The 72,089-nt window shown below is 33.6% G+C and overlaps 5 protein-coding genes, 1 non-coding gene and 1 pseudogene across 7 annotated transcripts; 4 read left to right on the top strand and 3 right to left on the bottom strand.

Annotated features, from left to right (window-relative positions):
* The first annotated feature begins 3,184 nt into the window (after positions 1 to 3,184).
* LOC143554317 (putative alkaline/neutral invertase D) lies at positions 3,185 to 8,278 on the top strand. Its single transcript, XM_077044102.1, has 4 exons — positions 3,185 to 3,562; positions 4,844 to 5,275; positions 6,223 to 6,781; positions 7,498 to 8,278. The coding sequence occupies exons 1-4, from the start codon at positions 3,185 to 3,187 to the stop codon at positions 7,785 to 7,787; spliced, it is 1,659 nt and encodes a 552-aa protein (XP_076900217.1). The 3' UTR covers positions 7,788 to 8,278.
* Positions 8,279 to 11,938: 3,660 nt separating this feature from the next.
* TRNAK-CUU (transfer RNA lysine (anticodon CUU)) lies at positions 11,939 to 12,011 on the top strand. The gene has a single exon. It is a non-coding gene; the product is annotated as a tRNA-Lys (tRNA).
* A 2,640-nt stretch (positions 12,012 to 14,651) lies between these two features.
* LOC143555892 (protein disulfide-isomerase 5-2-like) lies at positions 14,652 to 20,045 on the bottom strand. The gene is made up of 5 exons (XM_077045364.1): positions 19,824 to 20,045; positions 19,329 to 19,432; positions 17,284 to 17,654; positions 16,190 to 16,497; positions 14,652 to 15,145 (listed from the first exon to the last, which is right to left on the bottom strand). The coding sequence occupies exons 1-5, from the start codon at positions 20,043 to 20,045 to the stop codon at positions 14,837 to 14,839; spliced, it is 1,314 nt and encodes a 437-aa protein (XP_076901479.1). The 3' UTR covers positions 14,652 to 14,836.
* A 3,056-nt stretch (positions 20,046 to 23,101) lies between these two features.
* LOC143554306 (ran-binding protein M homolog) lies at positions 23,102 to 27,756 on the top strand. The gene is made up of 10 exons (XM_077044095.1): positions 23,102 to 23,635; positions 24,433 to 24,579; positions 24,670 to 24,756; positions 24,952 to 24,997; positions 25,593 to 25,669; positions 25,754 to 25,913; positions 26,012 to 26,080; positions 26,204 to 26,263; positions 26,465 to 26,551; positions 27,313 to 27,756. Exons 1-10 carry the CDS (start codon positions 23,208 to 23,210, stop codon positions 27,583 to 27,585), a joined length of 1,434 nt encoding a protein of 477 aa, XP_076900210.1. The 5' UTR covers positions 23,102 to 23,207; the 3' UTR covers positions 27,586 to 27,756.
* Positions 27,757 to 32,012: 4,256 nt separating this feature from the next.
* Positions 32,013 to 47,092, bottom strand: LOC143554297 (putative phosphoinositide phosphatase SAC9; annotated as a pseudogene). The gene is made up of 13 exons (XR_013138988.1): positions 46,926 to 47,092; positions 45,922 to 45,971; positions 45,180 to 45,778; positions 44,880 to 45,012; positions 42,087 to 43,303; positions 40,280 to 40,387; positions 40,004 to 40,174; positions 38,019 to 38,261; positions 36,955 to 37,362; positions 35,529 to 36,263; positions 34,439 to 34,636; positions 32,613 to 33,250; positions 32,013 to 32,455 (listed from the first exon to the last, which is right to left on the bottom strand). The product of XR_013138988.1 is annotated as a putative phosphoinositide phosphatase SAC9 (transcript).
* Positions 47,093 to 49,248: 2,156 nt separating this feature from the next.
* On the bottom strand, positions 49,249 to 51,143 carry LOC143552928 (uncharacterized). The gene is made up of 2 exons (XM_077043037.1): positions 51,025 to 51,143; positions 49,249 to 49,635 (listed from the first exon to the last, which is right to left on the bottom strand). Exons 1-2 carry the CDS (start codon positions 51,098 to 51,100, stop codon positions 49,418 to 49,420), a joined length of 294 nt encoding a protein of 97 aa, XP_076899152.1. The 5' UTR covers positions 51,101 to 51,143; the 3' UTR covers positions 49,249 to 49,417.
* A 16,184-nt stretch (positions 51,144 to 67,327) lies between these two features.
* Positions 67,328 to 68,718, top strand: LOC143552918 (protein EMBRYO DEFECTIVE 514-like). Its single transcript, XM_077043027.1, has 2 exons — positions 67,328 to 67,693; positions 68,377 to 68,718. Exons 1-2 carry the CDS (start codon positions 67,358 to 67,360, stop codon positions 68,692 to 68,694), a joined length of 654 nt encoding a protein of 217 aa, XP_076899142.1. The 5' UTR covers positions 67,328 to 67,357; the 3' UTR covers positions 68,695 to 68,718.
* Positions 68,719 to 72,089: the final 3,371 nt, after the last annotated feature.

The following is a 72,089-nucleotide window of genomic DNA, read 5'->3' as shown; positions in this document are numbered from 1 at the left end:
CAGATATCGGTCATTGACCAATATCTGCTATTTTTTGGCATTAACTGCATAAGAGTGAGCGTGTTTAGGTCTTTTGAGTGTGTTAGGCTTGGATGATTTGTGTGAGTAATGGTTGAGCTATTAGGTGAGGTTTTTGCTTATTTGAGCTCGGGCTAGGTTGATAAGTTGGATAATTTGATCTTGACTGGTTTGGGTTGAGATTCGGTTTATACATGCATTTGGTAAAGGGTGGTTTGGGTTACTATTTTGATATCAACTCCATGGTTGGATGGGAACGATGTGGCGATATGGTTTGTGATTTGACTTAGCATGGATCGAAGGATTTGAGTCATAGTTGGGTAAGCTTTGGTTTGTTTATGTCCAAGGCATTTGGTGAATGTGTTTGTCGGTATTTAAGACTTTTGGTTGGGTTAATGTTGTACATCTTGGTTTTTGCATGGGGCTTGAGTATGTGAGGATATAACTTGATCTTTTAGGTTTCGTTCATATTGAGAGAAGATTTGAGTGCTCGGGAAACTTTTGAAATAGAAGGGTGGTTTGATTTAAACTTTTGAAATGGAAGGGTGGTTTGATTTAAAATGATACTAAGAAGATGTTAGGCATGTCGTGTTATTTTGTTATAAGAATCAAACAATTATGCGTAAAGATGTTCATTATTCTGGTTGACCAAATAGCATGTCCGACCCATGTGTTATTCGGTTTGGACTGGATTTTAAAATTGAATGTGGAATTAATGTAATAGTTTGACTTTAGATTTTGAAGTTTTTCCCTAAAACCCACCCATAAAGCGAATATGCATCTACCATCAAGACTTTTACAACCTAATCCATATAACTTAAATACGATTCAAGAACAATCTAATTTGAATAACCCATATAAACGTTAATATGAATAATTCAATATAATAAACTAAAACAACTTAAACTGGTATTTTGATAGTTTAATTTTAAGAATAAACTGAATCCAAAACTAAAATTATCTTGGTTAGAAATCTAATACCCGCACGAATAAGCTAAAAGCCAAATAACTTAAACAATATATCCTAGTTAACCTGAAACCCCTGACCATGACTATGTTGGCCGAATACCGACGTAAAAACTCAAGTAATAAAAAATTTAAAAAAAGAATGAATTTTAATAAAAATAAAGTTGCCTGACGAGAACTCGAGTGGTGCAATTGTATCTCGAAGGGACCGTTGCAGATTGTTCATTCACTGTTCGGGTTCAATTGATCCATTTTATAAGTTCTGGACCATCAATGTATAAAATTAAAAAAACATTTTATATGAGAAGAAACTAAATTAAAAAAGAGAGTAAAATTTTAGTTTCATAATACATAGTATGTTTGGTAGCAAGCTGTTAAGAGCTTTTACGAGCTTATAGCTTTAAGTTTTTAAGAAAAGTTTATACTAAAAAAACCTTGTTTGGTTGGAAATTTTGAAGCCTTTAGGTTAGGAGAAAAAACTTCATATTGGAATGCTCATACTAGTAGCGTTTTAAAAAAAACTAAAAGATTTTAGTATTTAAAATTATTTAAATAACATTCCAAAATATATACATTTAATATTTTTTAAGTTAGGCTAAGGGCTATACACTAGTGAACAACCCCCACGGGTCCTAGGTGGCTGGCAGCCACTTGGCCACTCACCCCTCACCGGTCTCACGCAAACACCGCCTCGTCCCCTTTTTGGTCACACGTGACCTGACCTCAATTAGGATGGCCGCTCGCGTCAGTGAAGCTTTTATATGGGGCCCACTGGTGGAGAGTGGTGAATTTTGAATATTATATAAATAAAAAAATGGAGAATGATGAAAAATGGTGTATTTCTTTGGTTGAATTGTGATGTTGAACAATGGGGAAGTTGATGTGACGAATGAGTGAATGGTGTTGAGGGGTGTATACCCCTTCGTCTTATGACTTTTTTGATCATTTTATACATTTTATTTAAAGCTCCACGTACTTCGTCAAACACCTAAATATATATAAAAAACTACGGTTACCAACTATCAGCTAGTTTTGCCAAACATACCCGTAATCTTATTATTTTAGTGGACTTTCTAAAAATAAAATATAAAAAGCAATAATAATAATAATAATAATAATAATAATAATAATAAAAAATAAATAATAAAACATGCGTAGCGTAGGTAAAGGAGGAGGTGCCTAGCATTGACCTTTAGATTAAAACCAAGCATTCATTCCTTGTTCTATAAATAAACACTTCCCTCAAAATGCTCTCTTTTTTTTTTCTTTTTCTTTTTCTTTCTTTTTCCTCTTTTCTCATTCTCACACGACGTCGTTTTACCCTCCACCTACCTCCGGCCACCGGAAACTCTCATTTTCCGGCATTTCATTTCCTCCAAAGGTATTCTCTCTCTCTCTCTCTCTCTCTCTCTCTTTCACCTTCCGTACAGATTCCCTCACTTTTATATATAAACAACCACCTCCAGATCTCAAATGCTATTATTATTATTATTATTATTATTATTCCTTCATGCTTGTTGTTGCGTAATTGTTGTGGATCTAGAATATATCGTTGATATTATTATGTAATTAGGCGTTTTTCTGTTGATATTTGGATAAGTTAGGTTATGATTTGGATTATTTAACAATGAATGATTAAATGTAACTTTTGTATTTTTGTGATTTTTTATTTTAGAATTTATGATGAAATTTCAACTGCATTTATAAGATATAATTAATTTTATTTCATTCATTTTATCTCACAATGATATAATCATCTGCCGGAGCTAACCAAAGGATTTAGGTTCGGTTATTATGTATTTTCCCTGCCAAATTTTACCTTCATAATGTGATCTTCTTAGATCATTAGATGTTTAGTGACAATAGGATATTAATATAAACTATGTGACAATGGGATATTGAGATACCGAATATAATGGTTATATAATGGCTTACGTTCAGTAAGATTCACCCTAGGTAACTATTATGCATTTATTTATGCTTGCTGATATTTTCAAATTACATATGGATTAAGCAGATAAGTTGTCTTTGTCAGTTTTGTTAATTTATTCATTACTTTTAGTAGAGGGAAACAAAATGAGAGAGAGAGCTATCTTAATGTAATCTGTATTTAATATTATATATAGATATGTTCACACTCCAGTCTTTTTATTTATACATATCATGATGCAGAGTGTGATACTGTGAAAGATTGAATATTATGGATTCTCATAAAGAAACTGGACTTCGAAACGTTAGCTCAGTTTGCTCCATTCCTGAAATGGATGATTTTGATCTAACGAAACTTCTGGATAAACCAAAGCTTACCATCAAGAGAGAAAGATCATTTGATGAAAGGTCACTTAGTGAGATGTCTTTATCAAGGGGTCTTGATAATCTGGAACACTCATATTCGCCAGGTGGACGATCTGGAGTTGATACCCCGGGTTCGTCCACACGTAACTCGTTTGAGCCTCATCCAATGGTTGCTGAAGCATGGGAGTCTCTTCGTAGGTCGTTGGTGCATTTCAGGGGTCAACCAGTTGGCACAATTGCTGCATATGATCATGCATCTGAAGAAGTTTTAAACTATGATCAGGTAAAATGTTCTTGCTCATAACTTATTTATAAAACTGGAATTGACTGTTTTCCTAATTATGTTGTTAGGTCTGCCTGTAAACTAACCGACCGAACACAAACGAAGAATGTTCATGTTTGTTTGTGTAACTTAAAACTAACAAGCTATCGAACTTGTACAATTAATTGAGCATGTTTTCTTCTTTGTGTTCATTTGTTAAGAAAATGAGTGTGTTCGTTTTCGTTTATGTTCGTTCATTAATAGTATAAATGAATTGTTCACGAACTTAAATGAAAGAACATAACCGAACTAACAACAATTAAAAGTAAACAAGAAATAAATCTGTTGTGCCTAAGAATTTGTTAAAACTAGACTGAGTTATAACGACAATCAATAAACTAGTCTAAATTATAATGGTCCTAAACATTTAAGTGAATATGTTAACGAACAACAAACGTTTACGAAAATAAATGAATGAATGGGACATGTTTTCATGACTTCATGTTCATTAGCTTAACTAAATGAACAATTTTTTTTCATTGTTCGTTTGATAAATAAACAACTTCGCATCGAACGGTTCATGAACACTTCATTAAATGTTTGGCTCATTTTTAGGCCTAAATATTGTAAAAAAGAATGGAATTAATATATCTGAATGTTGTGGTTACAATGGAGAGGGAACCTCAATATATAGGAAACCATAAGTACGGGTGTCCATGGGTCGGTTTGGGTTGGTTTTGGGCCAAAGCTGAAATGCCAGGTTTTTGAGTTTTTGAAATTCGTTCGGTTTCAGTTTTTTCAATTCGGCTTCGTGTCAGTATTGGCTTTTCTGGTTGATATTTAAGCTTGGAATTTTGAATAAAAAAAACTGGCTCAAAATAGTGAATTTGGGCCTAGCTCTTTTGTTAATTTATAGTTAATTGATTGTTATACGTTCGGGCTAATATATTTTGGTTACACTATTTATTAAGTTCTTATTAATTACTTAAAATTCAAAAAAAAAAAACGAAAATCCATAAATTCGGTTTGGTTCGATTTTTTTGGTATTAATTACCTTCAAAACTGAAACCGAACCGAAAGTTTGTCTTTTACGAAAACATAAGACCAAAGCCATCGGATTTTGTTTGGTTTTGATTTTTTCGGTTCGTTTTTTTCCCCAGTTTTATGCACATTACTAACAAAACTATGAAGTATAATGGACCTGTGGGCTAAGACAACTAAACCTTGATGAATAATAATGACTAGTATTAGTCTATATTTAACAAATGTAAAACCATAACTTATGGTATTCATGATATGTAGGTATTTGTGCGTGATTTTGTACCTAGTGCACTGGCTTTTCTAATGAACGGGGAACCTGATATAGTGAAGAACTTTTTGTTGAAGACACTTCAACTTCAAGGGTGGGAAAAAAGAATTGATAAGTTTAGGCTTGGGGAAGGGGCAATGCCTGCTAGTTTTAAGGTACTTCATGACCCGGAACGTAAAACAGATACGATTGTGGCGGATTTTGGTGAGAGTGCCATTGGTAGAGTTGCACCGGTTGATTCTGGGTTTTGGTGGATTATATTGCTTCGTGCATATACAAAGTCTACTGGTGATTTGACTCTAGCTGAAACACCAGATTGCCAAAAGGGGATGAGACTTATATTGACTTTGTGTTTATCGGAAGGGTTTGATACGTTTCCCACTCTGTTGTGTGCAGATGGATGCTCAATGATTGACCGAAGGATGGTAAGAATTTGTTCTGTGTTATAGTATTTTATTGTTTTTTGCAGTCCACATCATATAGTTTTATAAAATTTAACATATCGAAATGATATTATAATGGGGATTTTTTTTTTAATTTGAAAGTTGATTTTTAGTGACTTTTCTATATAGTTGGTTGACCACTAGAATTTTCTTAGTGAAATGATGATCTGGCTGGGCTCACATGCTACTTTAAAGATTTAAACAAAATTAAAATTGACAAATGTTGTGACTAGTTGATAGATATATTAACAGCTTGATATTTTTCAATATTGGAGGATGGAGCAGATTGCTAAAATGGACAATAACTCTCTTGTCTGTCTTATACCAGAAATCACAACAGTTGTTTTAATAATTTTTTTTTTCTCCATTATGTGTCATGAAAATTGCAATAATTGACTTGACATGGTTTAAGGAATGTGTTTGGTGGATAATCAAATGTCCAAAATGTTCTCCCAGTAATGAATTAAATTGGTTTGGGTTTCAATCTAGATGTAAACCCTGTGTTTAATGTTATACATGAGCCTATTTTGCAAATATGATGCAACGTTTGAGATAACATACGACTTACATTCTATCATCCAAAGAAATCATACATGTATGAAATATTTGTCAGTTTTTACCAATGTACGATATTTTATATATCAACAAAGATCCTTAATTTCTGTAATGTGATTATATCATGAACTAAGTTGAGACATAGTAATGCATTAGAAAATTTATTTTGCCAACCTAAAATAAATATACCAAAATTTGTCATTTTTTTCCAAGGCGTAGTCTAAAACTTCATAATAATATTATAATGATGGTAAATAAAGGATATGCTGTGATATAAACTATGTTGCTAACTTGAATAATGGATGATTGCTTATGGTATTTCTGACCCATGTGTATATTCAGATTACTAACAGTATTTTGTGTTTATATTTCAGGGAATATATGGTTACCCTATAGAAATCCAAGCACTGTTCTTCATGGCATTGAGATGTTCTTTATCAATGATGAAACTTGACACAGAAGGAAAAGAATTTGTGGAAAGAATAATGAAGCGGTTACACGCGTTAAGCTTCCACATGAGAAGTTATTTCTGGATCGACTTCCAACAACTGAATGATATCTACCGTTACAAAACAGAGGAGTATTCTCACACTGCTGTAAATAAGTTTAATGTTATTCCTGATTCAATCCCAGATTGGGTTTTTGATTTTATGCCGACACGTGGCGGCTACTTTATTGGAAACGTGAGTCCAGCTAGGATGGATTTTCGATGGTTTGCTTTGGGTAACTGTGTTGCTATTCTGTCTTCTCTTGCAACTCCTGAACAAGCTTCAGCAATTATGGATCTTTTTGAAGCACGTTGGGAGGAGCTTGTTGGTGAAATGCCTATTAAGATTTGTTATCCTGCAATTGAAAGTCATGAGTGGAGGATTGTAACTGGATGTGATCCTAAGAACACGAGGTGGAGTTACCATAACGGTGGATCTTGGCCAGGTTTGTTTTTTTTCTTTGGATGTGTTGTTTTTTCTGTGACCTGGTTTTAGACTGCATTGCACACATAGCGCATTATGCGATTTAGAGCGCACCATACTTGCATCGTGGAATCACAGCAAATCAGGAGCGCATAATGTGCAATGCGCTGATGAGATCGCATCATGTGGAGCGATGCGCTACGATTCCATGATGCGAGGATGATGCGCCATGCGGTCTGATGCACGCAATGCTGTACATAAACTCTAAAATCGAACTGAAACAAAACCAACGGTTTGAAAAGGTTTGGTTTTGGTTTTGCGTGTACCTAAAACTAAAAAAACTGAATTGAACTTATAGAATTTTTTTAAAATATTTTTTAAGTAATTTATAATAATTTAATATATAGTGTAAGTGTGTAACCCAAGTATTTTAGCCCAAATGTTTAATAATCAATTAATTATTAATTAGCAAAAAATGTTAGGCCCAAATTCATTATTTTTAGCCAAAAATTTTTAAATCTAAAATGGCGTAACTGAAAAACTGAAACCGAAACCAAACCGTTTTCAGAAACTAGAAAACCAAAATTTTGATTTCTGGTTTGGTTTGAGATCCAAACCGAGTAACCGACCCATGCATACCTCAAGCGATCTTTTCTGAGTTAAAGTGTGTTTTTGCATACATTACTTGTACATTCTATCGTCTGCTGCAACTATGTTCGGTCTGTGTGATAATTGCAGTTCTTCTATGGCTACTAACGGCCACCTGCATCAAAACGGGAAGGCCACAAATAGCAAGGCGTGCAATTGAGCTAACTGAAAGCAGGTTGCTGAAAGACGGGTGGCCCGAATACTATGACGGGAAACTTGGTAGATATATTGGTAAGCAAGCTAGAAAGTATCAAACATGGTCAATTGCAGGTTATTTGGTGGCAAAAATGATGCTTGAAGATCCTTCACACTCGGGAATGATATCACTTGAAGATGATAGACAATTGAAACCGATTATTAAACGATCTTACTCGTTTTGAACACGAGGGGGTCAATCTATTTTTTTCATGAGAAACGGGACTCTCAGCTCATTGAATATCGTCTTGTGTAGATTAGCATTCAAGACGCGTCTGTTATTGCTTCTTTTAATAAAAAACACGACTATGTGATTCTCGTATTTGTTTGCTATTTTTGGTGAGATATTTGGATCAAACGATATGGTATCGTGTAAAAGTGGCGAAACGGGTTGGTTTTTGCATACATAGACAAGTGTCGCCACTAAGAGTTGGGTTTGGTCATCAGTTGATCAAAAAACGTCAAAAATTGGAGCGCAAATGCCCCCAAAGATTGCATCTATCTTTTATTTTGTTATGTTAACATGATGAATATGTTTAATCAAACACAAAGTGAACAAAATAAGTAAAACATCTTAAGTGCATTTTTATTGCATATAACCTTCCAAGTCTTTTTATTAAAAAAAATATATATGCTCTCATTGAAATGATATGATGTTTCTAACCATACATAACAAATTAATTATTGATAATATATTTTTAAAACCTAGAAAAAAGATTTTTGTTCAACCCAATCCTTCCAAACCCTAGACAAAAGATTTTGGGTGTGGCATCACCCAAAATGCCACACCCGTCCATTTTGCCACCTCTCTTCGTAACGCCATTGTTTGATCCAAAAATCCGGCTTTCACAGACGTAAACACATCTTTCGTTCAAATTTGAATACAATAACATCGTGTATCGAATGTTAATTTACGCAAAATGAAACATTCATTCAAACCAAACAAGACTATTTTCATTTTCAATGTGCTTGTATTCTCGTTTTCCATGAAAAGATTAGATTACTCACCTCGTGTTATCATAGTCTTAGGAGTTGATCTTTTAGTGACGGGTTTCAGTTGTCTTTATTTATTCAAGCCACAACATTCCAGAGTGCGAACATCTTCTAAGTTCTAACATCATATTTGCTACCAAATAACCTGTTTCGACCATGTTTGATGCTTTCACGCTTGTTTACCAACATATGTTCCATGTTTTCCAGCATAGTATTGATCAAGCCACCCGTCTTTTAGCCAACTGTATTCAGCCAGTTCAATAGCACGGCTCGCTATTCGCAGCCGTCCCATTTTGATAGTGATTATGGTTCACAAAACATGTTTCCTAATCCATTACTATGTTGTCTCAGTCTATCAAATGATATGAACACATTGCAGAGGTCATCAAGATGATAAATGCATCAATCAAAGCTGACCAGTTTAAAATACAAGTCAATGTTTCTAAATATGATGTTTTTTCAACATTATATATTATAAAACTTTAAAGTACTAAGTCTAAAATATTGGCTCTAGTTTCAACCGACATTGTTGAACAATTTTGGTTTTGAATTATATATAATTTTAATAATATGAGATTTTAAATTGAATACTTTTAGATAGCTTGAATCGAATTAACCCTAATTCAAAGTTAAATTGATTCAAAATTCGAATTCGATCCATATTCGAACTTAAATTTGAATAACTTGAATCGGTTAACTTGAATAACTCAAAATTTAATTCGTTAAACACCATTATCTGAAAACGAGTCGAGGAAAGTTTGGCTATAGTAATAAACGTCACTTGAACTTAATTCATTAGTTTTAACAAAATAATTAAAATATATATTTATTACGGGTAAAAATTCTCGACATAAACACAAAATTTGAGTTATTTTTATCTAATTTGTTTGATTCATGTAGTCGCATTCAAGTTGATCTGTTTAAGCTTTTTAATCAAACATGAGTACATGATGTACTAACCTATTTAATTAAATAGGTCCACCCACTTACATATGTATGATCCAATTAACCCATTTTTACAATCCGCCAAACAATTTAACATGTTACATGTAAACTTTTATTACCCATCAACCTGCATGACACATTTAGATAAATGGGTTAAACAAGTTATATTCAAGTTACATGATTTTAAGTGTGTGTGTATATGTGCTATGGTTGATATTTTGACACAAGTAAAAAATATGGGTGATGTTTGGGTTGAACACGAAAAAATATTGACAGTATTTTTTTAACGGTCCAACCACATTCCCCATAGAAGAACCAAATAAATTAGTAATGAATAGTCTAACTTTAAAACATCGGTTTACCTTAGAGTTTAGTCTATTGTGATAGAAGATTATTAGATGACAAATAATCAATTCCGGATTCGATATTTAAGAAGTTTGTTTGGCGTGATAGATATACTAATTTAAATAACAAATTTAAGTTAAATGAATTATGAATCTAAATATTTTTAATTTTTAAATGAATACGAAATTTGGTACTTGGATTTATAATTTGAAGATTATTTAATTTAATTTAATTTAATTAATATATAGAGAGAGTTTTATTGGATTTAATCGTAATTTGTTCATTAAGGGAAAAGAGTGTTTTAGTTTGTTTTATTTATGTAAGTTTAAGTTTATCTTGTGGGTCAAGGAATAATTTTGTTTATCTTCTGTTATTTTAATAATCCTAATTAGTAGGAGCCTAAACATGTGCCGGGCCAAAACCTATTCCGACCTGAAACCCGTGCCGAGCCAAAACCCGACTAGAGCCAAAACCAGTTATGATTTGAAACCTGATTCACCTAGAACATGTTCGACCCAAAACCCATTTTGAGCCTAACCAAATTAAAATTCCAACACATTTTTTGAATTTTCCTTTTGTATGTGGAAGAATTATTAAATTTTAATGAATATGAGATTAACTGAAATTAGTTTCAAAATTCAATTCCTTACATATCTAAACAAATGCGGCCTAAGTATTAATAGACAATGATAAAGAAAAAGATTATGACTTGTGTCAATAGATAGATGAAGAAACACTAAGCGACCCGGTACAGATTATAGATAATCTGAGGGTTAAGTAATGTTTCCCACGAATGAGGTCTAGCTGAGAAGGCTGTCCTTCAGGAGACCTGCAAAACAAACACCGTAAGCTCGTCACTGAGAAGGGGGGGGGTTCCTCCTTGTGACCACCCTCCGGCGTGAGAATCAGACTAGGTTGCTCTGAATATAAGTGTATATTAAGAGATTGCTAGATAACTGGATAGCAGATGATCTTACCATTCCAAGATGTTGGGGTATTTATAGCCGAAGGTAGGTTTTCTAGAAGGTATAGCCGGGTGAATAGTATTCCTGTTCAACCAACAGTGGATTATGCATAGGCCATACTGGTTGGTGGGTAGGTTACGGCCAACAGTAACAAAGTCGGCTGCACTATTCCACCAACTGTAGACTATGCACGTTCCACTTACTGTGGATTGAACGCAGGCCATGCTGGTTGGTGAATAGGTTACGGCCAACAGTAGCACTATTCCACCAACTGTAGGCTGCGCATGCTCCACAGTAAGGGTTGGTGAGTAGGCAGCGGCTAATAGTGACAGTACTAGAGGGTGCTCCTCCTCGCACTGTTGTCGGTGAGCTGTCACCCTGTGATTGGCTCATGGGCTGTTCTGGTCAGATCATCTGTTCTATCCATACCTTGGTAGGTATGGTACAAAAGATCTTTCAGAATCAGACTGGCTCATTTGGGCGGGATTGTTCCCGCCTTGCTCATTCCTTCACGTGACTGCTGAAGTAGCTAGTGTCTTGTGCGTGTAGCCCTGCTGTCTGCGGGTAGCCTTCCCTGATGGCTTGTATCCGCAACTGCGGGAACAGGCGGGGTACTTCACCATTGAGAGGCTTTCCCTGCGTGTACAGCTTACGTACTGCGCGTAAGATTCTATGAGCATGGTGGGTCCTGCGGGAGCAGATGGCCTTTGCGCAGACGTCCCTGTTCAAGGTGAGTCTTGCGGGACCAACTGGTCTCTGCTGGGACCTACCTCTTCAATAGATCATGTTGATCATTTTAAGTTGTTCATCATATATTTTTGTAAGTTAGAATTTGCAAATTATAATTTTGTTTCATTCGTCAAACCTTTTATCATTTCGTTTGGTTAGATTCGACAGCATTCATTACATATATGATGGTGTTCTGTTTTGGTTTAATTGTTCTTTTAATTGATGCATTATGCATATGTTATACTCATGAAATAAGAATTTGCATTTATACGACAGCATACGTCGTACTATTTTTCCTTTACAAAAGAAAGAGTGACAATGGTCATTCTTATTCTTAGATATAACCAAGCATATAACAAGCCCGTCTAGCTCAGTTGGTAGAGCGCAAGGCTCTTAACCTTGTGGTCGTGGGTTCGAGCCCCACGGTGGGCGTTCTATGTTTTATTTGTTTTCTAATCTTCCCCCCATACTTTTCAAAAATTGACATACTACAAACACCCACAATGTAATATTGATGCATTTATCAACAAAGATTCTTAAAATGTGGTCATAACAGGTGCTTTATATACAACTAGTTATATACAACTAGCAGTAAACCCGCGCGATGCTGCGGCGATGATAATATGTTTAAACGATTTTTAGTAGTTACAAGACGTGTAATGATCTAATCATAAAGATAACAAATAGCAAACCAATATTAACAAATGATTAAAAAACATGTTCTTTTTTGAACATATAATCAAATGTACCTTTTTTTGGTATACCAACTGAGTGAGGCTTTAGTTATTGTGTTGACATCTATAAATAAATATAAGAATAAGTTGAACTCTCAAAAACCTTTAAAATGAGATAGCATATAGTACAATAATACTATATGGATACTGTAGAAACATGAGATGAATCTGACCTGATCCATGACGATGTTCCCGGGTCTTCGGGATGAACGAGCTGCGCCTTGATCTTCTTCTCCGGCTAGCTTGAGATCTGCAATGGCTTTTTGGGGGTGTGGAGGTGACTGCTAAGAAATCTCGAGGATCTCTTGTTTACAGACACAAAAATGATATGATGGCAGCTCTTACTGAGCATGACCCCTTAATAAGGAAGTGGAGACCTCCTTATATAGAGAGCCTCATGGCCACAATCATGGTACCCTAATGGGCCTAGCCCGGTTAGGGTTACCTCCACAAAACCCCCTCAGCCCAATAATATTGTATTAGTCCATATAATAAAATAAGCCAAACATAATAAATTAAGGTCGTAAGCCGGGTTTAGTACCATACCCCTACAGATACCTCGAGTAAGAACATAGTAGACAATAAAACTCGGGAAAATGGTTTCATAACCTTCATTGTGTGTATAAATTTAACATCAACCAGTGACGGATCTATCATTTTTCTTCCATAGGATGCACTGTTCGCGCGCGACCTCACTACTTACACCGTAGATCCAGATCAGCCTCTGAAATCAACTTTCCCAAGACTCGCGTTTGCAATCGTTGTAAACGACCAAAGATTAATGTTCACCCAGAGCCAAAATTGATATTTTTTTAAATGACTTAATTAATTTTGCATATAACCAAGTGTTAGTTTTTTAAATGGCTCGAACTCATTTTACTTAGCACCCGTTTTGACCTGAACAAAGTTTTAAACTTATTTTTATAATAACCTAAACCCATTTGGCTTACAACTCGTGATTGTAAGGATGAAATTTGTTAAAATTTATATATTCAAATATACAAAAGAAAAACAAAGGAAAAAAGAAAATATAGATTAATATACGGGTAACTTAATGTCCACCCAAAGCCAAATTTGATATTTTCTAAATGTCCCAAATTCATTTTGCATATAACTATTTTGACGCAAACCAGAACCAAATTTTTTTAAAAAACGACATGAATTCGATAGGCTCATAATATGGTTTAATCATAACCAAAATTGTTAGCTTTTTAAATGGCCGAACTCATTTTACTTGGCACATTTTTTACCTGAACAAAATGTTAAAACTTTTTTTTATAATGACCTAAACCCATTTGGCTTACAACCTGTGATAACTCGAACGCGTTTTGACCTATCAAAGTCCTTGATCGTTGACCCAAACAACAAAAAATATTTTAAAAAAATAATCAAATCTCACCAAAATTTATACTTCTTTTAAAGTGACACGAAATGCACATCTATATTTAGTAAATCTTATATCGAAACGTCCACAAAAATAAACACGGCGTGATTGTAATTAATTTATATATTCTAATATATAAAAGAAAAACAAAGAAAAAAGAAAATATTGATGAGTATATAGATAAATATAAGGGAGTGAAAGGGTAATTATAAATTAAACTTGCAAAAGTTGAATATAATTGAAGGGTTAAATTTGTAACTATATTTTAGGCTTATAAGTGTATATATGAGTTGTACTCTTATGCTTAATTGACTTGTACATTATCATGAACATCTCAAAATAAAATAAAATTTACATTGAAACATCGACAAAATTACGCACGTTGCAATGGTAAAGTCGGGTGTTTTTAAAACATAATATATTAAAAGTTATAGGAGAAATAAAAAATTTAAATGGATATGTCAAATAAATGGGTTAAGTTAAGGGATTTATTTGTAACTACTTCATAAATTAACAAAGTTTTGTTGAAGATAAAGGATCATAATTGTAATTATTTTCTAAACTAAGTATACTTAACCGTTCAAGTTGTCTAAAATACTATAGTACCCCTACATTTTCAAATTTGTATGCATTAAGGATAGTAATTTATGCAATAGAGTTTGTACCTTTTAAAATTTAAGAGGTCCTTCACTCATGCATTATATATAATATAGATGATGTCTTTGAAGCTTGGAACCGACCATTTAACCAAATCGGCCGCTTTAACATTTAACGGGTGCTATATGACATCTTAGTACTTGACAAAATTGAACCACGAAAATTGGCCGGTTCGGTTTGTCTTTTTCCAAAACAGCGGTTCGGCCTATCATTTTGGTCAAAACCGGCCGATATTAGTCCATACTCCCCCATATTTCTTCGATATGGAAAAATGATGATGTGTATAGAAATATAGAATTTTGATATGAACTGCTTCTATATTTCATAATTTAAAAGGTTATAGCAACATAAATCTAGGAGCAATGGTTCAAAACAAACTGGGAAGGATACTGAACAAAAACAAGAATCATGAAACAAACAAAGGCAGTCCCTTAATCAATCGAAACCTATGCAACAACGTGTGCTCCCACAAAACCCACTTTCTAATCTTCCTTTTCACCAGACATTCGGCTATCTGGTTCAGCAACAGAAGTTGAACCAGTATAATGAAACGGGTCCCGAGTATTATCACCCGCCAACGGTTCTTCTTTTCCAATGGTTGCAATGAGAAACACAACAGCAAACAAAAAGATGAGGATGTAAACGGTTCGCATGCCAAGAAGTGACATAAGATACCCGGTAAACGAAGGCCCGAGTGTTTTTTCTATCACTTTTCCCTCTCTAAATCTTTCAAGAAATAGTGTGATTTGGGATCCTTGATCTTCACCTTGAATGCTTTCGGAACCGATAACCTGATTGACATTTAAACATGAGTACCTAATGGTCGTCTTTTTGTAACCATGAGAACTTGTTACCAAAAAACTCACATGTCCGCAAACAAGCATGGCCGGGTTGACCCGCAAACACATTTTCGCTTGTTAGAAAAACAATATTGTTACAATAATCTAGATCTTTGAATTGAATGATTTCAAAGTTTGCATGAACAGAAAGAGTATGCAGGTCAACCCAACCCGTCCCAACTCTATTTGACCCAGGGGTGTCAATTGCGTCAAGTTGGTGCGTTGAATTATTCAACCTAAAAATGACCCATAGTTTTATTCGTGTAAAAATGACCCATCAACCCTGACCCACATACACTTAAAATTGGGTAACATGTTTAACCCATATATCTAAACAGGTCAACAAGGTTGGTGGCTAATAGTCAAGTAGTAAATGTGTTAGGTTGGCGGGTTGTAAAAAAATGTGCTAAATGGGGGGTTAGTGGGTGGGCCTGTTTAACTAAACATGTTGGCAAATCGACATGTTTAACAGTTTGACTACACAGGTTAAACAGGTCAATCTGAAGACGACTCGCTTAACCCATTTATCTAAACATGTCAAACGGGCGGGCAGGTTGTGAGTAATAACCAAGTTGTAAATGTGTTAATCGGGTTTGGGTAATAGACTAATGGGTTAGACAGGCCATAAACAGGTTAGCGGTGTGACCTGTTAAAATAAACAGATAGGCGGCTCGACGCGTTTAGCTAAACGGGTTAAACAGTTCAACCTGAACACGACTTGTTTAACCCATTTATCTAAATGTGTCAACCGGGTCCACGGGTAATAACTAATAATAAAGTTGTAAACGTATTAATTGGGTTGGTGGGCAGTAAAGAAAAGATCACACGGGTCATAAACAGGTCAGCGGGTTGACCCGTTTAACTAAACAGGCCAGCGGGTCAACACATTTAACTAAACGGGTAAAACAGGTAAACCCGAACACAGCACGTTTTTAACCGGTTTGCATAAGACAACCCAACCCATTTTAACCCGTTAAACAAGCGAAAACAACTCACCGAGGAAAAAATTTCATTTCCATCCCAAACGACCATCTTTGGTAATGAGGTTTTCCTACCAACTTCAAAAGCCTCAGCAAAATCTTGCCATTGGTTAAAACCAACATAAGCGAATACAAATTCACGGTTAGCAGATGCAGCAGCCCTCAATAACTTAATAAATTTCTTTGATTCATAATGTGTCTCGTCCTCAAATATAGTCAATACAATGTTGCGTTTATCATCTTTTAATAGCTTTAGACTCTCACTGGTTATTGGTAGGGTCAATGGTAAAAGATTTTGCTTAATAAACTCTTCCACAAGCTTATCTGTGTATTCATAAGAGAAAGAAGACATATATTAGAGCAATAAAACTGAATATAAAATTAAAGAGCTACTTTTTCTGGGAACCAGCGTGTTGCGGGTCAACCCCGCCCGATTTGACACATCAGTATAGGTGTGCATGAAACTGAGATAACCGATCCATAACCGAACCAAAACAACTGAACCCAACTCAAAACCAATGGTTTGGTTTTCTGATTTTTCAAAAATTGAGTTACCAATTTGGTTTCAGTTTTGCGTGTACCAAAACCGAAAAAACCGAACAGCACCCGTAAAAACCGAGAAAATCGACTTTTTTTATTGAATTTATGGATTATAATTTTTATTTTTGAATATTAAGTAATTTATGAAAAGTTTAATAACTGGTGTGGTCTATAAATTTTAGCCTAAATGTGTAATAATCAATCAACCATTGATTAATAAAAAAGTTTAGAACAAAAATTTTCAAGCCCATATGGCAAAAGTGAACTGAAACAAGCCCATTGTGAAAACCGAATGGTGTTAAAATAACTTAAAATGTATAATCATAAAATGTATATATTAGTTCTTTTAAGTTATCTGTTAACTACAAATACAAGGGCATTAATGTCATTTATTAAAATTAGCCAGGTTAACCTTCACCCATTTTAGTCATTAAGGGATCGTCCTTGTTACAAATCTGCAAATTATTGAACTAAAGGTGTAATTTTTCAAACTTGGGGACCAAAACTAAAATCAGTCCATACCACAGAGACTAACTGTAATTATTTAATAAAATCAAATAAATAACTAACCTTCAAAAAGGCCATAAAAGATAGTCTGTTCATTAAAATTTGGATGAAGAGCCAGCAAAGCAGGCGCCTTATCAAAATCATATAAATTCATGGTTTTCTCAGAGAAATCTTTTGCAACAGAAAACCATGCGTTTTTCTTGAATCTAACCGCCAAATTTGATATTGCTGACTCCTCCAAACCAAAACCTATAAATATAGGAAAAGATGTCCCAGCCGACTCAACAAACTCAGTAATACCAGAATCAGATTCAAGAACAGTAACATCAGGAGCAACAAACTTCTTCAGGTACCGAACTAGCATGTCAGATTTTCTGGGCCCACGGTAATCAGTTGGAACTCCATTCATAAAGATCTTTAAGGTCGGGAACCCACTGTTACGTAACAGATGCGTGTTTTAGAGAAAATAAAATCTACTGATGTTAAAAATCATAATGCAGAAATTAATAGAAAACAAATAACACTGATTAAAGGTGGCAAATGTGCAGGCCATGAGGTTTGGTTAACGGGTCAAATGGGTCATCTTTGAATTTGGGTCGATACGTAGGTTGGCTGAAACTCTTTTTGTCCAAAAGTTTAATTTTTTATATGAACATTTAGTGTCATATATGAGCCTTTTATATATAACACAAACCGAACTACATCTGGATAATGGGTAAGCGAGCAACAAGCTGCGCCGCTATCCCCTTTTGAATCGCAAAGCCTATTCTACTAAATATAAATCCTTGGTTCCTCGGGCTCTGCGAGTCACTGTGGACCACCTTCTGCACCCGCTCCAAGAAGCGAACCGCCTCGGGAGCTAGGGATCCAAAAGTGTCGAAGGCAAATGGAATGAACACGTGCTGATTCTCCATACACGATGTCTCATGCTTAGCAACCTTCCTAGACTCCGCTCTCAAAACCGCCTGTCCCGGTACGAAGCCACTGTCTCTCAGCCCCACCAACGGGGACACCCCAGTGAGGTCAACACACGCATGCTTACCCCCTGCCCAGCCAAACACAAGAACATCCACAGGACGCAGGGTAGATCTTCCCTCACGCTGATCAGTCAAAAAGTTAACAGGTGCCTCTTTCTTGGCTGAGATCCCGGCACGTCTAAGCACATCCCATAACACATCTCTAACTCAGTCATGACGATACTTGAATCCCGGCAATTCCTTACAGTGGAGGGCATGCTCACCGAATCTATCCAAACAAGCTTTTTTACAAATGGGGCATAATTCATCTGGAGGGAAAAGGGGAATCATAAGCCGGTATTTAAGGATGGCTCTGTATTCAACTGCCGACATCCGTTGCCCAAGACCTTCAATGGGCAAAACAGTCAAAAAATCCTGGGCATGAGCCCCCTTGAGACAAGCTAAAACTGCCTTTTGTCTCGGGGTCATATCGAATCGCTCCTCCAAATCATGTACGTGTTTACCATAAAGAGCACTCGCCAAGGTTTGTTGAGGTTTCTTGGGGGCGGTCTCCTTATCAGTAAAACCGGATGATGTAGTTCCTTCAGTTAAATGATTTAGCAATGTTTTGGGTCCCAAAATATAAAGCCCATACTGTAAACCGAAAAACGAATGGAACCCAAATTTAAAAAAAAAAACTAAAACCGAACAGTTTTCAAAAACTCAAAAACCGAATTTTTGGTTTTTTGTTAGATTTGGCCCAAAATGATAATCTTGGGCCTAAATCTTTTCTTTAATTAGTAATTAGTTGAGTATCATTTGGGCCTAAAATTTTGGGTTGCACTATTTATTAAATTCTTGCACATTGCCTAACATTGAAAACAAAAATCCATAAATATGGTTTGGCTCGTTTTTTTCAGCTTTAATTACATTCAAAAGCTGAAACCGAACTGAAAAACACAATGTGGACTATGGACCCGTTTGACTCGTTCTTGTTAGCCTTTTAGATATATTGCATGTTATAAGATGACCTGAAGTGATTCATTTATAGGAAAATGCGGTTGAAAGTGCCACATCCGATATTGATTTTAGACTGAGTCAAAGGCTTAAAGTGAATATTAGTTGGAACTGAAATGAAGGCATGCAACGTACTCAATTTCATATTTTGAAGCAATGCGGGAATACTTGTCCGCATCAATTTTTGCAATCACAACAGGCTTCTTCAATCCAGAAAGCAAAGGAGCTGCTTTATCTAACTGAACGAAACATCAACGGTTTGTTAGATTTTATACAGACCACACGAATTACAAGTGAGCAAAATTAGAAATTAGAAAATGATGCATTTATAAGAATCTAATAGGCGCATATGTTTCCTAAAAGTTGGAGTGTTTATCTAAAAGTTGCCATGATTATTGAAAGAAAGAATGTTGTTATTATTATTATATCCTAAAGCATTTAGTGTTGTGTTTCCTGTTGATGAAATTTCAATTGACTAGGTTATATGAGCAAGAATGAATATGTTTCAACAGCAAAGCATATAAAGTAATCTGAATTGATAGCATCACTAATTAATTAATGAATGAATTGGCATTTCTATTAGAACAAAACAATCATGACTATTAATTAGTGATTTATAGTAAGTATTACCTCTGGAGAAAGACGCTTGCAGTGGCCACACCACGGAGCATAGAAATCAACGAAGATGAAATCAAAGGCGGAAATAGCCGCTTCGAAATTGGATTCATCAAGCTCCAACACCTTCCCATTTATATCAAATTCATGGCAGTAGATCGGTGGGATTATAATAATATTAATACAATTGAGTGCTGCGATTATTATTATTAAGCGGAGGACATAATACGACGACATCTTTCAAGGAGTCTAGTGATATTTCTAGTTATTAGGGCTTTGTAAACCAAATGAAGATCAATTAGGCAGTCAGTTTTTTTCCTTTGGCAACCAACGAAATAATAACCAGTTTTATACAGCAACCATCTTTGAATATATCTTTTTAGATGAAACTAGTAAATGATCCTGTGCTCTTTGACGGGAGCGTTGATACACATTAGTTTGTGCATTTTAACGACGACGTTGATAAAGCATAAAGTTAACAAAGTTTGTCTACACGTTACAGTGACTCGATTTTAATAAAAGAATTTGCATTGAAACGTATGTAGAAATATGATTGCCTTTGTAAAAAAAACTAAAATGTCTTTAAAATATATTATATTTGACACGCATGTTATGGTCATGCATTGTGTGAGCTCGGTATTGAATCAAATTTATATCGAAGCATACATAAAAACATTGTTGTTTGTATTAAAATTTAGAGTAACATCAAGTTGCAAAAAAATAAGTTAAAAATATATAATATTTGACCTACATCGATTTTGAATAAAACTTATGTTGAAACGTAATTTAAAATGTATAAGCGTCTATGATCGTATATTTGAATTTTAAGAAAATATAGTATATTAAAATATAAAGGAGTAAAACATGTTAAATTTAAAAGTTAGTTATATAGATAAAAAAAAGTACGCGAGGTGTCAATAAGTAGGTGTCAATAAGTAAGTGGCTAATATATTTACCATTTCATGAATAGTGACTTTATAAATTATAGTTTTTATATTTTTGATACTTTCGAATGTGAACGATGTGTGGAGATTCTCAAACTTTGCCAAAACTCTCTCTCGAGTTCATCTTCTTGTGACCAGGATTCCTTAACACATATGAAAAATAATTTTTATTTATTGACAAAAAGCTAGATCCGGATACGAAAGTGGACGTGTCGGATCCGTGGGTTCGTGGGTCACAACCCACCCCCACCTTAAAGGCAACCCCGGTTTTTATACATACTATAATAACTACCCATGTGTTTTATTTATTTAAGCACTAGGTTAGTTACCCGTGTAGCACACGGGTTAAAATAATTATTATTTTTAAATAATAACATAATGTGAAATACAAAAAAAAATGTATCGCATATAGAAAGATATATTATACGGTATAAAAATTACACATTACGCAATTTAGAAATAAAAAGTTGTTAGAAAATTCATAAATCATACATTATTTCTTTTTTATTTTCTATATCAAAACTTAGTTGTAAATGGCTACATTTTTAAACCAACTCGTGGACCAAAACTCATTCTAATCTTAAACTATTTTGACATGAACAATGTTTGATATTTAACCGGTTAAATAAACTCACCCGTTTCGTATTGGTTACTTATAAAAATATAATATTAATAACTAATGCAATATATTTTATATTAAACAAATTAACATATTTATGATGGTATTAATTCTTTTAAATTAGGATGGTATTATTAAAAATTGAAAATGAAATATTAAAAAGAGAAATGTAATTAATATGAAAGAGAGGAGGAAAAATTTTGTAAGGATTAATATAGTGATGACATGTGTCATTTATAAAGTTTTATTTATTAAATAGTATAGATTTGTTTCTTTAATTTATTTCTTTTGAAGTTATTTAGTTTTCCTTAAAATGTAGAAATGGGTTCTACTTCTATACCCATGTTTATTTTATTTTATTTTCTTTATGTATTTGTATGCATGATGAAAATCTTAAACTCACTCATTCTAGTCTCTAGACGTATATGGTTGATCAGGACTACCCGAACATCTCCATAATATCCAACTAGACCTTCTATCATAATCATATCATACAACATAAAACTATAGGAAAATATTAGAGTAAACTGTGTTTTATATTCATATGGTTTGTCTAAATCTACGGTTTTAGTCAAATAGTTTCAAATTTGTAATTTTCGTCCATGTGGTTTCATTTCACTTGCAAATAAACCCGGCCACACTAACCCCGTTAAATCTTGTCGTTAAACTCATCAGAGTGCCCCTTACGTAAGGGACAATTTTGTCATTTTTCTCCCCAACTAATCCTCAGTCCTAATTCGCAAGCCCTCTCATGTAAGGTGTGGGTGTATTTGAAAAAAAAAGGACAAAACTGCCCATCACGTGAGGGACACGCCGAGGTTTAATTACCAGACTTAACGAGGTTAGTGGGGTTGGGTTTAATTGCAAGTGAAAAGAAACCACAGAGACGAAAATTGCAAATTTGAAATTATTGGATTAAAACCGCAAATTTTAACAAACCACATAGACGAAAAGCACGGTTTACTCAAAATATATATAGTACAAAACAAATAACACATTTTGATGTAAAAAAATAAAATAGAAAAGAGAATGATTCAAGTGATACACGGACCGACTCGGACCAGACGAGAGCATGTCCGTGTCCGTCCGTTAAGCTTTTGACGGACAAACAGACGGTTCAAGAACACTGTACCGAACGAAAATTCATGTCCGTGTCCGTCCATTAAGAAATTGAGTTTGTCCGTGTCCGTCCATGTACGTCCGTTAATATTGTAAACGGACGTTAACGGACACTAATAGATATTAACGGACAAACCAACATGTGAACGTTAATGGACAACGAAAACTAATGGGCAAATATAAACGGTTACATATTAATACCAAACATAAATCTAAACAACTTCACCTACAAATTTAGAATTACACCGTATAACATCCAAATATATTTAACACTAAACATATTAACATAAATTGGATCACATATGAGAAACATCATACATGTCTAGTAATACAAAAGCGTGAATAATAACACTAGAAATTCCACAATTAAATTACAATACTAGATAGATCTAAACACTAACGATACTGGACAGACATTATCGAACGTAATCAACGGACTTGGCCCTTGTTCGTGTTCGTCCGTTGATCTTACCGAACAAATATTTTTGTCCATGTCCGGTTCGTTTATTAAACAGACAAACATAAACGAACTGATTGCCGAACGGACGATTAGAAATCCGACGGTAACTTTATTTTAAGATGTTGATAGACAATCCAATTCCAGTATTCCACTGCAACTTGTACTTTTTAGGGTTCCAAACTTATTATTAAGATGCTATTTCTATTTCTCTGGAATTAGGGTTTTATCCAATTACTACAAATATTAATAATAATAATATGTCTTCCAATTCCAATCACCAACACGACGACCTAGTAGGCTCCTACTTCCTCCAACTATGGCGATCCAAGTCCAAATCCGCAGCAACAGCTTCATATTCAAAAGACGACGTTGAAATGATTAATTCTGATACCGAAACCGAATACCAAGAAGATGATGATGATGATGATGATGAGCCTGTGCCAACGGAACTGGATACTGTCAACAGTTCGGGCGGGTTCTCCATCGTGTTGCCCGATAAGTTATCGGTGCAGTATCCGAGTGTGAACTTACACGGACACGATGTGGGTGTTGTCCAGGCGAATTGCCCCGCGCCTGTGAAGCGTCTGTTTTATTATTTTGAGATATATGTTAAAAACGCGGGTGCGAAAGGGAATGCTGCCATTGGGTTTACGACCGAGGGGTTTAATATGCGAAGGCAGCCTGGGTATGTTTTTAAAATGATCGACACTGTGTTGCTTGATTTGGACTGGATATTGTTTTGAATTTGTGCTTGATGCGTTCGAATATGTGATTGTTGTAGTTCTTTAAATATGAATTGTAGTTATTAGTTTGATTAGTATTATTATGTTGTGTAGAAGCCAAGTAGGTTATAATTGCAACATGAAGCCCTTGATTTTGAGACATATAGCTTTAGGATGTTGTACGTATAGATTATTTATATGTTAATTCACAAACAGAGCTTATTTATCTATAATTTGGGTATGTGATGGTAGAAACCTATGAGAAAATAAAATATTTATTTAAATACCTCATGCCTCACGTTCGAGATGCCGTGTGACATGATAATTTTCTTGATTGTTTCTGTATATATCCATATAGATCCATATCTACACTGAAATAGAAATAAAAACAGAAACCATAATTACTTATTCCCAAAATCACTGTCTTGCTTTAGATCCTTTCTGGAACCTACGTAAGACAAAACATGTTTTCTGACATCCAACATGAACGGTTATGTTAGAATTCAAATTTTCTTTTCACTAATCTTGAAAAAAGGATGTATCTTTTAGTAATGAAATTGATTAGATATTTCAATGTAGTGATGTACATATCACTAAATACAAACGTGATGATTATTTGCAAGTGTAAACTGGTTGTAAGAATGGTCCTTTGAGTTGTCTTTATTTGTATAACTAGCTGTTGTTTATAGTTTATGCTGTATGCTTTGAAATGGTTTCTTTCTTTAACTAAAAAGGTTAGCATTATATTTTTATGTGACAGGTGGGAAGCAAACAGTTTTGGATATCATGGGGATGATGGGCTGCTTTATCGTGGACAAGGAAAAGGAGAGACTTTTGGCCCAGCTTTTACCACTGGTGATACAGTCGGTGGTGGCATCAACTATGCTTCACAGAAGTTATTTTTCACGTAATTTGTTTTTCTAGTTTTTTTCCCTCACATAAGATGGTTGTTATTTCATGCTTTAAAGGAATATGTTCATGCTGTTTGTGATGCCAGGAAGAATGGTCAAGTGGTTGGAACAGTTGAGAAAGATGTAAAAGGTCGTTTATACCCTACAGTTGCTGTTCACAGTCAAAATGAGGAGTAAGTTTGTGCTTTCTTTTTAATACCCAAGTTTTTGAAAATTTCTTTGCATTGGCTACAATTTAGTGTTAAAATATAAACACCTGCCACTCAAATTGATAGTTACTATATGTGTTGAGATTGCATTGATCTTTTTACTTTGAACATATAAAGATATGCGATTTTGCCATCTTGTTAAAAGGTTTGTTTTTGCAGGATTACTGTTAACTTTGGTAAAGATCCATTTCTCTTTGATATCAAGGTAACATAGGATATTCAAAATCCTTTCAACTATTTTTATTTTTTGTTTTTATTTAGTTTGAAGCCTTTCAAGTATTACATTGGTTAAAGTGACAAGTTCATCTAGCACTTTCTATTTATAAATAGACTTGTGTGCAGCCATCTATCCTATAAGTTGAAGTTATTTGATGGTGAACCCGTTATGTTGAGCTGCCAGTTTTTTTCCAGATTATGCGTCTGCCAAAGTTTTACTTTTTAATGCCATCATATCAGAATACAATGTTTTGGTTAACTTTAATACTAGATCAGGTTGGAATAAGATTGCTCAACATTTATCATTTAAATAAACACCTTGTTTTGGGTTGGTGGTCCATTGGCCAAGGCAAAGCCTTTAAACACCTTGGGTTGGGAGGGTTTGGGAGGTCTTAGGTTCAAGTCCCATAGACAACAAAAGTTAAAAGAAATTCTCCGTTCAAAAAAATAACACCTATAAATAGTTATGAAGGTTAAAAATGTAAATATTTGTCTGATGCACCTGCCAACTATTTATGTTGTATCTTTTGTGCTGCTATATAATATTGTTGCCACATGTTTTTTGTGTATGTTTTTATGAGCAGGCATATGAAGCAACTCAAAGGGCAAAACAAGATACATCTATTGAAAAAATAAGTATACCACAAATAGCAAGTTACGGGTGTGTATCTTACTATATTGTATTTCCACTGTAATTAAGTTTGATCCATCAGACTAAAATGTCAAACTATCTTATTTGTATCAGAATTGTTCGGTCCTACTTACAACATTATGGTTATGAGGAAACCTTGAATGTGTTTGATGAGGCTAACCAAACTTCAGTTCCCCCCATTACCGGTTTTCATGATAACGGGTTCAACGAGCATGCCATGTATGCGTTAAATCATAGAAAAATTATTCGAAAGGTATGCTTATGATAGTTTTAGATTATTAGAAATGTATATTATTAATTTCCACATTTTCAATTTGATATGAATTTATTTATTCCTTTGTTACTTTGAAGCTGATTATGGATGGTCAAATTGATGATGCAATTGGTAATCTAAACAAGTGGTATCCCGACACCGTTCAGGTAACGAGTCAAGTTCATTAGATATTGCCGTTTTTTATTTGGCTTAAGTGCTTAACCAATCATTTGGCTTAATTGTTTATACATGTAAAAGTGATATACTCATGAAAATTTTGGTCTCTGCAGGACGAGACATCAGCTATTTGTCTTATGCTATACTGTCAAAAGTTCATTGAACTAATTCGGGTAAACGATTTTTCTATTTAAGATTCGGTCGATGTTTGGGTCAAATTTAGTCAAGTGTTAGGTTTCGAGGAGGCTGAAATGTGAATATGACTGAAAGGATGAAGAAATTATGGCTGTTTTAACTTGATTCAAAAGGCTGTTATGTACAAGAGATGTAGCTTTTGGTTGTACATAAATGGTTGTATATTTATTGTTTTTCAGGTTGGGCGTCTGGAGGAAGCTGTGGATTATGGGAGGAATCGGTTTGAAAAGTTTTATAACATGAAACACTATGAAGATCTTGTTAAGGTAATCATAAGTGATTTTTAAAGGTCATAGTTTGAATCCATTTATGTAAAAACGGATTGATTTGGTTGGATTTTATTGGCACCTGGTCAAATGGGTAGAGTAACAAAATTAACTGAAAAGAAAAATGATCAAATATCTAAAATGCTTTATTCTAAGACACCAGATTTTAGTTTTAGTTAGAAATGCACAAATCGAGCTCTGGGCCCAAATTTATTCAGGTTGGATCAGTTTTTGTATAAACCGATTTGGATTGAAATCGATTTTTCTGGGGATAGGATCGGGTTTGACTGGTTTCAGAGTATAAGGTTACAAACCGATTTCAACCCTACGGTTCAGTTCAGGTCCAAACCGGTTCCAAATTGGGTTCAAAACCGGTTCAGTTCTCAATATGGTTTTTATTTATAATTATAGTATTATCTATATACCATAATATATATTATTAGTTAATTTTGTTTCATACTTATATATATAGTTATCTTGATTATGTAATATTTATTTATTATACTAGCTATCAGTTATTATGTTTGTATAAATAATGGGCTCGTTTACGGTCGCTAGTTTAGGTGAGCTCAATATATGAAGCATGGGCTAGGGCTCGTTTATGAAACAAGCTTTTTTCTATGTCCGTGCTCATTTAAGCTCGCTTTTAGCAAGGCGATCTTGAGCAGCTCATAATTGGCTCGACTCATTAAATACTGCTACATCCATGTTGTCCCTCAACATTATTCCTACTTTTTGAGATTGTAATTATTTGCGTGTAGGATTGTGCTGCTTTGTTGGCGTATGGAGAACCAAACAGCTCACCGGTGGGGTATCTGCTTGAGGAATCACAGAGAGAAAAAGTGGCGGATGCAGTAAACGCCTTGATATTATCCACAAATCCAAACCTCAAAGACCAAAAAAGCTGTTTGCATTCATGCCTCGAGACGCTTCTGAGGCAACTAACTGCTTGTTTCTTACAGAAACGATTACTGAACGAAAATCAAGGAGAAGCTTTCAGTCTGCAAAGAGTACTGCTTACAAAAAACAGTTAGTTGCTTTTTAAACATTTGATTGTCACCATACTGTTGATATCGTGCCTCGACATTTTTTTATTCAAATGTTTCGGTTGTAACTAAATCAAAGTGGTAGCTTGTACATTTTCTCATGGTTTTTGGTAACACTTGAAGAATGTGTTTGATAAGTTATGTAGGGTGTAATCTAACAGTGACATGAAGATAGCATGAAACAAATTGAGTTTAGGTAATTGGTTTTAGTCTAAATGGGTTTGGGTTAGCATAAAATTTCAATATAAAGAAATTAGCATAAAATTTTATTCTTTAATGTAATTTTTTTGTATGCATTTTGATTTATGGCTATAAATTTGTGATTTTAGTGTACTAATATATCAAAGAAAAATGAATTTATGCTAAATTGTGTTTGTTCGTAAACATGATTGTCGTGCTTGAGTTAATATGTCTGTCTGACTGTATTGTCATGTTCATGTGGGGTTTCATCCGTCAGCAATTGAACACGGCCCATTTAACATATGAACATTTTTTTTTGTGACTAATATCCTTTGAAAATCCTAAATTTATGTGTTGCTTGATGTTTTTTTTACTCTTTTCAAGTGTTGGAAACATTACATAACTTATTTAGTATATATAAACATGATCCATGTACTACATGAATTGAAATTTTTTTAATTTCATAAGAAAAGTATTATGTAAAATAAAATAAAAAAATTATAATTACCTAAATATCTTGTGTATTGCATCTGTAGTTGCATTATCTATACTCTCTAAGAGCATTCATATCCCATCCCCTATAATTATGTGAGGGGATTGGTAAATTATAGGGTGAGATTTTGAATTATTGTGAGTGTAAATTATAGGTTGGAGAGAGAAATGTAGTGATTTTTTGTAAATTTGGGGAAACATTTGGGGAACTTTGTTTGCCCCTATTTATTTTTTAATATTTGTTGGATTGGTTGTGAGTAGAGGAGAGAGAAAATTGTATGATAAAAATATTATTTAATTAAACAGAAAAGAAAAATGTAGTGTTTTGTAGTGTAATTATAGAGATATGGATGGGGAATGGGATGTGAATGTTCTAATAGAAGACTACAAGCTTTGACACTTGTCATTCATACACTAAATATTAAACCTTACCCTTTTTAACAAATTTATAATAGTAAAATAATAATTACCATTATTAAAATTTATGCTTCAAAATTTATTAATTTAATATTTACTTCATAATTTTTTTCAAACATTTGTTATTTATAAATATCATTTACTTTAAAATTGTTTTAAATACTATTATATAACAACTCTACTAATAGTGTTAACGGGTTATTGTTTCTTGTATATTGATTACTAGGTTAGTTACCCGTGTGGTACACGGGTTAGAATAAGTAATTTTTTTTAAATAATAACATAATATGAAATAAAAAAAATGTATCACATATATAAAGATATATTATACAGTAAAAAATTACATATTACGCAATTTGAAAATAAAAAGTTGTTAGAAAATTCATAAATCATAAATTATAAATTATTTCTTGGTTATTTTCTATATCAAAACTTAGTTGTAAATGACAACTTTTTTAAACCAACTCATGGACCAAAACTCATTCTAATCTTAAACTATTTTGACATGAACAATGTTTGATACTTTAATCGGTTAAAGAAACTCACCCGTTTCGTATTTGTTACTTATAAAAATCTAATATTAATAACTAATGCAATGCATTTTATATTAAACAAATTAGCATATTTATGATGGTATTAATTCTTTTAAATTAGGATTGAATTATTAAAAATTGAAAATGAAATACTAAAAAGAGAAATGTAGTTAATGTGAGAGAGATGAGGGAAAATTTTGTAAGGATCAACATGGTTAAAATGAGTGAGATGAGCGAAAACTATTGGACTAAAACCGCATATTTCGGCAAACCATAGGTACGAAAACCGCAGTTCACTCAATAATTATAGATTGAAAAGAAAAAAAAGAATGAAATATAAAACTATTAATAAGAAAAAGAAATATATATTTAATATGAGAGAAATGGAAAAATTTTGTAAGGATCACTCATGTGTAATGACATATGACATTAAGACCCGTGTAGAACACGAGCTAGAATAAATAAATTTGTTTAGATAATAACACAATGTAATATGTTCAAATGATATAAAGATATAATATATGGTAGAATAAATTACATATTACACAATACAAAAATAAAAAGTTTTTGAAAATTCATAAATCTCTAAATATTTTTTTGTATACAATATTTGTAATTTTAATCTACATATCAAAATTAGTAGTTTAGTTTTTTATTTTAAATTTAGATAATGAAACACATCATTTACCATGCGTTAAAACATGTTGTCTCAAAAACAAATAAAACCATCTATAGTGATTGACTTTAGCTTTTATTAATCTTCATTGCAAAACAAACATAAATTTAATTTTTTTTTATTTGAAATTAATTATTTTTTCTAAATCAACTTGAAAATTTGTTACTTATAAAAGTTTAATATTAATAACTAATACAACATATTTATATATAACTAAATAATATATCTATGTTTGTATTAAAATTTTAAATTAAAAAATAATTGTTAAAAAGAAAAAATAATTGATTAAGAAGGAAAAAAAGAGTTAAATATAAAACTATTAATAAAAAGGAAATGCATTTAATAAGAGAGAGAGGTGAGAAAATTTTGTAAGAAACAATCTTATGTGATGCCATGTGATATAAAAAACCTTTATTTATTATATAGTATAGATTTATTAAATATTGTATTTTCAAGAACCACCCATGTAATACACGGGCCTCAAACTAGTTACTTAATAAATCCCTTTTGGTGACGTCTAGGTCTTTTAAAAAGGTAACTTTCTTTGATTTTATTGTCCTGTAATTAAAAATAAACTTATTACATTTCAAAAACCTATATGCAATACATAAATAGTTAAAACACTTGTATTTACTAGAATGCCATAGATTAGGCCAGTTGTATGATTGATGACGAGAACCAGGACTGTTGTCAATTAACAAAACTGTTGTCAATTAACAAAACAATTGTGTTCTGTTGAAAACGAACAGCTTAATATGAAGTATGGTTCTTTTTTCGAAACGTAATATGAAGTATGGTTACGTATATATAGTTACTTTAACATCTATTAATTTACAAATAAAACAATTTATATACAATCATCCATTGGTAGATGGCACTGAAATCATTTTTTTATTCTTTTTTTAACAACTAACCTTTTTTTCCTAACTCTATTTACATTTTTACTCGCAATTGTTACCTCTACCAACCAGGCTCGAACCTAAGAGCATTCAAATCAAATAGATATTTTTAAGTTAAGAGACAAAAAAGTTTGAAGAAAAAGGTATTAATGAGATTCATTTTCTTTTGAGTGATATATGCATATATGATGAACTATTTTCAATTGTGAATTTCTAAAACGTTTCTTTTAATCAAAATTTTCAATCACGTAGTGTAAAATATATAAAAATCATAGAATAAGTAAAATTTTATTTTAAACTATGAATATCTGCTATTAATTTTCTTTAAGACAAGTTCTATTTAATAGAAAAGAAACACTACTTTAATTTATTGCTTTCTTGGGTGAAGTAGAACTTTAGAAGAGTATTTAAAATATATAACTTATATATATAACTTTTTTCTTTGAACGACAAACTTACTTTCAAATACTACTATAAATCACATTCACCTGCAGTTTACAGGATTTAAACCTTAAACCTCTAAAGAGAGAAGACACATTACCATCACACAATGTCCCTTGAAACATTTAATATACTTTAGAGCATTTACATTAGAGTCTCTCTATCTCTCTCTCTCTCTATTCTATAATATAAGTAAAAAAAACCACATTTTTGCTCAATTTTCGAAACTTCCAACATCCAACCCTTTTACTCATAAAAACTTATTATATTATTATTTTTCCTCCTTTTTATACACTTACAACAATATAGAAGCTTAAGTATGAGCCTCTAAACATAGATAAACATAGAGGCGTACTTTAGTTTTCTATATGTTCTTAATAGATATACACTGTAGAGGTGAGTCATCCTACAAAAGGCCATAAACATGAGGTGATAATGATTTCAGGTTTTTGAATTTTGCTTTTTTTATATTTTTTTTCTAGGGATTTTTTATCACAACCTTCTAAAGACGACAAATCGTTCTCACCTTATACATTTTTATCATTTGTATTTTAATCTTTACTACCATAGGGTGTATATTTATGAGTTTCTATTCTATTAATTTTATAGTTTCTTTAATCTCTTTAACCTGCCAAATTGGTTTAAATAGTTGTATTTGCTCTATAAATACTTTCATTTATTTCCCTTTACTTTTTATAATAACAAAACCCACAAGCATTTGGTCTATAGATACAATCAACCACTTGAAGAACAACACAATAAAATGAGTGAAAATTGAAAAAGACATTGGTTTCGTTAAGTTTTACGCTCACTTGAAGAAAGGATAGAGGGGATTGAAACAAAATGATAAAACGAAAATCCCCCATTATAGAAGAAATCTAGACATGATTAAAAAAATGAATGAGTGTATTTAATGTACAAAATCACACATGTAGCATCTAAACAGTAGAAAGGCTGCCCCGAATCCCCAGCTCATAGGGATCCGCATAATAATATAATTTAACACGGTTTGCTAACGAGAGGCCTGCAGCCAACGGGCCTTGGAGGTTGGAAGAGTCGTCAAGATCAGCAGGATCATCTGCAAATGAAGCAACGTCTCCACCTAGTCTAAAAGAGACACGCCGAGCGGTCAATGGTCATGGAAAGTCAAAGTACATAGGTGTTCCGGTCTTCACCTCTGGTAACCGGTATTCTGCAACTACCACCATTTTCCCATTGTCCTGTAAAAACAAAAACAATTAGCTAGCTAATTTAAAAAACTACACAGCTTAAAATTACTAATTTTGTTCTCGCAAGAATTTAGTCATTTTGTAATGAACCCCTCTTCTATATATTACAGACGGCAAGATATTTGTGGTTATAACTTATAATAAGTACCTGTAAAACGGATACTTGAATGTATAGAACTGCTGCAGATATGAATCTATCTTCCCAAACAACCGACGATGACGGTGAATGTGTAACCCGAGGCCTTATGGCACTAAACCCGTCAAGCGGAACCCAGCGAGCATCGGCGAAGCGGGAGATAAATATTGCTCCAAAACGAGTTCGTTGGCAATCAACCTCTCGGCCTCAATGGGAACCTTGAACCGGTTGACTGATGGCGCTCTCTCCAACCAGTTCCTCACACCACTTTGGTACGAGGTTTGTGTTGGCATCTCTAACTTCACAGGACTTCCAACTACAATGATTCTCTTTGCATGCAGACACGGGTCGGATACGGGTTCTAAAGACAAGCTTCGGGAGAACGGGTTTTCATCCAAGGATAGAAGGTCAAAACCCTTGTCAAAGTTTAAAGAAGAGGTTGAACCGGTTTTTTGGATGCTGAGTTTGATCCAGATGATTCGACAACGAACCGGGCTTTGAAAGGAAAAGTTGATGTGCCTTGGGCTTGTGTTACCGGGCTTTTCAGGCCCGGTAAGTTCGGGAGAAGATGTGATGATTGATCCAATATCCCATTTTCCCATTATTTTTCTTTCTTCCTTGTCTATCTTATTGCCTGCCCATATTTGCACCTGCATAGTGAACCAGAATGAATCTCCACTATTTTGTAAACGGGTGGGCCAAATCAGCTAATGGGTCGAAACATGCTAACAAGCCATTTTTCATCATCATAATCAGTAAATCCCACCAATAGCAAAGCTATGGTAGGGTCTGAGAAGGGTAAGATGTAGACAGCCTTAGCTCTACCCCGTTGAAATAGAGAGGCTGCTTCCGGTGAGACCCTCGGCTTGATAGTAGTTTTGCATCAAGTCTGGACATAAGGCACATAACACTCAACCATCGGGACACCGGCCGACTGGTTCATGTACCCTTGTCTTTCGGCTATCAACGCCACCACATGATGCCTAAACCTTCCACCACTTTTAACGTTATTTTCACAAGATTGGTAAAATAACGTCAAAATTAGTGCAATTTCACATTTGCCCACCCGAGGGTTCACACATATATACTAACGAGCCATTTTTAAAAAAACATTAATTTGGTTCGTGCCATAAGAGGGTTTGACTAAAATGGGCTCGCCTTAAAAAGCTAGGAGAGTGCATGGGTCGAGTTTGGGCTCAAACCAAAATTTCGGTTTTAGAGTTTTAAAAAAACCGGTCGGTTTCGGTCCCAGTTTTACCTTTGGCCTTGAAAATTTTGGGCTAAAATAAATTTGGCCGTAAATAATGAAGTTGGGGCTAAAACATTGGACCTAAATCTGTTAGTTATTTAAAAGTTAATTGTTATTATAATTTGGGCTAAAATATTTGGGTTACAATATTTATAAATCACAATTAAATATAAAAATCCATAAATTTGGCCCAAAATAATGAATTTAGGGCTAAAATCTTTTTCGTTAGTTAAAAAAATTTAATGTAATTATCATTTGGGCAAAATATTTGGGTTACACTATATATTAAACCCTTATAATTAGTTAAATATCAATTTAAATATGAAAATCCATAAATTTTGTTCAGTTCGGTTTTTCCGGTTTTGAATTTTTTTCACATGGAAAGTCGAAACGGAACAAAAAGTTTGGTCTTTATGTAAGCATAAAAAACCCGTCGGTTTCTGTTGAGTTCAGTTTTGGATAACGAGTAATGTTTTACTTACAGAAAAGATAAAATGAAGTTTCAAGAGGATTTTGATCACCTTTTGGATCTTAGGTTGCTGTTAGTAAATATGATGAGTATTATGATAATGAGTTATATTTTACTTACATTAGGAGCATCAGACATAGAATAACCGCATGGACTAAGAACGAGGACAACACTGGAGACACTGGAAAGATTGCCGAGAACAATAGCAAACTCCGCACAAGTGGTTCTAGGAGGTGCCTTCCAGTATGAGTCTTGTGATACGGTATCCAATGGTGCGAGCAACGATAACACTGGTGCTGAACCAGGAGCTGATTCAATCTAATTAACGTGAAAAATGAAAGAAAGAGTTTAGAACCCATCACATATATACATATATCTATATATACATATACATACATACATACATACATATAGATTTAGGTTCGGCTAAAAGTCACTCTCGCCTAAAAAGTGTAAAATGATTTTTAAGCATGCTGTTTTAATTTTTTTAGGCGTGTTTTAAAGTTTTTAGACATGGTGTTTTTATAAGAAATTTCTCTTTTAGTGAAGATAAAAAAGACCTTTCTATTGATACGTCTTATCATACAATGTACACATATGTATAGACAGAGTTACCAGAACCCTAAGGGGCTTAGCCACAAGCTAATGACCACTAACAACAATACGTGTGTGTGTGTGTGTGTGCATAGAATTTTTTTTTTCTTTTTCAAAATGGTTAGTTTGTATTAAATTTTTTGAAGTAATAAAGATGGTTCATGAACATAATATATATAAATAACTACATCTTCCAAAAACATCCCTGACTTGCAAGGCCTCAAGGCTTCAGATGCAGAAAGAAAAAAACCTTTTGAATAAAAGTGGCAAATGTGACCAAACCTCAGGGACGATTTTAGCAGTTTCCTCAATATAAAATATATACATAATAATAAAAGGTTTAACAGCCAGTTCCGTTTACATGGGCAGTTCCAAGTTTCAAACAAAACCAAGCGATTAAACTGTTAAACCTTAAAAACCAAACGGCAAATCAAACCGTTTGGATCTCAAACCGGCCGACTTGCTTCGATTTCAACGGTTCGGTCAGTTCAAGTTTTTTAACACTCCAAAGTTTAAGCAGGTGATTATTTCCAAATTTACTTAAAGCAGAAATTAAATTGGCATAAAAGTGTGAGTGGGATAGAAACAAGAGTAACTAATTGATGAGAGAGAATACCGAATGCAAAATGCTGCCAAACGGAAATTCAGCTAAAGATTGCTGTCCTTTAAGTAACCGCTGGATGGCATTAGGTCCATTTCTGTCAGACTTGATCATCACTCTTTTGGAAATATAATCTCTGCCTACAACTTGGTCTAATGCTTTATAAGCAGCAAGATCAGACCTACTACTTCTCTGGCTAACCAAAACCCTAACATAGTCCAGAATCAATGCATCAAGCACACTATCATGACAGCACAGCTTACAAATAACCCCATCCGTACTAGCAGACCGACTTGACGAATCACCATTATAACTTCCTACAAGAAGTGCTCCTTTACCCCCACAACAAGCCCTGCAAACCTTACGCCGACACTCATTGCACGTGTACACAGAGCCCGATGAAGATGTTACATCTTCAGCACGAACTTGACACGGGGCCCCACAACAACCCTCGCCTATTTTGTTAATGTTCCAGAAATCAATGTCAATATTATCATCAAGATCAGTTGAATCAAGACCAATAGACCCAATAGTTTTGTCTTCTAGTGAAATGTGACCGGCAAGTGCGAGTGCATTGGCAGCCTTGCATAATGAAGTCACATAAGATTCTTCAAGCAACAAGTTGGGATTTATAGTGGCGGGATCAATGCCGATAGACAATAAAGCTCTATCGCGTTCAGCAGCATATAGATTTAGGCTGAGACGTTCGATTTCTAGTTTCATAGCGTCAACAAAACTTAACTTGTTAGCCTGCAAAAATTTATTAACATTGTGTATTTAGAACCTCAAAAGAAAACAACTTGCATCTATATTGCCTATTGAATGAAACTGCAGAGCATATGAAGGAGCATATGACTACAATGCTTCACATGACAGAGATATGAAAAATGAAAAGGTTCGTTACAGAAGCCTAAATTATTGCAACAACAAAAAGACAAACCTAAATCGTTTAATGTTTTCAAATAATGGTTCATATTATAAAAAACTTTTACTTCTTACATACAAATGTGTGTGTTATATACATAATAATAATTCCATTAAACTAACTTCTTCATATGTTTTTTATTTCACTTTTAGACGTTTACCTACACATATGTAAGTATACGTATGATATATACCTATACATGATATACATAACCTACACATGGGTGGCTTCTATATATACATAAATTTACTTTGTTCTCTCTGTTCTTGCAAAAAAAAACATCTTTTGCATAGAACCCTTCAAGGGTATTGAAGAAATCAATGTGAATGTGGCAAGCTAATATACATATCGATTTTTATTTTGGAAAATATTATTGAGCTGCTAACAGATACAATGCGGTAAACAATGGAGTGTCTTTTTCATATGCACCTATAACCGTATTTTACACCAAAGCATGACCTGGACCAATCAATTTCAACATATGCAACAGCAAAAGCATATAAAAGAATAACATACCACATGTAAGGCAGTCAACTTCTTAAAACAACTTATATATTGCTGAGGACCACTTTCAGTTGGCTTTTTATCTTGTAGAGAAACCTTAGGAGGAGAATCATATGCTTCATCATCATGAGCATGAAACGGGTTGAGAAATGGGTCATGGAAAGCCGTTTCTTGCACTGGTTGTGAAATGGATCCTGATATAAAGTCATTGCCTGATAAGAGGTCCACCCAAGTGCTGGTGGGATTTTCAGATTTTGCAGGGGGCAGTACATCATCAAATGCAAAAGGATTGCTGTTGATATCAGATGAAATAGGGTCAGTATCTTCGATAACATTATTGATACGATCCCATAACTTCATGCCAGGTCCATCAGAAGTGAAAAGATCTCTCCATGGAAGAGTGATTCCAAGTATCTCTACCTGTTACATAATCCAGTAAAGAGCAACAGGTATAAACTACAACAACCACCACTGTAATAATAAATGTTTCAACATCAACAATAACACACACACACACACAGTGATTAATTTAATTAAAGATTGAGTGCATCAATCAGAAATGTTAACCAGACTTATGGTTAGGATTTAGGAAGTGTTGTCATCACACATGAATGGCATACTATTTGGATATAGCAACTCAACTGACCCTCCATTTACAGTTCATAACATGCAGATCAACATCTATCATAATTCATATCAACAAATCATACATTCTTATGGTCTTTGCAGCCAAATTAAACGACTATACCAACATTAACATCATGTCACACCTAAAAGAGTCAAAAAGATAGGATGTTTAGAAAGTAATTTAATATAAATAGATGGTAGGGTCTATGTAATTTGCATGCACGTTATTTTTTCAATAATTAAAATGAGTCATGATCATGGTTTAATCATAAAATCGTGTGTGTCCGTGTGTGCTTATCGAATCTAAGCCAACAAACCTATGAAGTTGTTACTAACTACTATTTTTGTAATCAGATGATGCTTGATTAAATTTAAGAAAATACACACCAACTTATAGAACTAATAATATGACATTAGTAATAAAGTAATATTTTTTATATTCACTGTACCTCTCCGAGTGTGATTGGGGTTTTGGCTGACATGGCAGGATAAAAAGTGAGCACAACCACACGAGTAAGAAAGTCCAGTTCGCCTTCCAGTTCTTCAAAATCATACAAAAATGGAGGGTTGGTTGTATCTTGGGCATCTAGGCGTGCCCCAGCACCCGTCACAGCCATATCCTCTGCACTACTAGGTCCTGGTATAGGTATTGCAATGTTCGTACCACTTGCACACTGAGGAATAGATGCTCCCTGTAAACAAAGATAAACCATGTTTAACTACTCTAGTTAAGCTAAAACCAGATATTACCTAAGGTTACCAAGTTCAATATTATACATATTAATATTTAACCAGCTCAAATTTCCGTAGTAATTAAACTTTCGAATGTGCATGATGTTTCTTGAACTGCCCACAATCAGACGGTTAACTTTGTTATAGTAGATCAAGCTAGACCAAACTTTTTTTATTGTTGCTTTTTATAGCATGATTATTATTTCTGACTTCACTGTTTTCTTCTATAATATACAAAATGCATATGCTGATGGACAACCATATATTAACATTATTTTGTCATTTTGTGACAATCAGTTAAAATATAGCTGCTATCAGATAAATAGAATATAAAAGGATCTAAAACAAAAAAAGAATTATGCATAGTCAGTTCATATGTGCGACATTAAACCTAGGTTTTCTCAATTGCAGGTTCATTATCAAATTCTTCACTACAGCCTACATTTGTGTGTTACTAATAACCTGCCATAAACCTAGAAAGTCTTACAAACATTTGTGTGCTAAAGTAGACCCAAACGCCTTATCGGATCAAAGGTCGGAACGACCCGGGAGGGCGGACCGGTGTTTGACCCGGATGACGTCATAAACAATATATTTATTTTTTATATATATTATAATTCATGTTTATGGACTATTTAATATTATTAAAATTTTGAAGGATTAAACATGTAATGGAAAGATAATAACGAACTAAAAGGTTATATTACTATATTAGTATGATTTCTTAACAAAATATCAAATAACCCTAAAATGAGATAACAAATGCAGAACAACTTTACACCGCAGCCGTCATGTTCATCTCCCACACCCTCCTCTCTCTTCCCCGGTCCATCAACACACGACTGGTTTTTGATCGCAACCAAATAACCAATTAACAACCGGCAACCTTAGATCTGGCATTAATATAGCTCGTATCGTCTTCTTTTTCTTCCATTTTGTCTCACAGATCTGGGCATCTTCTACCGCCAATCCAATCGATGATGAATTGAATGTTTTAAAGAGTGACGATGATAGCCAATTGTGGATAAAGCCGCGATTTATGGTTTGAGTTTCTATAGAATTGATTTTTTTTAATTAAAAACTAAAAAAAATAAAAATAAAATGGATTTACCGGTTCACCGGGTCTGGTCCGACCGGGAACCGTTCAAACCGTCCGGGTTTTTAGAAACCGGGTTAACTACTGCAGACCGGACCGATAAGCTTAGCGGGTCCCGGTTCGACCGGTCCGGGCCGGGTTTCAAAACACTGCTATCAACAACAGATGTGCTGAATGGAAAAGACAACAATCAAGTAGCATGTGTCTTCATTTTGAAGTCAACTTGCTTATGGACTATGTATGTGCTCTATTTGATTTCTTTGAAGCCAATAGTTGGGTGTCTAACGAATCCTTCGTGATTAAATAGACCAAAAAACTTAGGGATGCAGCCACAAAAATGAAGGCTAACTGCAGTTCTTAGAGCTAAGAAACTGAACACTTGGAAAGATGAAAATGTTAGTTAAAACTAGCATTGTGAAGAAGGTTGACCGGAAATGATTTCAACAAAAACTCCTCAAATTTCTATGTTAAAAAACAAGCCTATAGAAGAAAATTCCAAAAAAGATTCATATGCTTTTATATAAGTTTACCCTAACACCAATTAAAAAGAAAAAAAAGTGTGGATACTAATTTAATATGTGGAGTGTTAGGGAAGATAAATTAAACCTCAACAACGAGTTTAAGCCCATCTAGATCACGTCCAGTTCTCACATCAACCCTAGATGGAAATGTTGAACTATCTGCACCATGTGAAATTGTGAGAAGAACCTGACAAACATGACAGGGCTCGCCAAGATGTATAAAGAGTTCCATTACATCTGCTGCCTGTGGTGAAACCTGTAAAACAGAAACTGGATAGTAAAACTTCAAATTTGTAATTAGCAATAAAGGTATGTCCATGTTTAAGTTAAGCCTTGGAAAACAGAAACATATTATGATTACCCAGATAAGATCTTTTTGCTTGAAACTAAGAAGACTGCCCCCATCATCAGGACTTGGCATAATGCTGGCAACTGGCTTAAGAAGGCAACCAAATGGCCTACTAGTCACCTGTCAGGGAAAAAAAAGATATGTGAGCTGGTGCTTTATTGCAGGCTTCAGAGCATGAAAAAGACTCGTCAATTTCTTGCTACATTTGAGATCGTGAAACATAAAGGGTGTGATTCTACTTAATTCTACTTATGAGATTTAAGATAATTGACAAAACAAAACAAAAATGTGAAAATTGTTGCTAACTTGTTATGCATGGACTAACATTACAACGTATGTTGCATTTCCTGCAAGGTAAAAGCAAAAACTATGTGCAATTTCATGGGTAAAAGCAAAAAGAAAATGAGTTCACTAGAATACAAAAAAGATTCTCAATGTGATCAAAAGAATGCATAACACAAAAAAACAGGGTATTTAAAATGCATGTTTTGCAAAGTACCAAATACCAGAGGTAGTTAGGTCCCCCTGCAAGCGGCTATTGTGTAGGAACAGCTTCTAAGAACATAATTCACTTTGGATTTCAAGAAATCAGAATTCCATAATATAAATACATAAACGTAATATCAGACTATGCTCTCCATCTTCTGGTGTGTATTTACCAACATATCAACAGGATAGTTTCAGGCGGGAAGACAAGAATTACTTTGCCAAAGTTCAATGTCAAAAACCAGGTGATTAGTGAGGTAATATTGTATAATCTTTCACCAAATCAGGTCAAATTGTTATACAAAATTTTCGATGTACTACAGTTTGGAACAAAGTTCAGGTATCCTAGTCCACTGCTATATTAAAGACCCCCAATTCTAAAATACCGGCATGCAACTTTCTTTAAGTAGATATTACTAAAAAGTAGTCATTTTATTAGCAAAGAAAACCAAGATTAACAGCAAGCACTCTCATTAAGGGGAAAGTAAACATAAAAATGAAATTAGCATGCTAAAAGTGAGAATCAAGTAGGGTAATTAATAAATTATATATACAAGTAGAGAAATTATGTAATTACATCATAGAGTAATTATGTAATTACTCTATGATGTAATTACATAATTACTCTACTCGTATATATAATTTATTAATTACTCTACTTGATTCTCACGTTTAGCACATTAATTACTCTATGATGTAATTACATAATTACTCTACTTGTATATATAATTACTCTACTTGATTCTCACGTTTAGCACGTTAATTCCATTTGTATTTGATCCAAACCCCTCTCATGAAACACCATAGATTGCGTTAACAATCATAATTTGCTTTATGTAAAATAAGTAAATAGCAGTGTTTATGATAGAGTGAGGTTTTATTCTGGTATTCCCCACACCTACAAAGTACAAACCATAATATAAAGTAACAGAAGAGGTTCTCATACATCAAACTGAGTTTTAGAGACGAAACGATACATGAGCAGCGTAAGACAAAAAAATGAACTTAATAAAGGAACCAAAGTGGGTTCAATATTAGAATATATACTACAATGAGAATATCCACAGTACAAGGCATGAATGAGTTATTTAAATCCAAATTATTTTGAACTAAGCATGCATTGCACTGGGACATGAGCCAGTTACCTATAAAATGAACTTTATTATGTTATTACTCGGCTGTTTACTAACATATTAACCCTAATGAGTTGTAATATACATGGCGTATTTCTTCATACTTCCCTCATGAGTTGTAATGAGCCACTCATGAGACTTCTTTCAGTATTGCATTAGGCAAAAAATAAATAAACAATATATCGCAAGCAGTTACATACATGTAAGGGTTGGACTGGAAGTGAGGGAAGATGCTTGAAAAGCCGTATACCAAGAAACATCTCTAACTGCTTCTGACGAGAGCTATCAACAACTGCATTTTTATATCTTCTCTGCAAAGTTATTCTCACATTTTGTGCAACAGAAAACTGCTGCTTGAACTTTCCCGCCTCCTCACTAAATATACTAAGAACCTGACTATGCATTGCTTTAGATCCAGTATAGAGTGTTGCATGAATATCACCAGCATTTAGAAAAAGGTCAGCCAGTATACAAACTGGTGACAAAACTGTAGACCTTTTAAATTCCTCAAATGACATGTCAAAACGCTTCCAAGATTTATCGGGACATGGATGATTCCACGTTGTAGTCCTAGTATTATGATCAATATAATATGATTTTCCCGTTACAGCATCGGTTCTTTTTTCCCAACCTGGTGGCAAAGGGGCGGTGTAACCCCCATAGTTTTTAGCAGATTGATAATCAATAGCCAAGTCACTATCAAGAGATATTCCAAGGCGCCTACACTGCTCTGTGAAAACTTGAAGAGCACCAAAATAACTAGCAGCATTTGTACGGTCCAAAGAATCAGCACAGTTGAAACGAATGACTCCATTTTGATGTAAACGTAAGCAAAACGCACCCACAAGGTCATCGTTGAAAATTACTTCACCTTGACAATCCTTAATTCTCTGACGAGATGGCAGATAATCTCCTTCTGAAATGCCTATGGATACTGTTGGTGCTTTTAGAAGGTGCCACAATCCTTCAATGGTTCGTTGTTCACCTTTTGATTTAGTACTTGCGTGCCAATCATAGTTAATTAAATGGACTCTAGTGTTAGGAAGTTTCCCGGTTGATCTGATGTGGTTCATAGATTTCTCAAAATGGTGAACCAGAGTGGATTCTGACTTACCTTCTGCGTTGCGTAACAAGTTAATCAACACAATTGGAACTACGGAACTTTTCTTTTGATTTGAACCTACTATGGTTATATTTCTTTTATCATATCTTTTAGTTAATCTTTGATAGTATTGCGCACTTCCTTTATACGGGTCACGGTCTGAAACATAAATTTCTGCCTCTGCAGCAGTCATCTTTAGTTCTGCACCCCACCACATAGGAATAGTGCCACGTCTCCATATATAGGTGTTGAAAGGAACACTTTGACCTACCTTTTTTGGAACCCATACAAGTTGCTCACACTCAACTTCATTGCCTGTTCAGAAAAGATGGCAATTAAACTTAAGATCAAATGAATCATGAACCATTGACAGCTTGATGTGTAAACCTCCTATAAAAACATGATAAAAGTTAAAACTGTTCCAACAATTCTTACTACCACTTATCAACTAAACAACCTGTACAAGTTCACTCATTTCGCTACTGTGATAACTTTAAACTTCAAATCATATGCTAATCTCTTATTTCCCTTTTTATTGGCGATACTTCACAAAGTGTATTAACAATAAGTGTAGTGAAACGCAGGGTCGTATGCTGGTTGCCAAAGGAAGATCAATTTCACTAGTGATGTCTCATTTTTATTTTTCGGTAAAAAGTATGATGCCCTGGCAAACTTTATTAACGAAAAAATAAACATATACAACCAGCTGTCATTTACATGCCCAGTTTGTCTAGATTTACGAAAAGCAAAATCTACTTATGAAATGTGATTTTAATCCTATTAGTCTAGTAACTCTTGATAGCATGCTCTGTGGGATAATCCTAAACCATTTTCTTAAAAGGAAATGGATAATAATTACAATAATGTAAGTTTCATAATCAAACTTGACACAAATTATTGGTAAAAGAACCAAAAAAAGTTAGCAGAGAAGTGTTAACCCAGACCATATGGCACGTTACCAAACCCGTATGACTTTCCTGTGCTGCCAACTCCCATTACAAGTATTAATTTCAAGTTTCTCCAGATCATTAAACTATTGCAAGGAACTAAACATGAATTACATCTATAATCTACCCCATTCTACAAAGGGATAGCTCTAATCATGTTTGTGGGTCACGGGTCAATATTGAAGTTGGCTATTAGCTGTTTTCTGTATGGGATTTTTCAAATAAAAGCTATATGCCACCATTGGGCGTCCCCCACCAACCGGTCCCACAGCCAACATGAGGGAGGTAAATCACGTTTACCATAGTAAATAGTAAATCGAATGATACCGGGGTTTGACCCCTGGACCCCCACAATAAATTCACACATCCTTACCACTGAGGCACCATTGTGGGGACAAGGGAATTTTCAAATAAGGTATAAGGGTATTTGAGTCGTTTAATATTGGGTTTTTAACTGGTATAAATTTTAGTATTTCAGTAAGGTTTAATTAAGGTTTATTTAGTTTCTTTCTTAAGTCACTTCATTGTAATGCACCAGTTTTTCAATTAACAAAAAAGAAAGTCGATCATTGCTTGATCAACTATGAGTCTTCTGGGTGTTCCTTTCGGTTTTGAACCAGTTGTGTCAACACAAAGAATTAGGTGATACAAGATTGAACTTTTAAAAATTGTTTCGACTATAAATAAGTTCAAATCCAACTATTGAGCACAACCACAACAGCAAATGATGGCTATTAAGTTATAGCATCGGCTGTCAAGTACAGTTTTTTTTTAAAGGCTGGACTACAAAACTATATTGAGAAAACACGTTGGAAAATAGCTTAGACTGAACAAAAGATATAGAAGACCGAAGAAAACATAATACATTTCCACATAACTTCACAAGATGAATATAACTATAATAAAGAACATAAACAGTATGGGCTTAAAATATGTCAGCCTACCTGTGCCGTAACATGAATTTATGCCTCTTGCTAAGTATCGTGTGCCGAGATGAAGCCTGCTCCGACGAGCTATAAGAGCAACAATACCTTCTTGCGGGCCTAAGCTTACAAAACTTTTACATTCTGCAAAACCCTGTTAATTGACATAGATTGGTTAAGCATGTGATATTATTGAATCTCATGCTACCATGTTAGAAAATAGATATATCGGTTATAACTTATAAGACACGCATATTACCAGTCTGTGATTGGATAGAGGTACTAATTTCTTAATTGTCAAGGTTATAACACACAAATTACCTGGAGTAAAACGACACAGTGCTGCTCTAGACCAATTTTTTTAAAAGAACTTGAGAACCGCCCATTCCAAACAAATTCCTCATCAGGGTTCCTTACAGAGATATGACTTGGAAATGGACGAGTTATATCCCTTGTTTCACAGAAATAGTATTTTCCATCTATATCAAGTTCAGCCAATTCTTGAATATTCTTTATTTCACCTTTCCCCTGTGGTTGAGGGTTTTGAAGTACAACTTTGACACATTGACTCTAACTAACAGTGTACACACAGCCATCACCAGGCAGATTCGGAATGCTAGCAGCCAACTTTGTTGCAACGAGCAGCAAACCGGAGCTCCCAAGCACAGCATAACCTAATATGGCTCTCGCATAAATTATACTCTTACAAACTGACCTTGAACCATTTGTGATGTAGTTTAATGCCTCGTCTTCGGAGGTGAAAACATCATAACCTTGCTTCCACTCATGTCTAAGATAACCCGTTGTCGGATCGATATAAATAACCTGAGTGTCATTCCTAGACGACAAGCTAGCAACTATGTACACCTCATTGGTATCAAGTGTAAGTACAACAACAGATGTAACCCTCAATCTACCGGCTGCAACAAATGTCAAACAAAATCAAGAATGAGAATCCAAAAGTATGCATCACAGGATACACGCATGCTAATCAAGAAAAGGTTACCTAAAACTTAATAAATCAATAAAAATAATCTTCAAAAAAAGTTTAAAGAAGCTTAACCAGGTGATTCCATGATCTCAATATAAATCTGCCTTAGATGTTCATGATCCCTGTTGTAGACAGCATACAGTCAAATTGAAGCATATGATAAGTTGACTAGTCATCTCATAATCATCGTACTCAGTATATCCCACCAATAGCAAAGCTATGGTAGGGTCTGAGGAGGGTAAGATGTAGGCAGCCTTACCTCTATCCCATAGGGATAGAGAGGCTGCTTCCGGTGAGACCCCCGGCTCGATAGTAGTTTTGCATCAAGCCTTGGACATAAGGCACATAGCACTCAATCATTGGGACACCGGCTGATCGGTGCATGTACCCTTATCTTTCAGCTATCAACGCCACTACATGATGCCTGATTAACCGTCCGTCACTTTTAACGTTATTTTCACGAGATTAGTAAAATAACGTCAAAATTAGTGCAATTTCACTTTTGCCCACCCGAGGGTTCACACATATATACATCATATGTGCGCACCGCAAGCAGGGCTAGTCATCTCATAATAATATATATATATATATATACAGAGACGATTAAGTTATAAATATAGATGTACAGCTACATCACGGTCATATTATACATCTTCATTAAAGAAGAACAATATGTATACCTAATTATATTCATATATGATGATTAGATACATCAAACAGTATAATAACATACCTAATTATGGCAATGTAATCGAAAATTAGGATAAAAGTTAAACCTAATCTTCCGGAGTACACAAAGTTAAGAGATCACAAATCATAATTCCAGCTAATAACATACCAATCGATATCAACAGAATACTGATTACCTTATCTAATAAAACAGATCTGATACATATATATATGAATTCTAAACTAAGTGTGACCTAATTAGAGGACGATGAAAATATAAGGATCGAGAAACAATGAATTAATGTTAAGTACATACTGTGAAGGTTATTTATAGCTGAAAATAGTTGAAATGATGAAGTGATTGAAAGGATTTGAGATTAATCGATGAGAGAAATTATAAAGCTTACCGAGTAGTTGGTTAAAATTATGAGAAAATGAACGGTCGGAAATTAAATGGCGAGCCGCCGTGCCGGAATCAATAACAGATCGGCTGCGAGGTGTCAACTGTTAGAGAAAGGAAGCGATCCAAACGAAACCGAATACTTTCATGTTAAGTCTAGTAGTCTACCAAATGAATATTATTATTATTTTGTAATTGGAGTGAAATAAAATTAAATTTGTTTTTTCTTTCATTTTTATATTGTTAGCTCATGTAAGTTCTTGTTTATCTAACTATTTCATTAGTAAAGTAAGTAGCATTTAACGCTAATTTATTTTACGATCACATGTTTCTTTACGTCTATTTCTACCTATCTTGTAACACACATAACGCAAACACAAAACACAAGCAGCAACAGCCTCTTCTTCTCCTCTGTTCACACATTAGCCATCGCTTCATCCGTCCTTACTCCTCATGGCAGCCGCAACACCTGCACCACCGTCGCACCACCACCGTCTGTCCCACCCTCACGACAGCCATCACCACCATCGTCCGTCTCCGTCATTTCCACCCTCACAAATTATTTTTTTTTATTTCTTTTCGAATATTCGGATATCCGAGGTCCAAATATCCGAAAAGAAATAAAAAAAATTGTGAGTGTGGCACTGACGGAGACGGACGATGGTGGTGATGGTTGCCGTGAGGGTGGGACGGACGACAGTGGTGCTTGTGCTGCCGTGAGGGTGGGACGGACAGTGGTGGTGCTGCGACGGTGGTGCAGGTGTTGCGACTGCTGTGAGGAGTGAGGACGGATAGAATGATGGTTAATGTGTGAACAGAGGAGAAGAAGAGGTGGCTGCTGATTGTGTTTTGTGTTTGTGTTATGTGTGTTATAAGATAGGTAGAAATAGACGTAATCGAAACGTGTGATCGTAAAATAAATCAGCGTTAACTGCTACTTACTTTACTAATAAAGTGAATATTAAAGTTGAGATGCAAGGGTTTTGTATTATATATAATATGAAAAAAAATTAAAATTAAAATTAAAATACCGGATAATTCGGATATTCGAAAAATCTGAAAACTGCTATCCGAATCCGAATTTTCGGATATCCGGGATTCGGATACGGATAGTTGGATAATTCGGATACGGATTCGAATTCGGATAGTTTGAACACCCTAGTTAGTGTACACATTGGTTATCAATCAATCAATCAATCATGCCCAGTAAAATCCCACCGACAGCAAAGCTATAAGTAGGGTCTGGGGAGGGTAGGATATAGGCACACCGTACCTCTATCCAAAGGGATAAAGAGGTGGCTTCCAGAGAGACCCTCGGCTCTAAGTACATATGTATGAAGCAAAATAAAGGAAATCAAAGTTTAACAGTTATATAAAAACTACTACTAATTATAATAATATTAATAATAAGATCACAGTTTAACAGCTATATAAAAGTTAATAATAATTATAATAATAATAATTATTATAATAATAATAATAATAATATATGTAAGGGAAATACACATTGGTTATCACATTACAAAAAATATGTCCTTTTAAAACTTTTGTATAGAATTATCGTGTGCATTGGTGATTACTTTGCTTGGTTATTGATAGTAAGTATTTGCGCACACAACATGTATATTGCATGCAATGATACATAATACGATGAGTGTTACGGTGGATCTTGTCATCCTTGCCTTCATCACACTTCACATCCCTACCTTTACCGATCAACTTCATCGCCCGTCCTCCCTTACTCTCATCACTGCAACTTCATTAGCCTGACACAACTGCCTTCACCGCTAGACACCCTCCCTCGCTCTTACCAACTCACCAAAAACACCCTCCACCGCACCCTCCCTTCTATGTTCATGCGCGACATCATGTAGCCTTGTAAGTAAAATTAATAATGAAAAGTATTGAATTGAAGATTAGATACATTATTTAATTACATAAACTTATATTCTTTTTCTGGTGATGTATAGGAGTCTTTATAAACCATAGAAGCCGGAAAAGGTCGGTCAGTTTGAGATACCACGGTTCATTTTGACACGTCGATGGTTTTAACTTTTTAACAGCAAACTCGTTCAAACAACACCATGAACATCCCTGGACAAGGAAATACACCATGTACATACAGGGATTTAAAAACATTTTAACTATATGTATGTATCTGTGCATATACGTATTATAAATAAACACAAACTCAAAGCAAAACATGCAGTGCTGTGTGACGTGCGACGGTACATCTGTATTGTTTTTTTTTTGTGTGTGATCTAAGCATTTAAACTTGCAAACATACTAAAGAGAGAATTAAAATAAATATAATCATATGATTCTATGACTAAACATCAGACAAAAAGCTTTTACCAACAGAACAAATAACAGTTATCATTTGTTTGCCAGGCCAATGGCCAACGCTACAAAAACAATTTCAAAATATAGAACATAATTCACTCATTCATAAGTTTGCATTATTGGGATTGAAAACAAGGAAAACATAAAGATAACTGATTAACCAGATGCAGTCTTCTTTTGCTGGAAGATGACAGCATAAATTGGGACCCCGACACCAATGCTGAAAGCAGTGAACACACCGAGAGTCATGGTCAGCTTCTGGTTTTTCATCCGGTCCAAGTTGTACATGTGCTTTGAGTGCAAGTAAGTTGGCTCATCATGACCACCATGTCCGCCCATTCTCTTAGCTCCCGTTGAATGAAACCCTCTTTGAGCTGAAATCAATTTATAACCAAATTAACAAAACCGTCTATAACTAACTCAACCGAACCAAACCATGCACGCCACTCAGTCAAACACTCAAACCAACTTCCCTATGTAGTCCATACTAATACAAAAAACAAGCATTAAGCACAAGAATCATGTCAGATCTATTAAACATATTTACAAGACAACATTTATAAATAAAGTTCAAGTTACCTAAACCCTTTTTACCCGTTTCATTTTTAACAAGGTGTAAAGTAAAACTGTTTGAAATAACACATAAAGGTGCAAACGAGCCAAGCAAGATCGGATCGATAAAAAGCTCGAGCCGAGCCTTATTGAGCCAAGGCCTCAAATAAAACTAGAGCCAGGTATGGGAAAACTGTTTAGACTCGTCAAGCCTCGTGCAATTTTAGATTTTAACCCTTTTAGACTTCTATGTAAAAGAATTCACACAGCCAAGCTCGAGCTTAGGTTTGTTTAAATTTTTTTCAAATTAGCTCAAGCCAAGCCAATCTGATCTCGAGCTTCAATTTCTGTACACGAGTTGAGCTCGATCTCAGAAACTTAGGCTCAATCAAGCTGAGCTCGAGCTTCAATAAAACGTGTAAGGCTCAGGCTCAGTTCGTTTGCACCCTAATACCACATAACCACGACCGTTGAATACATCTAGCGTTAGAATTCTAATAAATAAAGATGTAAGAGATTCATCAACGTGCACATGCCTAAATATTCTTCTCTTCGACCTTAAGGCCTCCAATCTCCATTGTGTCACTTTTGCTCTAATTTAATTTTGGGCATAGAATCAAATGATATACTTATCTAACTCTTTTTTTAAACCCACGCCCACTTGAGAAAACCGTCTTGTACTATAAAAAATTAAGAAGCTTAACAAGAAAACAAGATTTGTAAAACTTATAGCTGTGTGTGTAACCATTAAAAAAAATACAGTAAAGCTAACTATTAAAAAAATACTAACAAGCAACAAGTTTTAAAATGTTCATTTAAAGGTTTTTATGATACACATAAACTACATAGTTTGATGTAAAATAAAAATAAACAATAGATTATTATTATTACTATTATTATGACATTATATTGACGCAAATAAAAATAATAATAATAATAATAATATGAACAATATTTTCCCCTCTCCTTCATTTCTAATTACCTTATTACATCAATAGCAAATTATATCAAACAAAAACCAGCTAGATCTAAAACATAACACACGAAATATCACCTACACGGATCCATTGAATAACTGTATAATCAACAACCAATACATCAACAATAAGCAATCCAAATCAATCAATCAGCTCGCAACGAATGATTAGCTATTATTCAACATTAACCGGTAAAACGTTAATAAAATGATAAGGTGAAGGATTGATTGTTACCGGATTTGGCGATGGATGAATCGACGGAGACGAGCAATTTGGAAGACAGAGATCTGATTCCAGAGTTCAACGCCATGGATACCGAGGAATTAGGGTTACGTTTGATGCCGGAAAATGTAAATAAAAGATGTAAAACACGAAATAATAATAATAATAATAATAATAATAATAAGTATTCTGAGATGAATAATGTCAGTGTGTGTGTGCGGGATAAAAGGAAATGAGACTGGATGTATGGGCTTGGCCCGTTGCTTTGGCCCAGTAAGGTTCTATAAAAAAGTGTTGGGATTATTTTTTTATGGTTCTATTAGTTTTTATCCCCCGTATTATGGGGTTGTTTTATATTGTTTATTCTAATATTTATTTATTTTTTGAATTTATATTTTATTTACTGTATGAAAGTTAATAATATACTTATAGTTTGATGATAAATTGTTTCACAAATATATGATATGTTATAACTCGGTTTAAAATCTATATGGTTTTGATGAGACCCAGTACCTGTTTATTTTTTTTACTATAAAATAGGTTTTTTTTAATTATAAATAATATTTATGTAAGTTAATAATATACTTATGGTTTGATGAGACCCAAGACTCGTTTATTTTTTTTACTATAAAATTGGTTTTTTAATTTAAATAATATATATCTTTTTTAAAATAAATAAGATATATATCCTTTTTATAGGATTTTTACATCAATAATTTGGTGAGAATAATTTTTTATTTAATGAGATGTTAGAATCCGTTTAAGGAATATCTGGGTTTGATAAGACTCATACCCATGAATTTGAGTCAAATGCATGAGAAGTCTCCATTTAAAAATCAAGCAAATATGGGGAATCCAAAAAAAGAAAGAACGACCACATCACGACACGTAAGATTTTTATGTTTTCGTTTACATATATTATAGATAGACTAATTAATAGAAACCATAAAACTGAATACTAAATCTTATTTGGGTGGTATTGGTTGTTCGGTAAAAAATCATGTCTATTACAATATTAAAAAACTAGTTTCATTCTCCCGTGTTACGGGAGTTTATTTAAATTTTTGTTTTTAATTTGTTTGCTATTTTATAATGTTATTTTATTTTTTAACGTAGTTTTGTTTTAGTTTAATACATATATATTAGTTTGTTATTATATTTTTAACGTCTAGGTTTTATCGGTTGAGATGTTTAGGTTTTTTAGATTTTTACGAACAAACATAAACGAACACGAGCATGTTGATTTTTTAAAATGTAAAAACATGAACACAAATATTTGTCTAATGAAAAAAGTGGCGTTGATGTAGTTGACAATGGTGGGTAGTTGATGGTCGGTTAATTTGTATATGTTTTAGTTCGATTATTATTTAGTTTTAACTATTTATTTTAGAACTATCGATACTTCATACGTGTTTAATTGGATTTCAGGTCATAGGCGTTAAAGTACTCAGTATGGACCTGTTGTGACACGGAATGAAGACCCGGGATGTCCAGCACGCAAAACGAGGAAAAGAATGATGATTGTTGTAACTGGGTCCCATCGCGGTACGCGATGGGCCTGATGAAGAACCCATCGCGTACCGCGATGGGTAGTAAAGTGAGAGTTGACTTTGTGGTCAATCGCGGTACGCGATGGGCCATAGAAGACCCCGTCGCGTACCGCGACGGGTGTGCGGACGGGATTTTGAGTTTATAACCTTTTTTTCATCAACATGAAACCGTAACTCCGTTTTGACGAACCATAGGCGATTCCAACAGTCCAAGAAGGCGATTTCCACCATTCTAGCTCGTGTCAAGACCCTCCGTATGATCTCTATCACCCGTATTGAAGATATAATGATGTCTAGGCTCGGCTAATCTCCTAGAATCGCACCCGGGATGTATAGTTTGTAATATTTACAGTTTTTCTCATGTGATTAAGAATACTTGTATATTGTTATTGATGATTGATATATGATTATTGATGTTTAGTATTTCTATGTGTTCGGTCGGTTTAGGTTTACGTTGGTCTGAACGATCTGTTACCAGTTGCTAGATAATTAGTCATATAACTGTTTGGTTAGATTGAATACGATAAAACGTACAATTACCCTTAACTGAGTCACACTGGCAAGGACCGTTTGATAATCAATGCCGTGTGTAAAGTAATTGTTGACGTCTAAGGTTTTGTCTGGTTGATCAGTTTTCAGTTAATTGTTAATAATAAATCTGTTAGGTTGCATGAGATACTGTTTGGTTACTTACTTGAATTCCCGGGTGTGATTTGCTTTGTTAACTGTTTACAACTCGCTTGTTCGTTCGTTGCTTAGTTCTATAAATTCATTTTAATTGCTTGTGTGATCAGCACTAAATCTGTTACTTCATAATATTGAAAGTGTTTACACGAATGGCATTGACCACATACTCCTGGTGGATACGATACCTTACTTATCCTATCTATATAGTTTAACTAGGTTTTTGATTGACTTGAACGACGGTCATCGGTAGTATTGGAAGTTAACTGACGATGAAGATGATAGACCAGCAACGAAGAACATGTAAAGCAGATAAATTAAATTAGGGTTTGATAATGAAAGTGTTTATCAATAAATGAGATCGTATAACCCATTTGACAGCTATTAGAGTTTGGTAAGATACATAACCCGTGAAAATTATTCTCTGATAATTAACGGGTTATTTCACAAATAAATGAGATTTTATAACCAGTTCAAGGGTTACCCGGGTTTGGTGAGACCCATAACCCGTGAAAATTATTGTTTGCTTATGAAATAGTTTTACAAATACATGAGATGTTATAACCCATTTAAAGACTATACGGGTGTCACACCCCGACCAAAGCCGGCGGAACATGCCGTGGTGCAACGTGATTGGACAAATACACAAGACACTATTTAAAGTGACAATATTTAATCAACTCGTTTATTTCATAAATCAATAATCAACACATCTCGTTCACACCAACAAATTGAATACAAGTAACATTTATATTGTTCGTTTTACTAATATCCTAATGGTCTTGGTAACGTTTTTCGTCAAGTCCTCGAGTCAACAAAAGTCAAACCTGTAACATTTAATAAAATAAAGTTTGTCAACACAAAGGTTGGTGAACAATTCATAAGTTTAAGCATATAAATATATAGTAATAAAAAACCACAAAACTTGTATACGAAACGATAAACAAAAGCAACAATATGGATAATATGAGATCGCTAACACATTAGCGACACCTGCCACCATAAGAGAATACCAGACGATTCAGGATTTTTATATGAGGTCGTTAATAAGAATACATTAACGGCACCGTGCTATAAGAGAATACCAGATAGTTCACGGATTTATGAATCAACTTTCCAAAAGCGGTAAACACATAAGCATATAGCATGTAAGCATAGAACACCAAATCGAGTATTTATTTAAGTAAAGTATACAATCACGTTTGTGAGTTTAAGATTCAAGTAAATAAAGCATTTAGTTTGATAAGTATGAAATGTCACCTCAAAACGAAAGATGGAAAAAAGGGAATGAAAGTACTCACCTCGATTGACGAATCGAGAACAGATAAATAATTGACATATAGAAAGCCTGTGAACGAAACGAACAAATCCGACTTGAAAGATAATTGAAAAAGAATAAATAATATATTAATGAACTTGAACTTTAGTTGAAACCACATTGGAAAAAAAAACATTGAACGAGGAGGTTCGGTTGTACAACAGATTACCGGTTAATGATTAGGGACTCGTACTTAATTAATAATTTAATATAAAATAATATAATTTTATTTGGGGCTTTTAAATAACTAAACCAATATTAAATAGAAACAAGACGGGTTTTAAATCAAGGGTTCAGTTTTTATAAAAAAAAGAATTGATAATAAATTTTATAATAATATTATTAATGATAAAGATAATAATGATAATAATGGCTTTAAAAATAGGTTATATATATATATAAGATAACGATGAATATAATATATAATATACTACTCATCGAGAATTTGTTGTTAAAAATAATAATAGTAGTAGTAATAATAGATATAATAATTATTACTTTGTTGTTGAAAACGTTATTAATAGATTTATAAGTTTTAATAATAATAATTATTATTATAATAATAATTATATGTGCCATATTAATAATAACTAATACCTATAACATTTTAATAATAGTACCATTAGTGATAAAAAGATATAACTCGAGTGACGACGACGTTAAATGGTAACTAGGCACAACATTGGTTTCGGTTTAACAAAAACAAGTGGATAATATTCACAATAATATAATTTAAAAATATTACTTAATAATCATAATATAATGATAATAATAATCATAATAATGATAATCTATTATTATGAAAATAATGGTAATAATAATGGTTTTGTTAAAAGATAATAATAACAATAATAATAATAACAATAATAATAATAAAAATTATCTTGTTAATAATAATAATAATAAGCCTTATTATAAGTTATGAGATTTATAAAATAAATAATATAATTCTAAACACTCTCCAAAGTCGGTTTAGGGGGAACCGAACTCGCGACTCGATTACAGGTTATTGGTTAGATATTAAGACAAATAAAACTCTATATCTCATTACCTATAAACGATGTTTAGCCGAGAACAAATTTGTCGGATCCGAGCAAGAGTCGTCGGAGATGAAGACTGCCGAAGAACAAAGGTCGTCGGAGCATTCCGGCCGCCGGAGGCGCACCGGAAAAGCACATCAGAGAGAGAGAGAGAGAACGAGAGGGAGAGAGCCGAGAGTAGAGATAGAGAGACGAGACACGGTTTTCCGGTCACCGGAAAAGCGACCAGAGAGGGAAAGGGAAAGGTTGAGGGTAATGTGTGTGATGGGGAGATGGAGAGAAGGTGAGGGGCGACCGGCGTCGGTATTTCGGAGGAGGTGGGTGGTGCGTCGGGCTCGCCTGACCAAGGGAGGGAGGTGTTTTGGCGGTGAGGGTGGTGACCGGAGAAGGAGAAGGGGAGAGAGGTGGCCGGAAAAACGAGGGAGGGAAGACGGCCGGAGCTCGGGGCTCGCCGGATCGCCGTCGCCAGAAAACAGCTCAATGGGGGTGGCGGTCGTGGCTTTGATTGTGAAGTTAATGTTAGGTTTAGGGTTTATGTTTATATATATAATCTGTATTTTCAAAATACCCATTTCAAGTTTAATCAAAGTTTAAAACGAGTTTAAAGGTTTGTAAAACTCGTAACGATTTTACGAAAATCATTTGAACTCCTTATGTTTTTGTTAATGACAAACATCGATTTTTTGATGGTCAAGGTATATAATAATATTATATAATAATTAAATAAGGTTCTAAAAATATTGAGTCGGGTTTACAATATGAAACTTTACAAAACGAATGTAAATCAAGACTCAAATTTGACGAATGTCACAACGGGTTTGGTAAGACCCATACCCCGCGAATTCAGGTCAAATGCATGAGAAGACTCCATTTATAAATCAAGCAATATGGTGGCTCTAGAGAATGGGGGGAGCAACCTGAGAGCGGCACCTAGGATTTTATAGTAGACAATTATATAGATAGTTAGAAGTAAAAATTAATTTAATGCTTGTGTATTAATTACACAAGTTGTCTCACGTAACCCAAAAAATAAAGTTGTGATAAGCCCAGAAGAATGCTGACAAGTGTTTTACATCGATTGAAAACGTTAAAAAAAAACCTAATACTGGCATTGATTCCTGTAAGTGCGACGTACATTGGTATTAATCTTTTTTGGTGGATATTGGTTCGGTTAGTTACTTGTATCAACACGTCATATGGTTTACGACACTAAAATAATGCTTTGTTTTGAATACAACTCTGTTTATTAATAAATTTATATTATAATGTAGAGAACAAAAATTAAGCACATCGCATATTTATTTGTTTTTTTTTTCTTAAATTAACGAGTACAAGTTAACAGAGAACAATAACATTATTATAAAATTAAATAGGTTAACAGTAAATTGGTAATTTGGCACTTTCGTCACTTTCATCCAACATTTTTTTTCGTTGGCTACCCTTGTGGTTTCTAAAATCTATCGTTTCGGTCTAACTCACTAACGTCATTAGTTGAGTTTAGTTAAGTTAATGTAAAACGGTCAAAATGTCATCACTAATAAATAAAAAATGATAATATATAACAGTATATTAAATTCTTTAAATATATGAAGTAACAAAATACCCTCGTAATGCTAGTATTCGTCATCTCCGACGGTTTAATGCAGTCTTCTCCGACCGCCCACTAATCTATCATTACACCCGCCGTCATCTCTTTTTATCATGCCTCTCCACTCTATAAACCCACTAATCTATCGTCATATGCAGCGCCACCAACAACAATATTAAACTCGATGATATTTAAACTAAGATTTTTCTTCTTGAACAATATTTTTTTTGAACGGAGGTACCTTTGCCAAGCAAAAGTTCACTGCATAATACATACCCTTGGGTTTGCCAAGCGATGTCCTTGAATTAACGACTAGTCAGAGACGTTAGGTTTCGTTCCATTCTTAAAGGATAATCAGTATGTGAATGCTAGGTATACCTAAAAATAATCTCCTTCTCAATCCATAAGAACATGGAACACATGTATTTCTAGGAGTCTACATATATGTATATGTATATTGTATGAGACATGTATATGGAACTTCGTGAGCTACAAATATATTTTATTTTTTACATTTCTAATCTTATTATTATAAATAAAAAAATTGCTAGGATGATAGTAGTTTTTTCACGTTTACAATGATTCTTAACAATCTTATTATTGCTAATCAAGAATTGTTATGATTATTTTGATTGATGACATATAAATAAGTTTTTTTTTTTCTTTTTGAACAGCAATTCACACACTCACTAACTATACTTCTAAATTACATATTTTTTACAACCACATTAAACCCATCACCTCATAAAAATATAAAATTTTATCCAAGTCCTTGATACAATAGAGTGATAGACTAAAGACCCTTTGTAAATAATATTTATCTACAAAAACTGCTAACATTTATTAAATCTTCCTATCTAATAAACCAATAGGTTTTTCACCAAATCTCACTAAATTGCCACATGTCATTCTCAATATTAATGCATTTGTCCATGTGGCATTTTGCAAATTTTCTTTTCATTTTGACCGAACTATTGTAACAAATTTTATCCAATTTGAATTTCAAATTACTTTTGTATTTATTATTTAAGGGTTGTTTTAATCATTAACAAACAAAATGCAGTTAGTTACCAAGCATGTCTTCTTCAAAGCGTATATTGTTACTTCAACACCAAACTCAAACAGCTTGATTGTTCAAATGAAATGATAGTTGGTAATGTTTTGATTTAATTGAAGCTACTACATCTATTCTTATTAATGTACTTTTTTTTTAGTTTTATTCAATACGGAATTTTAAATTTTTTAAGGGTTCATCATTTATTTTTTGTATAAAGTGAAGAGCATAATTCGCAAGTGGGTGACGATGAGGTGGTGGAACTTTAGTTCTGATGATGATTAATTGAGAGGAAGTTACTCCTATTGTTGTTGATATGGTTGTTATTGATTAATGGGTGAGATCATTTTATTTACATCCTTTATTCTTTCATGTTATTTACTTGCTTTCTTATTTTATTTTTTTCATAGCGTATTTTATTATTTTGGTTTTATTTAACCTGCATTTATGTAAATCTAATTATCTATATAATTGTCTACCATAAAATTCTACATGTTACTCTTAGGTTGTTCCCCCATTCTTTAGAGCCACCAGATTGCTTAATTTTTAAATTGAAGCTTCTCATACATTTGACCCGAATACGTGGGTATGGGTCTCACCAAATCCGAATAGTCTTTAAATGGGTTATAACATCTTATTTATTTATGTAACTCTTTCATAATCAAACAATAACTTTTGCGGGTCATGGGTCTCACCAAACCCGGATAACTCCTAAACGGGTTATAACATCTAATTTATTTGTGAAATAACCCTTTAATCATCAAAGAATAATTTCCACGGGTTATGGGTCTTACCAAACTCTAATAGCCCTCAAATGGGTTATAAGATCTCATTTATTAGTAAACACTTTCATCATTAAACCCTAATTTAATTATCTCATTTGCATGTTCTCTGTTGCTGGTCTATCATCTCCATCGTCGATTAACTTTCGATACTACCCACCAATGTCAACTACATCAACGCCCGCTTTTCATAAGACAAATACTTGTGTTTATGTTTTTTCATAAAAATCAACATGTTTGTGTCAGTTTATGTTTGTTCATTCAAAATTTAAAAAAACCTACACATATTAATTGAAAAAACTCAAACCGTAAAAAATATAATAACAAACTAAAATATATGTATTAAATTAAAACAAAACTACGTTAAAAAATAAAATTAATTATTATAGAATAGCAAAACGATTAAAACAAGAACTTGAATAAACCCCCGTAACACGGGATGATCAAACTGGTAGTATTTAATTTTAGATGTTGCTAAACGTACCTCCTCCCATTCATTTTTACTAAACGTACACTCTCCCTCATGTTTTATATTAATACAATTTAAACCTTTATGTTTATTCTTTGTTATTTTGTCATCTTTTATTATCATTATTAATTAAAAAAAAGTTTTGTTATTATTTAAAGAGTTTTTCTTTTCCTTTTTTTTAATCTTTTTTTTATATTATAAAACATTTTTTCATAATTTTTAAATAACAAAAAAAATTGTTTTTGTAAAAAACGTCTTTTAAAATTAAAAAGAATAAAAACATTTTTTTTTCTACAAATATTTTAATACTTTTAGGGTGTGTTTTTTTTAAATAATTTTAATAGGTAGCTTACTTTAAAAAAGAAACACATTTTTTCATCAATAAAACATATTAAACAACATACGACTTGACCAACAAATTGGTTATTTTCTCATGTGACATTAATTTAATGCATTCGAACTTATCAAAAGAGAGTTTTTTGTCGGGTGTGAGGCATATGATAAGATAAATATATACAAAATGTTTTATCGTTTTTATACAGACGTTATATCATTATTCTTTAAATACATTTTATAATGATAATAAATAATATTATTATTATTAAGAACAATATTAAACACAAAGAGAGAAAAAAAATAAAAAATAAACTTTATAGTATTTGATTTGATATTTTTAAAGGAGACTTAAAATGATTAAAAATATTAGAGGGCAGTAATATGTCAAAAAAAAATTGTTAAAGGAAATGAGAGTACATGGGAAGGGGTATGACAAGTACACATGAGGGGTACGTTTTGGTAGCCTCTGAATGACCATTAAGAGGCTATCTCTTAATGGTTCATAACCTCTTAATGATTAAGAGGTAGACATAAGTCTGAATGGTTAAGAGTTAACCATTAAGAGGTAACCTCTTAACCATTTAGATTTAAGGTTACCTCTTAACCATTAAGAGGTTATAAACTATTAAGAGGTAGCCTCTTAACGACTATTTAGAAGCTACCAAACAGCCCCACCCTTAATATCTTATCCAACATTCATGTCAATTTTTTCAAAATTTGATTTTTAAAACACCTTATATTCGGTGTTGTTTTTAATAGTTTCTTAAAATAAATAACAAACTAAAAGTATAAAACATTAATATCATTATTTTTTTTAACACTTGCTAAAGAAATGTATAGGAAATTTGACACAACTTTTAGAAAGCAAATAACATATATTAAAGTATTTCAGCAAAACAATTTAAATTCTAAATTATCATTATTTTTTAGGTTTATTGGATTTTAATAATCCAAACTTTGGCCTATTGGCCGATATTAATCCCAACTTAAGAAATTCCCTAGAATAATCCCAACTTTCACTCTATTGGCCTCCACTGAGCCTTTTGTTAACAGGAACTAACTCAGTTAGTTTTAGGATAAAATATGTCATTTCTACAAATTGAGAGGGACAAACGAAAAATAAAAATTAACTTACAAACTCAATGACACGGGCGCCAACACTACCGCGGTTGCCGCCACCGACACCGCGATCCTCGACACCGCCACCATCATGTCCGCCGCCGTCGACACCGCCACTACCACCGCAACCTCCGCCACTGCCTACAACCCCACCATCGGTGGCGGAGATTGCAGTGGTGGTGGTGGTAACGGTGTTGACGGCGGTGGTTGTGGTGGTGGTGGTGGTGGCGGTGTCGAGGGTCGCGGTGTCGGTGGTGGTGGCGTTCGTGTCATTGAGTTTGTAAGTTAATTCATATTTTTCGTTTGTCCCACTCAATTTGTAGAAATGATATATTTTGTCCTAAAACTAACTGAGTTAGTTTCTGTTAACAAAAGGCTCAGTGGAGGCTAATAGAGTGAAAGTTGGGATTATTCTAGGAAATTTCTTAAGTTGAGGTTAATATCGGCCAATAGACCATAGTTTAAATTATTAAATTCCAATAAACTTATTTTTTATAAATATTGTTTGAATGTTTTAATCATATTTCAGATTATATTGTTATATACTACTTTTACTTTTAAATTTTATGTTTAATTTTTTACTTCAAAATAAGTTCTTAATTACGCTACCTTTTCAAACATAAGATTATAAATATTATAGAATTTTATTATTTCATTCTTTATTATTACTATATTGCAGTTGTAATAACAACAACAATAATAATAATAATATAATGTATTGTGTAAATTGGATGTCAATGATTAATAATTATTTTTATTAATTTTTTGTATATTTTTACTTTAAAATTTTAGTTTATACAATAAAACTTACCAGGAAAAAAAACTTAAAATTTTCAAGTTAGTCTTAAAAGTTAGGTTCCTATGATGTTAACAAAAAATATTGATGAAAAAGTTGGCTTATCTAAGAGCATAAAATTAGTAATTATTTCTACGAAACCAGTAAGATCACAAATTATATCTTATTATCTCATTAAGTATAAGAATTTGAAGAATACTAAAATAACTTGTGACTTGAAATGTTTGTTTAAATATAAATTTTTACTAGCCAGTGTATCACACGGGTTCTAACCTAGTACGTAATATAATAAGGTTTATAAGAAAAAAATGTTAATGATTATTTTACATTGACAGAATAAAATACTAGAAACGTTTAACTTTAATTACGTTATTAATATTAATGAAAATATATATTTAGGATTATCAACATTTTACTAGCTAGCGTCATAATGTTCAACGATAAAAAAAAATAGTTTTCATTCAGCATTTGGTAATCTACAATAGTGAATATAAAATATATTGTATGTATGCGAAAGGTTATTAGCTTCCTATATAATAAACACATGTGGAAGGTTACTAGCTTACTATACAGTACACCAATATTCATGTAATTCACACACAACAAAAGCATATACATATTCTAAGGGGGAGAACCGAAGATCCTTAGGTTAATAAATAATGTTTATCTACAAAAAAAAAATGCCAACAACATTTATTAAATACGTAATAGAATAAGGTTTACGAAAACAAAAATGACAATGCTTATTTTACATTGACACGTTAGAATATTAGAAACATCTAACCTTAATTACATTATTAACAAAAATATATATTTAGGATTTTCGACATTTTACTGGAGTCATAATGATCCATAACACAGAATAATATTCATTTAAAAACAAGTAATCTACGACAGTAAATACAAAAAATACAAAATATATTGCATGAGGTTACTAGCTTCCTATATAAAAAAAACACATGTGAAAAGTTATTGGCTTCCTTTATTTAAATCTAATTTGTTTTTTACTAATCAAGAATTGTAATTGTTATTATGGTTAGTGACATATTAAATACGTTTCGTACAACTCGCCCACTCTCTAACTCTACCTCTAAATTACACATAGTTTGGCAATCAAGAGACTCGGATCCACAACCTCTTAGAAAGACAAAACATTACCCAAATCTTTGATATTGCTAAACTAAAGGCCCTTAGGTTGGAAAAATAATATTCATCTACTTATATAATAGAATAAAGTTTATAAGACAAAAAATATAATGATTATTTTACATTGACACGCTAAAATACTATTAGAACATGCTACTTTAATTATTAGAAACATGCTACTTTAATTACATTATTATTAACTGAAATATATATATTTAAGATGCACGACATTTTACCATGGTCATAATGATCAATAATGAAAAAACATATTTACCAACATATAGTAATCTACAACAGTAAATACAAAATATATTGCATAAATGCGAAAGTACTAGCTTCTTATATAACACGCATGTGGAAGGTTACCATCTTCCTATACAGTACACATATATTCATTTATATCACACATAACAGTAGCATATATGGATTCTAAGGGGAAGATAGTCAAGATCTTCCATGTCCATGATCTTGAAACAGGCGGGAATGGAACAATTTCTTTACCAACAATTAGCGTGGAGAGAGATATAATCCCCCATATGGACGACCAGTCACGAAGAAATTTGTTTGAACAACATGAAGACGTTGAACTTCCCTTGGTCGACAATATAAACAAAGACGCTTCTACTGTATTGTTTGGTTGGCGACTGACGGAAAAGGAAAAGGAAAAGGAAAAGAGCTCAACATGGTCCTGTTGGAATAAAAGAGAAAAGGAAGTGGAATATGTTTTAAAAAATTTCCTTGAAGTTATTAAAAAATACGAGTTGAAAATTGGAGATAGACTTGAATTTTATCCTATAGTCGAGAAGAAAGAGAAATTGAAGTTGGAAATCAATATTATACGCCGTCATAGTTGTTAAAAGCAAATGGCAGACAATAAAGATAAGCTACCTATACGTTATGTAGCGATAGCGATGAAATAGCAGACACAATTTTATGATTAGCAGTAAGGCATAAGTTTTTTTTTTTTAAAGTTAGGTTTTCATCCATGAAAGTGATACTGTATTTTAATAATTTAGCTTTGACCTACTGGTCGGTGGTAAACTCAACTTCAAAAATAATTTATGAGACTCTATAGTCTATATTACACGGGGTTACATAACCGCACCCCTTGACAGAAAAAAACTCCACCAAGTGTCACGCAAGAGAAGTCATCCAAAACGGTGAGCTCCCAATGTTCCTTTGGCGGTAGAATCTGCCGTCTTTTTCTATATCAAGTAAAAAACCAAACAGCTGCATATTCAGACATGTTTCCATTGAGCCAAAAGAAATACATATGTAACAACAGTGTAATTTGTTCACAAATAATCAATCTATCGGGTCGTATGTACCCCATCAATTCTTGCGCACCCATATCCCGAAACCCTTCGTTAACTTCACATTTTGCTAAATTCGAGCTCTCAACGCGCGCTTCACCCATTTGCGCATTATCATCCAACCGTTCTTTAACAACTTGCATTAACACAAAACTAAGATCTCTAAGCATCTTCAAGTCAACCTTTATTGACAAAGATTTATTCTTAACAATAGATACCCTTCGGGTACGTTTATTTTTCACGACTGAATATTTTGCCTGGGTCGCCATCTTTTTCAGACTAACGAGTACATTGAGCTCGGATTTTGAGAGGGAACATAACCAACGAACATCTTCAATCCGGTTTTTTCCCAACATATTATCTCTTTTCATTGTGACAAATTTTGTTGTTTTGGCTCAAGAACATCTATTCCTGCACAGAGGGTCAGTATTAGTTAAAGACATTTGATTAAAAAAAAACATTGAATAGTAAGGGGTGTTTGGATGAGGTTTTAAAGTGATTGTGATGTTGAATAATCAGAATCAAATAATCAGTTTCAATTATGTGTGTGCATTAAACCGAAAATTACCAAAAAAAAAAACTTGACTGAAAGAAAACGACCCGAAACAAAAACCAACAGTTTGGTTTGTTGTTTTGGTAAAAACTGAACTTTCGGTTTTGTGAGTAAATTAAAACTGAAAAAAACTGAACCAAACTTACAGATTTTCATTTTTAAATTTAAGTAATTTATAATAATTTAATATAAACTTTAACCTACATATTTTAGCACAAATGTATAACAATCAATTAATCATTAACTAACAAAATAATCTAGGCCAAAATATATTATTTTTAACCATTTTTTTCGGCCCAAATATTTTAAGCCGAAAGGGCAAAACCAAAACTGCACTGAACCCACAACAAAAACCGAAAAAAACAAAACAATTTTCAAAACTGAAAAACCAAAATTTCAATTTCAATTTTTAGTTCGGTTTTAGCTCAAAATCAACCCATCCCCAAAAGCGTACACCAGCTATCCTGTCACATCATACGGGCGGTATGACGTTTTTTACCCAATCATACGAGCCATAATGCCATAAGATCTCACATGGTTGGTAGTTCAGTATAATAGAGGCAAAAAAGGTCATACGGTTCGTATGGGTTGCCGGTGGTCACATCAATCCTTTCTTTGTCTGTTAATAACTCATAAGGCGTGTATGACGTTTCTACTGTTTAAAGCTAAAATGGCTACATAATCAGCTGTATTAAACTGATTATTGTTTAAAATTTAAACCCCTAAAACCCTAAACAGAGACTAAAGTATAAACCTAGCTGACATATTAATTTCAATAAGATTGATCAAGCATATATATATATATATGTTCACATTAAATTGTTTTTAAATATTTAACTAAATAATGGAAGATTAAGGTTCGAGACTTGCCATTGAGGATGTTGGGGCTTCTGGCTGCGGCGGCCGGAGACGATGACAAGTCGACGGCGAATGAAACCTAACAATGATTAGAAAACCGGTTTGGATTCTTAGGGAGGTTGGTTCGAGAGACTTTGTAGTAATCCGGTCCAGCTGGATCGCATTTAGTGGTTTAATATTATTACCGGCTTGGATATACCCGAGCTAGTTTAGTTTACTTTGGGCCTTCTTTTCTTGTTTACTTAAATAAATAATTGAAAAAAATAAATGGTCTTTTATGTGGGCTTTGTAAACGTGTACCAACTCAAAATTGTTTGATACAACTATACAAGTGAGCGACTACATGCTCCTATTATCAAGAATTCAAGAGTAAAGTAATAATCTTCGATATTCTAACCTGCTCTTGGCTATTGGGGACAAGTTAAAAGTGATACTCTTGGATCAGTTGTATTTTTTCGTAGAACATTACTAATTACTAGGTAAAGGAGTGTATAATGTTGTCCGGCATGTTAACTTATATCTTTCAGTTCACTTAAAGCATCTTTAATGGTCACTTTTTAAAGTGTCTGTAATTAGTGACGGACCCACAAATGTTTTCATGGGAGACGGAAATAATTGCACACCTTGGTGATAACCTCCGCCACTCGCCGCTTGCTTCTACGATCTGACGACAATTTTAAATAATTGTGATGATGTCGACCAAGCCCTAATGTAGAAAGGAACATGGTTGCTTGGGCAGTCGGGATTCTTAATCAAATTTGAAGGAGGGGCAATCAAGATTTTTGCTTAAAAACTAAAAAACATTTTATTTTCAGGGGGGTAGTTGTCCACCTTGATGATAACCACACCCCTGTTTGTAAGTCATGAGAGAGAGAGTACTAAATGGAGGAAAGAAGTTTGTAATACAAGATTCTATAAACTGATCTTTATGAGATAAAAGTAAGAGATATGAGAAATAGAAGAAAATGCAATGACATGGTGATGATGTAGAGGTGTTTGGGAATAAAAACAATCCTTACCATTATAGATGCTCTTAATCAATATTCTATAATTACTTGAAACTCCTAGTCCAAGTGAAAAAATATCAATATGTAACTGTGGGTAAAAAGGATCTAAACTTAATAATATACTTACGGTTTAATAAATATGGAGGATTTCAGACAAAAATATATTTTTTTTCTTCCAGAACACGCAAACAACTAATTTTTTTAAAAATTTTATAAACATTAGAGAATGATTGATATGTTATGCTTAATTATCTCCTAAATCATAAAAAGTGACATATTTGTTTACTGTGTATAACCTATACGCATGTGTAGTTTATATGGCTAAGAAGTTAAAAAGAAAAACAATTCATATACATATTATATTAGTGACTTCTAATATATGTATAACATGCATATATATATTTTAAAATAATTCACATTTTTAAAAAGCATTGTTAAGTGGTAACCTAGTTGCTTCTATTATGAAACCTCAAACCTCAACTCTTACATATAAGGACCCGTTTTAAGTTTTATCTAACCAGACCTAAAGCATTAAAAAACTGTGAGTGGTTAAAATACTGTCACAAGTAGACTTGGAAAAGGAAAAAAAAAACTTTGTTAAAATAAAAATAAAAAAATAATATTGTTTTATTATTTATTTATTTATTTATGGTTCCAATTTGTAATTCCACCTATAAAACTTGGCAAGGGTTTACAGTTAGGGTTTTTGTCCAACCCCTTGACGATCAATCAATGGCCGAAGAACAACCCGCCGCCGCCGTCAAACAGACACCAACAGCCGATCCATCACAAGAAATGGATCTCGAACCTCTGGACTCCACTACCGATTCAGCAGCGGCCAACGGCACCAAACGAGAAAGAGACGAACCAGAAACCCTAACCGAAGCCAAAAAACCGAAAATTGACGAAGACGAGAAGTCCGTTGAAGAACAGAGACTCGAGAAGAAAGAAGAACCGAAAACCGGTCCGGTTTCGGTTGGGTATAAGAGCTTTGAGACGTCTGTGGAGATGTATGATTACTTCTTCAAGTTTCTTCATTATTGGCCTCCTAATCTCAATATTAATAAGGTAATTTTTTTACTCTTATTGTTTTAGTATAGTTTGTGAGCAGTTTGGACTGTAAATGTACTGAACGTTTAGTTTAACATTATTTATTATTTATAGATAATTAAACATGTATTAGCCTTCCATTGGTGTTCTGTTTTTTATTTTTGTTTATTAGACTTCAATTGTTTTTTTGATTGTTTTTTTAACAGCCGAATGGACATGAACAAAGTTTTTTGTTGTTTTAATTTAACGAAGGAGCATGAATACATATTTTGTTTGTTCATTTACGGTCGTATGTTTGTTTATGTCTTTTTTTTACTTTTGTTTATGTACGCCGGTTGATGTCCATTTGTTAATGTTCTTTTAATCCGTTTAACTATGTAGTTTTATAATTTTTTAAAGATAATTAAACATGTATTAGACTTCAATTGTGTTTGTTAGCTTAGAATGTTGACGAACGATACACAGACACAAACATGCTCGTTTTATTAGTGAACGAACATGAACATGAATCGTTTGTTTAATTGTTCGTGTTTAGTTAAAGTTAAATGAACGAACACGCTCGAATAATATGTAGCTGCTCAAGTTATGTGACTTTTTATTTTTTAGCATGTTTTTATAAGTTGGTAAAAAATGCTCCAATTATGTGAGATTTTGTTTTTGTGAATAAAGTACTTATTATTTGCATTTAATATCTACTGCAGTATGAGCATGCAATGTTACTGGACTTGCTAAAAAAGGGTCATTTAGAAGCAGATAAAAAGATAGGTGCAGGCATCAAAGCTTTACAAGTGCGGTACCATCCGCAGTATAAAAGCAGATGCTTTTTTCTTGTGAGAGAGGATGACTCTGCTGACGATTTCAGTTTCAGGAAGTGTGTTGATCACATTCTTCCCTTGCCTGAAAACATGATAGTGAAACATGATGTCAACAAGGCCATGGGTGGCAGTAGAGGGAGTGGTAGAGGTGGCGGTCGTGGAAATTGGCGTGGGCGTGGTCGAGGAGGCAAACAGAGGAACTGATGAGGATTTTTGTTTTTGTTTTTATTGTGTTTTTGCTTGGATGTTGAACTTTAAGTTATGAACGAGTTATATTGTAATATGTATTGCATTATTGGTTACATTTTAGAATTTTTTGGATAAACCCAAAGTGATTTTAACCAAGCTTAATGATATATCTGTTACATGTTATCTGGTGTATACACATTACATTGCATACTGCGCTTGTAAAGTAAATTCTTCATTACGGGACCAAAACAAAACCCAAAACTGAGTTCGTCAAGTTAGCATATTTAAAACACATTAAAAACAAAACAAAAATACGTGAGTTATCCTACTTCTAGGTTACATGCGAGAACCTTGTGTTAGTTAATCAAGTTAGCTTTCTAAAAATGTAGTTCGGAAACCTCTCCTGCTCCCAAACACCGAATATATCTTTGGTACTATGCTTGTATGCTTTCTATATATGTGTTATCTATTAACGAGGGTCTTATTTGCATGTACTCCACCTTTTCTATACCCTAATTTTTTTATATGCGAGATTTTACTGGTATTTGATTGTTGAATCGCATGGTGAGAATCGAGGAACCGAACCTTAAGAATCGTTGTTAGGCGTTATGTAATTTTTTTTAATTATGACAAAAGTTTACTAAATTTCCTAATTTCTAATTTTACTTTGGTGGGGTTTTGTTTCCTCAAGTCAAATATATATATAGAGAGTAAACTTTACTTTTGACGCGTGTGATTTGTCTAGAATAACCACATCGGTCTAATAGTTTATTTTTGCTTTTTTATGATTCAATAGTTTCATTTTAGTTTCAATCAACTCCACAGTTATAACTTATAAACATAACCCAAATCGTATTGTTGATGGTTGAGAGCTTTAGTTGGTAGTTAGATGTATAAAGTAGTCCAGTCATGATTTTAACAACGAACAAACTACATGCAATCATACATTTGAAGGTGGCAAGATGAGCATGATGGGTAATTTGTTGGGTTTTGTCACAACTCAAAATTTAGGCCCGACATTATTATTTTTAATTTAAAAGAATTTATTAAGTAATTAAATTCAATAGTTAAGCTCAGACTCCGATACACTATATTATAAGACACACTATTAGTAATTTAACTTACTTTGACTTTGACATGATATATATTATATTATTATTACATGGGTTTTTACACCCGTGAGTTGCCGCACACATAATTAAGACGGATATTCATGCTCGTGTAGACGTAGTCCAGTCCATAGTTTGGTTCAAAAACTTAAAATCCATGGCTCAATTAATGAAAGCCAAAACTTAGAACAAATTTTATACAAACATTATGTTTGTTTCTGTATGGTTTAGAGTCTCGGTAGGATAATTTCTAAGAACCTTTTCAAAGCTTTGCAAGTACTTATTTTTTCTATAATCTCTTAATTCATTCATCTAAGGGCACTGAAACACCTGACAATAGGCTATCACACTAAGGGGCTGTTTGGTAATTGCTGAACCATTAAATGATGAACCATAAAGAGGTATGAATGATTAAGATAGTCTGAGCCAGTAAGATCTGAACAAGTTAAAGTCTGTTTGGTTAGACATCTGAATAACTATACAAAATGACTATGTTACCCTTTTGAACTATTTTATGTTGAATGAAATGTATCTGTTTGTTTAGAACTCCGAATGATAAATAAGTATAAAAAGAAAAATACAAATCATCATAGAATATCCAAACTGCACATTATTACTTCAAAACCCATTGAAACATATTAAAATCCAAATAGAAGTTAATACTTCGCATATAAAATTAATTTATTAATTTGAAATTAGTTGAGTAGCTATCTCTTCACGCAAAGTAGTCATATATTCAATGTCTTATGAACCCTATTCTATGTCGTGAACAAACTGACTGTCACTTTCCCCACCTTGTATATCAGAAAAGATAGTCTTCTCGTCGTAGTCCAACGGATCATACTCTTTTTTTGTGCCATTTCTTTATGGGTCATTTTTTTTGGGCAATTTCTAAAAAAAACAAATTACCACAACGAAGGTTAATAACCAACAGCTTAGGGGATCAGATCTAGAAGATAAATTTCTTTAAAATTCAATCTAGAATACAAGCTTCAAAAAGTTATCTAGGGGTGTTCACGATCATAGGTTTGGTTTTGTGATTGGTTTTTGTCTTTGGCTTCCGGCCGGTCGGTTTAAAAAATTTCAAACCGCGAGAAACGGTTTGTTTACGGTTTATACTAGAAATCGGCCGTAAAACCAGACCGGACCGTAAGATTTAAAATTATATTAAGTTAGTTTTACTTTTATTTGAAGTGTAATTGTTTTCCTGTCTAACATAGTTTAACCATCATTTTTTCATGAATAACTTGTTTTGTACTGTATTTTTTATTGTTCTGTGTACATTTAACTATTCTATCGAGGGTAATGAAGAATTTATATTAATGTTAGAATAACATTAGAATTAATAATAAGAGTTAAATGCCATTTTAGTACTTGTGGTTTCGTCAACTACGCAACTTTAGTACCTGTTCTTTATTTTGTGCAAATGGCTACCTCAGTTTCAAAAGACATGCAATTTTAGTACTTTTTTCTAACTCCGTCTAATTTTCTCCGTTAAGTCAGGGGTAATTGGGTAATTTTCTACTCTTCTTTATTTTATTATTTTTTCATTCTGTAAACACCCCTCCTCTCTCCACCGGTCCCTGTCTACCATCGTCTATGGATTCCGACCACCATGCCGGAGCCCAAAAAACCTCACCTGCGAATTAGTTCACTTTCGACACACTAATTCCTCTTCCACCTCCTCCCTTCAAAACTCAAATCCTAACCCTAACCTACATTTATAAAAACCCCACTTTACATATCAAAAACATCTGCTACCATAAACTTAAATACTTGCTCAAACAACCAACCAATCGTCTTTTCGACAACCTCGCTCCGCCGTATACCTGAAATCAATGTTAGTTTTCATTCTCTGGTAGTTTCCTTCAATAGATTAACATACCTGAAATCAGGAACCAACCACTTTTTGTATGTGATTTACGCTACATACCTGAAATCAGAAACCATCTGCCGCAGATCTGGAAGCTCCGGCCACCGCCACCGCCAAACATATGAATAAAAGATTATCTAATTTCGTGAATGGCGCCGCAGATCTGCCGGTGGCAACCATCCACCGTAGATCTGGTTTTTGTTAATTTGAATAGTGCATCGTAAATCCGTGATTGTTGTGTTCGATTTGGGGTTGTTTCTCCGCCGTAGACCTTTGCCGGAAAACCGATCGAGTTCACCATCACATCGGAAAACCGTTGACCTTTGCCAAAAACATGTCGGAGGTTGCAGATTGTTGTGGTTTTGAAGAAGGACAAAGGGTTGTTATACATAAGCCATGATTTTTAATAGGGTATTCTAAAAATGGTT

Source organism: Bidens hawaiensis, unplaced genomic scaffold (assembly GCF_021521415.1).
Source record: "Bidens hawaiensis isolate Kalapana, Puna unplaced genomic scaffold, B.hawaiensis_p1.1 tig00001032_1, whole genome shotgun sequence".
NCBI lineage: Eukaryota > Viridiplantae > Streptophyta > Magnoliopsida > Asterales > Asteraceae > Bidens > Bidens hawaiensis.
The sequence above is the reverse complement of the archived record's forward strand: the minus strand, read 5'-3'. Positions and strand labels throughout refer to the sequence as shown.

What these genes read in the sequence shown, in the direction of transcription:
- LOC143554317 (XM_077044102.1), top strand. Translation starts at nt 3,185, where the DNA reads ATGGATTCTCATAAAGAAACTGGACTTCGAAACGTTAGCTCAGTTTGC. An exon ending in AAGTTTTAAACTATGATCAG is followed by an intron (nt 3,563 to 4,843) that starts GTAAAATGTTCT and finishes CATGATATGTAG; the next exon opens with GTATTTGTGCGTGATTTTGT. An exon ending in TAACGGTGGATCTTGGCCAG is followed by an intron (nt 6,782 to 7,497) that starts GTTTGTTTTTTT and finishes TGATAATTGCAG; the next exon opens with TTCTTCTATGGCTACTAACG.
- LOC143555892 (XM_077045364.1), bottom strand. Translation starts at nt 20,045, where the DNA reads ATGTCGTCGTATTATGTCCTCCGCTTAATAATAATAATCGCAGCACTC. An exon ending in GCTTCAAAATATGAAATTGA is followed by an intron (nt 17,655 to 19,328) that starts GTACGTTGCATG and finishes GTTACGTAACAG; the next exon opens with TGGGTTCCCGACCTTAAAGA. An exon ending in CTTTTATGGCCTTTTTGAAG is followed by an intron (nt 16,498 to 17,283) that starts GTTAGTTATTTA and finishes ATGAATACACAG; the next exon opens with ATAAGCTTGTGGAAGAGTTT.
- LOC143554306 (XM_077044095.1), top strand. Translation starts at nt 23,208, where the DNA reads ATGTCTTCCAATTCCAATCACCAACACGACGACCTAGTAGGCTCCTAC. An exon ending in TCACAGAAGTTATTTTTCAC is followed by an intron (nt 24,580 to 24,669) that starts GTAATTTGTTTT and finishes TTGTGATGCCAG; the next exon opens with GAAGAATGGTCAAGTGGTTG. An exon ending in CATTTCTCTTTGATATCAAG is followed by an intron (nt 24,998 to 25,592) that starts GTAACATAGGAT and finishes TTTTATGAGCAG; the next exon opens with GCATATGAAGCAACTCAAAG.
- LOC143552928 (XM_077043037.1), bottom strand. Translation starts at nt 51,100, where the DNA reads ATGGCGTTGAACTCTGGAATCAGATCTCTGTCTTCCAAATTGCTCGTC. An exon ending in TTCATCCATCGCCAAATCCG is followed by an intron (nt 49,636 to 51,024) that starts GTAACAATCAAT and finishes AATTGATTTCAG; the next exon opens with CTCAAAGAGGGTTTCATTCA.
- LOC143552918 (XM_077043027.1), top strand. Translation starts at nt 67,358, where the DNA reads ATGGCCGAAGAACAACCCGCCGCCGCCGTCAAACAGACACCAACAGCC. An exon ending in CTAATCTCAATATTAATAAG is followed by an intron (nt 67,694 to 68,376) that starts GTAATTTTTTTA and finishes TATCTACTGCAG; the next exon opens with TATGAGCATGCAATGTTACT.